The 54,976-nt window shown below is 33.2% G+C and overlaps 4 protein-coding genes and 1 long non-coding RNA gene across 6 annotated transcripts; 2 read left to right on the top strand and 3 right to left on the bottom strand.

Moving 5' to 3' along the window:
* The first annotated feature begins 3,094 nt into the window (after positions 1–3,094).
* LOC145606920 (F-box/kelch-repeat protein At3g06240-like) lies at positions 3,095–3,976 on the top strand. Its single transcript, XM_081662746.1, has one exon. It carries the CDS (start codon positions 3,095–3,097, stop codon positions 3,974–3,976), a length of 882 nt encoding a protein of 293 aa, XP_081518872.1.
* Positions 3,977–9,790: 5,814 nt separating this feature from the next.
* On the top strand, positions 9,791–17,115 carry LOC145607852 (uncharacterized). The gene is made up of 5 exons (XR_014105646.1): positions 9,791–10,227; positions 11,210–11,458; positions 11,854–11,961; positions 14,499–14,568; positions 16,237–17,115. It is a non-coding gene; the product is annotated as an uncharacterized LOC145607852 (long non-coding RNA).
* LOC145607849 (myb-related protein 2-like) lies at positions 10,558–13,304 on the bottom strand. Of its 2 annotated transcripts, XM_081663446.1 has the most exons (7): positions 12,975–13,304; positions 12,689–12,900; positions 12,503–12,579; positions 12,228–12,285; positions 12,059–12,137; positions 11,783–11,969; positions 10,558–11,503 (listed from the first exon to the last, which is right to left on the bottom strand). In XM_081663446.1, the coding sequence occupies exons 2-7, from the start codon at positions 12,891–12,893 to the stop codon at positions 10,844–10,846; spliced, it is 1,266 nt and encodes a 421-aa protein (XP_081519572.1). In that variant the 5' UTR covers positions 12,894–12,900; positions 12,975–13,304; the 3' UTR covers positions 10,558–10,843. The 2 variants fall into 2 exon arrangements, with proteins under 2 accessions (XP_081519572.1, XP_081519573.1); XM_081663447.1 differs by having other exon boundaries at positions 11,900–11,969; positions 12,689–13,298.
* Positions 17,116–36,903: 19,788 nt separating the features above from the next.
* Positions 36,904–41,265, bottom strand: LOC145609637 (ras-related protein RABA4d-like). Its single transcript, XM_081665089.1, has 2 exons — positions 40,548–41,265; positions 36,904–37,793 (listed from the first exon to the last, which is right to left on the bottom strand). The coding sequence occupies exons 1-2, from the start codon at positions 40,772–40,774 to the stop codon at positions 37,343–37,345; spliced, it is 678 nt and encodes a 225-aa protein (XP_081521215.1). The 5' UTR covers positions 40,775–41,265; the 3' UTR covers positions 36,904–37,342.
* A 1,093-nt stretch (positions 41,266–42,358) lies between these two features.
* LOC145607906 (transcription factor bHLH130-like) lies at positions 42,359–47,001 on the bottom strand. Its single transcript, XM_081663503.1, has 6 exons — positions 45,921–47,001; positions 43,653–43,918; positions 43,274–43,444; positions 43,131–43,196; positions 42,982–43,050; positions 42,359–42,731 (listed from the first exon to the last, which is right to left on the bottom strand). The coding sequence occupies exons 1-6, from the start codon at positions 46,330–46,332 to the stop codon at positions 42,690–42,692; spliced, it is 1,026 nt and encodes a 341-aa protein (XP_081519629.1). The 5' UTR covers positions 46,333–47,001; the 3' UTR covers positions 42,359–42,689.
* Between the last annotated feature and the right edge of the window lie 7,975 nt (positions 47,002–54,976).

The following is a 54,976-nucleotide window of genomic DNA, read 5'->3' as shown; positions in this document are numbered from 1 at the left end:
TTTTTTGCTTGCTCCAATGGATTATATAATAATAACTATTTATGCATTTACATGATTTGCTAAAATAATGTAAATTAATTAGAAATTAGGAATCGCTTTGCACACATTTACCTAAAAATGAATTTGCGAATTAGAAGAGCAAGTAGAAGCCATATTATATAGGGAAGAATTGACCTCTTCGCTTGAGCAACTTTTTTGTACCGTAGCCTCTCTTCCTAATCTATCTTTGATTAAGAAACCTTTCAATGTATGATCCTTTCATAATGATTATTAGTGGAAAAACCCACGTACCATATTAAAACCTTTTAGCACATTAGTTAAGGGTAGTACTGTAGGCACCTAAAAATGTCTCCCCAAAACCAAGCCCGATGATGAACAACCTTTCACCGCCGTTATTGGTCGGGTCGAGTATTTAATCTTTGGAGTGCTTAAATCTATGTTCTATCCAATACATTTCATAAACCAATCCATTTCCTAGCTCATTTCCCTAAACCATAACTTATTTTTCACTTTTCGTATCCACATCGCAAAACCGAGCTGAACTGATTTTATGGCTATATAATTTTGACCCAATTATTATTTGGTTGGATAGGCCTTGAAATAAGATTTCAACCATATATCATAAGCCTAATTACGAGCTATAACGAAAAAGATATGAGCAAAACACTAAACTCGGCCCAAAACCGACACCCTTCCACTAAAACGGCCATATCTTAAAAATATACAAATAATTTTGACCTGATTACAATTGGGTTGGAAAGTAGACTTGATAAGCTTTCCAATGGTATATTATATGCCTTATTCCGAGTTACGGATCAAAAGTTATGATGATTTTAAAAACGCGTAAAAACTGGAATTACCGCACAGCAGCTAAAATGCCGCGATGCGGCAAGATCTGACGTGGCACGGGGCAAATTACCGTGACACGGTACTTTGGATGTGTTTTTCATGTTTTTTAGTGCCCCGTGAATTGGCATTGGTATCGTGACACGGCGCCTTATGCCGCGACACGGTGCTCACAAAACTTACCGAGTCACGGGAGACTGTGCCGCGACACAAGGAGTACTGCCGTGTCACGGTAGGAATTCCGTGTCACGGTGCCTTTGGACAGATTTGTGTCCTATCCGCGTAAACCCTTCACACGTTTTTAAACCTGTAGGTCAAATATTTCCCGCATCACTCTAATTTTCCCCGCGTCACACTAATTTTCCCCGTGACACGGTAGAATCTGTCGTGCCGCGTTAGCTTTTTTTAGGGTTTTTATCTTTTTAGGGTTCCGTGTGTTCCCCCAACTCATTTTCCCTATAAATACCCCCCTCCTTTCTACAGTTCGGGGCATCAAATCCTTCTCTATTCCTCTCTTTTCCACCAACAATCATTCTCTTCTCTTTCTTTTATATTCTAAGCCTCAAACCTATATTCCTAATTACATCATTCTTCCCCTAAGCACTCTAAGGAGTCCATACTTAACCCGAGGTTCCGTCCTTAAACCAAGGCGTGAAAGGTACAAATAACTGAGAGTTTGGGCCAAATTAAATCTACATTTATTTAATTTAATTTCCATTTAATTAATATTTTTTTTATTGAAGTTACTAACAATTTATTCATGATGTAGCAATTTAAAGGAATGCGCGGAATGTGAGTAATTTATTTAATTACTTATTTTATTTTATATTGCTAATATCATGATTAGGGTTATTTTTATTTGATTTGGGCTGACGTTATTATTGTTGAATTGCTTCAAATATTAATGTTTATTCTATTATTATTTATGATCACCATATTGCATGTTAAAGGGAATATGTAATTGAGAATCACGACTAATAAGATAATTTGGACGCCCGGTTTAGGTTCCTTTTTAATCTTGTTATTTAATCAAGTGATCACCTATATTTTAGAATAATGTGTGCATTAATATTCAACCAATTTAGCATAATAATAGTTTGGAGCGAATTGAATATTTTGTTTGTATGTCTTTGAGATCATAGGATCACTTTTCACAATAAGAATTGAGTAGAGGCCAATACGGGCGAATGTGACTCCATGACTCACTTCGTACCATCATCCTCGATCCTCCTTTCGTGGTTCCGAACCATATGGAGTTAGTAATCTCATGGATTATGAATGGGGTGTAACCTTCACGGGTCAATTGTTGTTGCCTTCATTATCCCTTAATCGTGGTTGCCTTAAATGATCCGTGAACGGGTTACAAGTTCCTTAAAAACTTGTTGGCGGCTCCCTACTTTCCTTGTCCCTAATCATGCCCCTAATCGTATATGTCAATTCCCACTTCCTATGAGTGCCAAGCATATTCACAACATGGTTAACGTAGGCGCACTTCAAACGACGCCTACAGATACGAAAGTGTTTTACGAGTTCATTGGCGACACTTTACACAATATTATAGAATAAAAAAATTGTTTCCTCTTTATTTAGTCACCTAAACAGTTAGGAAATTCATTCCCACAACCACATGAAGTACTCACTTATATGCTTCCACTTGTTATTGATACTTCACATTTTATTAATGACTTGCCAGCCTAAGTGATTAGTTTTTTTTCATTTGAGTAAGTTTAGTAGATACATTTGTCAGTAATAAAATCACAATTTTGTACAGAAAATCAATGTTTTCACATTGACATGATTTCTTTCCAATTATACAGACTTAGTCAAACAGTCTTAATATGCAAATTTATTATAAATTCTAAAATATGTTGACATGACATATAACTTCAATACAATCCTCTCAGCCTTCATTTTTTTCTTTCTCTTTCCTTTCTCTTTCTAATAGAAAGCATTCATTTTTTTTCTATCAAATATGGTGAAACAAAGGGAAATTGAAGGTCTAATAGTCACATTACCAATAGATATTTATATTGAAATACTCGCAAAATTACCAGCAAAATCTCTACTTCGATGTCGTTGTGTGTCCAAGGTATGGTGTTCTTTGATTGATGACCCAAAATTTCCTTTAATCCATTTAAAAAACTATCAAATCAATCAAAAAAAGTCTCACCTACTAGTTCTAGAACCACCTCGAGCATTTAGTACTCAACATTTTTGTGCAATTCGTAGTGCCGACAAATTCAAAAAGATGTATAAACTTGAAATAGATTGCACATGGTATGAACGTTACCAAGTGATTGGTTATACCAATGGTTTGCTTTGCATCGGGAAATTCGTGTTGCAAAATCAATTTCACAAAATATTCTTGTGGAACCCTTCAATTAGGAAAGCCTTAGAACTCCCTTTTCCCCAATTTTTGCCAACTGTAGGTCAAAGGTTTATTATTGATTATGCTTTTGGATTTGACATTATTAAGAATGACTACAAGGTGGTAGCAAGTCTTAATGGAAATGACTTTCAAAATCCGAGATTTGCTGGGATTTTTACCCTTAGCACTTTATCTTGGAAGTCTGTTGATATTTCTAACAGGCCATGTTATTGGCATAATGCTTGTCCGAAGGCTTTTCATGATGGGATCATATATTGGTCAGGGATTGATGTTCTAATTAATGCTTTGAAAGTTAGGCGTTCCCATTTTGTGTCATTTAATGTACATACTGAGGCATTTAAATATATTAAATTGCCTAAGTGTGAGCTTGTTAATGAATTATCAGATCAGTGTTTAAGGTATCCTGTCATTCTCGAACAATCGGTTGGACTCATGGAGATATTTGAAACTCACTGTCAAATATGGGAGATGAAAGAAGAAGAAGAAGGAACAACACAATCATGGACTAAAAGGTATAAAATCAACTTACAATTATTTGGTAAGAATATATATCTCAAGATGGATGGCGAGTTGCTAGTTTGGGGAAGCACTGGACGTGTAAACTCTTACAATTTAAAAAATCAAGAAATAAAAGTTCTTGGAAAAGGTTACAAGCTTTCCCCACTTTTCACTACTACTTACATGGAGAGTTTGGTCTTGCTCAAAGGAAATTTCTCGCAGAAACTTACAATGTTTCCCTAGTTTTAGCTTCTTTTGGAGGGCTACAAAATCAAGAAAAATATTATTATTCTTTCTTCCTTAATCAATTTTATTTTATGTTTATCTTAAATTAGAACTTCAATTTAATTTGTATTTTGTTTTTAGTTAGGCCTATTTTCAAGCTTTGAATTTAAGTTTTACTTTACCCTTAATGTTTTTTTTTTTATTATTATTATTTTTTTACTTTTTGTCATCTTTTAATTTTATAGAATTTTAGCCTTAATGTTATGTTAATGATTATTGTTAAAATGAATACTTATGTTCTTCATAATGTTAGCAAGATGAATTTCATAACTCTTTCATTAGTTTCCTTTGCTACTAAAGAATTTGCAACTTTAATTATTAGGCCATCATTCGTTTTGTTTTACAATTGCAAATAATTTGCTGAAAGTTGATGAACCTTTAACATTAAAATTATCATTAAATTTTTTTTAGAAAAACTAAAATTAACATAAATAAGAGTTTTTACAAGACACGATACAAAAAATAATACTTACCATTAGAGGCCTAGACTCTAAAATAACAAAATAAAAAGGATAAATAGGCTTTTCACACATAAACCTTTACAACACTTGACACTAAGGTGCTGCAACATACGAAGTATATAATAATACACAACTTCAAAATAGGACTATAAGATAGCTTTTAAGAAATTTGATATGTAAAGGTTCAAGAAACAACTTATTAAGTTGTAGGATAGGAGCTCCTTTTAATTTAACGAGTGGATGCACACAATAAACCCCAACCTTACCTTTTTCGGTGAGATCTTTAATTTGGTCACTTGAACATTTGACCTTAAACTTACAAGTGATTCTTGGTGGCAAGAAAACTTTAACATCATCGAGACTCAAGATAGCCCAACACAAAGTTTAATTTGGGTTCCTGCTTCGGATTATTGAATTTTTTTAGTGTATTCATCATCATAAATCATTACACTCAAAGGAAAATAGTGATTTAAGTTATCACTTCAACAACATACACACTTTACACTAACCGTAATCAAATTCTTATTTATACTCCGAAAATAACAAGCCTCGACTTTTCTTTTGCAAAACTCCTTAAAATGCTGAGTAGTAAAAAAGATATAATCAAATAAACTTAACCCTTTTGCAAAAAATCATTTCAAAACTCTTCCAAATACTCTCATTTTACTCCAAGTGCTAGCATTTAACTTCGTTAATTAGTATGAATTATATGTCTTTCTTTCCTAGACTTTTATATAAGTCTTCTAGGCATTTTATTGTGATACTATCGTTTCAGTGTTCAATAGAGACTATATATATAATTGCAAATTAGAATTCTTTAGAGGACAAGTCATTAAATGAGATCCAAAAGCCTTCAATCTGGTGTTGCTTTGCTTTCATGCTTGTGTGTAGTTAAACTTTTACAGATATCATGTCTTACTTGCACAATACATAGCTCCCCTCACAACTCATTTGATGCTATAAGAACTTGTGGTTTGGACTCACTTGTGGATGCTTTAACTTGTTGGCCTTTACAAACCATGATCACTCGCACTTCCTCGCTAATAAGCGTGAGCGCCCTTGAGATATTGTTGCACGCTTGTGTTGATTTGTGTTCATAAGCCCCCGCTTCCTCATAAGGCTTGCTTCCTTGCCGCCAGCACCAAGAGCGTGTTGCACGATTCGATGCCAAATTACTCGAAATATTTTACAAGGGGAGGGATGGGGTTTACTGTTTTAGGGTGGGGAGAAGCAAGAGCGTGTTGCACGATTCGATGCCAAAACACTCGAAATGTTTTTCAAAGTCAAGGATAGGGTTTTACGGTGGGGAGAAGGTAGGTGGTGGTTAAAGGTAAGGGGAGGGACTGGGTAGTTGGGGTCTAGGCCAAGAGGGTGTCGTGGCGCCGAGTAGGGGGGATTTTGGCCACCGACGAGGCTAGATCTGGTAATCCCGACCCGACCCAAATGACCCGACCCGTGACCCAAAAGCTGACCCAAACCCAAACTAACCCGACCCGACCCGAGCTCGACCCAAAATGGAGTTGACCCGAACGTGACCCGATGACCCAGACTGAACCGACCCAAAATTAACCCGAAACCCAAACTTGACCCGATCCGAACTGACCCGAAACCCGAAGTAACCCGACTCAATTTTAACCCGAATTAATTAATCCAAAGTGACCTGACCTGAAGTGACCTGATTCTTATAGTGAATAAGGTGAAATGGTGAATTACTTAGGGTCTGTTCTCATACAATTATTTTCAGTTCAGTTCAGTTCAGATTAGTTCTGCTCTAATAAGGTTCGGTTCAGTTTAGTTCAGCTCTAATAAGGTTCGGTTCAGTTCAGTTCAGCTCCTATTTCCTTCTCTTATAAAATATTTATTTCAGTTCAGTTCAGTTCAGTTCAGTTCAGCTTAATTCAGCTGAGTTCAATCAATGAGAACGGGCCCTTAGTTTAGGGCTTCTTTATTTCATTCCTTAGTAATAGGCACTCATCACGATTTTTTTTAACGATTTTAATTTATTTTTTCAACTTTTTCTTTTAAAGTGAATTTACTTTGGTGACCCGACACAAAGTTGATCCAACCCGAACTGCCCGACCTGAAATGACCCGACCTAAATTGACCCGAAAGTTGGTCCTAAAAATTGACCTGACATGACCAGAATTGACCCGACCCGAACGGACTCGACCCGAAACTCGAATTGACCCGACTCGACTCAAATATTTTCTGACCGGAAGTGACCCGATCTGAACTCGACTCGAACGACCCGTTTGCTAGGTCTAGGCGAGAACGGGTGGTGGTGGGGTGGCTATCGGTAAAGGGAGAGGGGTTTTCTTACTTTTTTTAATATCAGGGTTTTTTTTGTTTTTGTTTGTTTTTTTTTTGTTTGTTTTTTTATTTTTAGTTTTAAGTTTTTTTTAAGGTTTAAAAAACAAAACTGTTAAAAATTTTGACCAATGACATTGTGACACGTGTCACAAGTAAGCTATTAAACAGGTTACTAATGGGTCACATTTCATTTTTGGCAAATGTGTGTCAAAGGCCGTTCCATTTTGAAATAATCTAAAGGTCGTTCCATTTCGAACACCAGTGAAAGGAGGTGTTATTCCTCACAAATTTTCTTTGTATTTTAATGTGTAATTTACAATAAATACATGTTTTGAAGGCTAATATGATTAATCTAATACATTATAAATATTTTTTTAGGGTAAAATTTTCTTTAAAATGGTTACGTTAAATATTTTTAGGGTCAACTAAGTGAGCCGCCCCTTTTTTCTTTTTCTCTCTCCTCTCTCTTCTAGGGTTTTAGTTTTCTCGGCTATTTAGGCCGGAAATAGTCTAATTTCTTCGGAAATTAGACTATTTTCGACCCTTTTTCTTTAATTCAATTTAGTTTTTGTTCTGTTTTACATTTTGGTTTGTTTGTTTTGTTTTGTTCTCTTCATCTTGAGAGTTTGTCCCAATTTTCTAGGGTTTTCCCAAATTTATGGGATTGTGATTCTCATCTATAGATGGGAATTTTATTTTTAGGGTTCTTACATATATAATAATTGGGAAGGTAATTTGGATTCCTATGGGTCTAGGATTTTTCATCAACTGGTCGATCAAAACATGAGCGCAGATTGCGGAGCTCTCAACTTGGAAAGATGCAAAGACAGAAAATTATTGCTCGCGTCAAGCTTGAAGCGGTGGAGTATGAGTTATGCCAAATATGCAAATTAGTTATGATTTTGATTGTAAAAGTTATGATATTTTTTCTCTATTTGTGGTTTACAGATCTTTATTATAGTAGATATCGTATGACTATTATTTAAGGAAGATTTCACATTTGCTACCAGGGAAAGGACCCTAATTCACATTTATAGATTTACTACCTCTTTAATTTTTTATTTTATATTGCTACAACCTAAATCAGAGTATTTTAAAAATCACTACCACTTAACGGAAATCCTAACTATAAAAAATTAAAAAATTAAAAAAAATTTATAAATTTAAAAAAATATATAAAAAATATATTAAAATTTTTTTTAAAAAAATTAAAAAAATAAAAACCACTTTCCCCCTCCCCTGCCACCCCTCACCTCAACTGCCACCCCTTCCCTCCCCCCTGTCGGCGACTGGCGAACCCATCCCCCTCCTTTTCCCCCACCCCAACGCAGCCAACGCGAACCGGCGAACCCCCACCTGTACTTGCTACCCCGACCCCCACCCGAACCAAAACCACCCCTTTCCCCTTCCTCCCACCGCCGCCCCCAGCCCCGTTCCCCCCCACCGAAATCGACCCCCTCCCCTACCGTTTCGACCTTCCCTAACCCTAAACCACCCGTCCACCACCCCAAAACCCAAAACGAATTTAGGGTTTCGTTTCCGGCTTGATTTAGGTTGGGGTGGGGAAAATCGGTCGTTTTCGCTCGATTCAGGTTGGGGAAAGGGGAAAGGGGAAAATCGGTCGTTTTCGGCTCGATTCCGGTTGGGGTGATGTCGGGGCTGGTGTTTAAGGGTTGGGGGTGGCTGTTTTGGGTGGGGGAAGGGTGGTGTCGGGGCTGGTGTTTAAGGGTGGGGGTGGGGGCAGCGAGGAGGGGATAAGGGAAGGTGGTGGGGCTGTCACCGGCGCAGCAGGGGGTAGGGAGGTTGCTGGGTTTTAAAAAAAATCATGGTAGTCGAAGGTGGCAAACGACGGAGAGGTAGTGAGGGTATCCGAGGAGGGAGGGGTGGCAGTGAGGGTGGTTGATCTCACTAACGGAAATTGTAACGGAAAGTGTTAAGTGGTAGCAAAATTAAAATTATGTGATTTTGTGTGGTAGTAATATAAAATAAAAAATTAAAGGGGTAGCAAATGTGAATTAGGGTCCTTTCGCTGGTATGAAATGTGAAATTTTCCCTTATTTAATGATATTATTACTTCCCGTTAAATAAAAAAAAAATTAGGGTCATTTTAACCCGTCTTACATTAACTTAATGAAAGTCCGCCTTAATCAAGAATTATTTAATGTAATTGGATGTTCAGTGGTACCATATATGCATAAATTTAGTACCATTATTGAATGCTTATATAGTATCACTACATGCATATATAGCACCCCTAAATATTCATTTGTATCATTTACAGTATCATCCGATGTTACTATTCTAAATTTAGGATATACATTTGCCCATGCATACGTATAATTACTTATATGCCCCTCGTTATGCACCAATAAATACACTGCTAATGTCTTATACTCCCTTTAAAATGCCTCGTGTATCTAGTGGCATATCCAGAAATTCTAAATTGTGGATTGGAAATCGTATTAAAATAATGTATATTAATTAAAGATGAAATACATAAGTTCACATTTGATATTTCGGATTACAAATATATTACACTTAGAAAAAAGTAAAAAAAAAAAAAAAAAAAACTCTGCAAAAGTACTTTTATACAATAAATCAATCAAAACCTTAATCCCATAAGTGAGGTCAGCTACATGAACTAAATTCAATTATTTCGTGTAGCCATCAACAAATACAATAAATCAATAATACTTAATAAAAAATCAATCAAATATCAACTCATCAAGTATCTAACTCATATCTAAATACTACGTAATATAACATTTTAAGTTCTAACTCCAAAAAAAAAAAACAAAAAATCAAAATCACATTAAAAAAAAAAAAGAAAAGAAAAAAAAAATCCCAATATACACAAATGAATTGAAAACCATCAATTGTATATCTTTAAAAACCCAACAAACAAGAACCTAACTCTACAATTATTAAACTAAAATAGGGATCAAACTCGCGATCTCCAGTAACCCAGCGGTTAGGATGTAAGCTAAAAATGCCCCACTGAGCCACACATCCATATCATGTATTATTGCACAATGCACAAAACAATTCTAATTAAACTTTTTTTTTTTTTTTTTTTTTTCACACAAAAAAACTTGTGAGTTCAATTAACCCTTGTATCCGCCACTGCGTGTGTGTATCGTGTCGTATCAACCCAACACTCTTCTTATTTGTAGAGTCATATCGTGTTACGATCCAACCCAATCAATAAAAAAAAACGCACAAGCCAGACGGTGCTCCTTGCTTGCTTAAACCAGGGGTTGGGCCCGTTAGGCTTGGTTATTAGGATAGCACAGCACAAGCCACAAGGCACGAAGCACATCTTTCTGTCTGTCATCTCTCTTTCATATGGGCCACTTTTTTGCGCGGGAGCCTGATCAATTAAGATACAGTTAAGATGAACGAATTGAGTTCGTTGGTCGCTGCTTTGATGAATACAAGGTTCAAATTCTCAAATTTTACAATGATTATCTTCAAATTTCTGTGAATTTGTTGTTTTCGATTGAATATTTTGGTCTATTTTTTATCGTTTAGGCTTTGAAACCCTAAATTTTTGCAAAAATCTCGAATTTTACACCTTTTCGTTTGTCGAATGATGGTATTCTGAACTAATGCAGTGGACAAAGAGGGAAATGTGGGGGAATTGGAACATGGGTTTTGAATTCATGTCTCTAAATTGTTGATTTTTGTTTAAGTGAATTTTGCCCTTAATGTGCTCGATGAAATGCCTCAATGAAAATTTCGTTGATAAAAAAATATGGGATGGTTTGAGACAATTTCATGCTAAAAGTAACACTTGTATATGTTATTTTGTCTTTCCTGTCAATTGAATAGCCATTAATGCTAAATTAGCATATTAAACATATGATCAAGAAAAAGCCTCACAAATCTAATGGTATAGGAGGCATACAAGAGGACTAAATTCATGTCATTCAATTCTTTGAAAGGCTATGCTGTGATTGCTGTCAAACTGTTATACTGCTGAAAGCTCCATACTAGTTGAAGCGATGGATGATGTTTCCGAATTTTGAACCTTTTGGTGTTGTTTAAGTCACTCTTATGTCCAGCTTAATCCATTGAGGTCCAAGTGTCTGATGCTTGAAGGAACATCATGCTCATCTTGGGCATTTAAGTCTAGATCACTACTAAATGGAGCAAGTTTGTAGTTCTTATTATCGAGCTGAAATGTGTTCTTCTCAAGCTGATCTTGTGTATCTCCTCCAATCCCGACACTCATGGACAAATCACTACATGCTCCTTCAACTTGAAACACCATCTTTTCTGTATCTTGTTGAGTAGTTGTGGGGAAAAGTATTGTTGCATGGTCTTTTAGATTTCCATTGAAATCATTTCCCTCCAAGAACCTGGTGTCGTTGTATGGTCTTAACCCCAACTCACTATTCTGCATATCTTGCTCTCTCAGCTGAGGTCCATCACATGAGGTTAAGCAGCTATCAATTGAACAATCCCCTATCGGTTTGTGGGGCTGTATTTGCTGCTTAGGGCATACCCCCTGCTGTTCTTCTGCCATCTCTGCGAAGGCTAAGTTCAAGCATTGGTTGGATACCTTTGAAACTAATTCAGAGAGCTGAAGTTTCGCTGCTTCGAGACCAACTACACCAATATTCTGCTTTCCAAGAGTCTCCTGAGCTTTTTCCAAGACTGACTGAAGGTATTTTCCTTGAGCCTCTATCCTTAACTGTAAACGCCGCTGCACCTAATTCCACGTAAATTCATAAGGGGATAAATAACGATTTATAACTTCAGAAGTAACTAACCCAACAAGAAAATCTTGGAAAAGATTAATTGTCTCATACATGTATCAAGCTTTGTCAGACGAGTTCAAATTTCGAAGTGTTTTTTTTTACCCTTTTATCCTTTAGTGACCTAACACTTTTCTTGATATCATTTTTATTACTAAACAATGCATATGAAGTGTCGTTGGCATGTACAGGCACAAAGTATAACAAAATTTATTCTTCATTTTATACCCCACATCTTTGTCACGACTGTTCTTAGGATGATGTCTCTGTAAATTCTGAGCAGCTGTTGTTGTTTCCGCATTAGGTGAAAGGCCATTCTGTTTGAATTGGAAGTAGACAGGATCATGTACCTCAAGCTGCTCGTGTAGCCTTCTCTGGACTTCGATTTGCATCTGCAATGCTTCGTTTATATGTAAGTTCCTGAATTTTAACAATAAGCTGTTAGTGCAAATTATAGCATTAAAATCATTTTGTTGGATTTAATCACAGTTTTGGAAATCCATATTTACTTGTTTGTTTGGTGCGCAATGTTGATGCTGCTGGTATGGGAAGGACTTGTTTCTGGTATTTTGTCGCCAGACATGACAACTGTAAATGTATATTATCAGTTAAAATTACCATTGTAAGATAATCTTAATAGAAATATGATAAAGGACATTGATGAGAAGGTTATCCCACCAGTTTTGTTGGCCCCGCTTGAGGTTTGTCCATGAATATTCTTGCTCAGTCTGTATTTCTGCTAACCAATAATGAAAAGAACATTAGATACTGCAATTGATGTTCCTCTTCCCAAGAAAAGAGGTGGAAAAGAGGATGTATTGGAACTTAGATGACCATCTTGGTTCGTATGAACCAAACTGAAACGTAAGGGGTTGCCAATTATGCCAGTATGCAAAATAGACAAATCAGCGAGGGTGAAGCCTGAACTCTGTCATTCAGAGAGTGATAATCACCTGAAGATGGCTCTTTAGGTGGTATAAAGTCAGCCCTGGAATTCCCATGAGTTTCATGACTGTTTTAGGGGTAGCCTCTGCAAAATATATAAGAAATAGAAGTGGTTAGCTGACCCATTTTATATTAATACATGTCTACTGCATATCCCTGTACAATATTTAACGTCAGGTTAGAATAAGACATACTATCCGCTCCCCCGAGTTGATTTACTGCTTCTACAAATCGTTCGTGAAGATCAGGTGTCCATTTCAGTCTAGGCTTTGCATCAGTTGAAAGGACAAGATTTGAATCCCTAGAGCCATTTCCACCTTGCAGGAAGAGCTGCCTTTCCTGAGGAGCTGGCATTCTTGTAGAAGCGTACATGTTTGCTTGAGTTTGGTGATGAAACATATCCTGCCTTGAAGATGACCAATCTTAATTTGATGTAAATCTAGAAAACATCAATTGCTTTTATCTTGTTGGGACTTTTACCTGAGGAAATAGATGTTTTCTTTTGTAGTAAAATTTATGAGGCTGAGCCTTGGTTTTTCCAAGTTTTTTGGTTGTTCTGTTTGCTTCCTAATATCTTATACTCTCTTGAGAAACCAACTTATCTTCTACTTCTGTTGCACAATTTTTTCTATCGTTTCTTATGGAGAAAAAAAAGGCAAGCTATGGGAGGCTTTTATAAGAAGGAGAAGAAGAGGTGATAGAAAGTTGAGAGAATATGGAATCTTGGACAGAGCCAACAATGAACGCAACCTAATCTATTTTTCATAGCAACTCAAAAGAGATCTTGTCCTTCCTGTCCTGTGGTCCACTTTCCACACTCAGAACCAAACTTCTAGTTTGAATTCCTCTGAACTGAACTTTTCAGAACATCACATAAATTGCACTAAGTACCAGAATAAATGCACAGCAGTTTTCTATTATATCTGCTAATTATATTCTTAGTTTATGAAGCGGCTCCTTTTTTCTCCCCAAATTTTTATTCTTTGATCTGGCAAAATTAGAACCTTATTCCCTGATGGTATATAGGAATCCTCTGACTTGGACAGGAGAATCCACTAACTGTATTCTCCTGAAATTTTCAAAGTCGTCCCTCTTACTGTACATCATATGGTAAATATTGCAATTTTAAGCCTTGTTCATTTCCTTCCAATAAATCATCATTCATTTTCAATGACTTTGAATTCTATGTCATTGAGGATGAACAACAACACCATGCTATTAAAGGGCTTAGATAGAGACATAAGCAAGTAAATGTAACTGTTTCTAATGTGGAAATTGCTGGGGGAAGATTCTGTTGACTGGAGCATCATAAAACTTTAGTTTATGATATTGACAAGAAAAAATGAAGAAGATGCTTAATTTGGGACATTGTTTGAGGGAAAAGCATGGAATATGGAATACATACTATTATATCTTCTTCGGTAAATATGGAACTTATTCAACCCACTTATTGTAAATACATTTATGGACCCAAATCTGTCTCACTGCCATTTGGCTTGAGCAACTAGTCCCACACTGATAGTTTTGTAGATAAAGGCATGGCAGAATTGGTGAGTATTGTACTTGCTTCTTTTCTCAAAGATGTGTCTTTCATCTGTGTAGGACCATTTACCTTACTGATGACTTGTTCTGTGATTCCCTCAAAATACACATATAATACTCTTTTTTCCTTGTTTTATATTTTAAAACATGCATCTATATATGAATTTAATATATATATGTATATGTTTCCATGTGAATTAATCGAGTTTGGGCATCAATCATGATCCTCTTCATGCCGTGTCATGTACTTTTTGGAAACAACATATGCTTGTTTAAAACCATGTCTTCTGCTATAAAACCTTTGTAGATATGTCTGCTGCTGTAAAACCTGTGTAGACACGAAGTATATACATATATTGCGCTCTTGTGTTTTTTGCTCTATTATATATTGTGCCCTTCTAGCAATTCGTACAAATGATACAAAAATGATGTTTCTTATGATGAATAGTTTTTCCTTATCAGGTCTTTTGCACATAGACACACTGAGTAACAAACTTTTACAGACCCCTTTGGAATACCATCAATTGGCGAGGTATTAAGATTCTTAATAATTTATTGCAAGTTATTCTTGATGCTCTTATTCTTGATGCTCTTCCTGAATTTATTTCATGAGATATTATCGTATACAAGCCTTTTCTGCAATAATAATGACAAGTTGACAACCCATCAATTGTTAGCAGTACTAAGACTGGTGACTAATCAATGATGATAATGATAATAAAAGAAATGCTAATGCTTTAACTATATCTACAACATAAGACTTCAAGAACAAATTCTTTTTTTCAGCTATTGATTCCAAATCAACCCAATATATCAAAATCTACAATTATAATTAAAAAATGTCATACTGCCTAATCAGTATTTTACAGGCAATTTTTCGCATGAAAGTAGCTAAAACTGGGGAGCTTTTTTAAAAATCTTTGCACGGAAATTGAGGAATTTAAACTAGCGAACATTAATATATAGCATCATAGCAACTCCAAACTCAGTTTGCCTTTTTTTGTGGAGGATAATTTGATTCTGATTTGTCAGGATATAAATTGGGAATCAATAGGCCTTTTGCAAAAAGAAGTTTTAAAGTGACTTTGTTCACTAGTTACTTGGCATGTGGAAATGGAATAAGTTTCACCATGATACTTTCTACCATTGTGATTCTGTTTATTAACAATTTGATTAGGCAATTATCCTTCATTAGGTGATTTAAACAAACTTGTAAACCTTGTTCGCAAAATTCATTTTGTGTAATATGGGTTCCTTTAGAGCCATGGTGTATCGGATTTTGATTGCTCTGCAATCTTGTTGGTTCTTCGTATCATTGTTCAGATAAAGAGGAATTTTCAGAAGTTGGAGTGTTTAAGAAGTGAAGAGAATGCTTTGTTCAGTTTGATACGGAGTGACTTTTATTTGTGTCTTCTGTAAGAGTGCTCCCAAATATATTTTTATCTTTAAGGCAAACATAAAGATGTTTAGATAAAAAGTACTGAGTACCACCATTTTCATCAATTCTGTCTATAAATTCTAAGTTATTTTCCTAATACTTGGATGCATTTTATTGCTCTCTTTCTGTTATATCCCTCTGTCTCTGTTGCTCGCACTAGTGTGTTTCCTTTTAATTTTCTCTGTATGTAGCTCACTGGATGAAAGCCCACCCAAGTAATCCTTTTATTCTAGACTATTGAATAACTTCTGCTTATGACACATTGTTAAATAATACTCTGAATGCCTTGATGTTAATTAAGCAGTCAATGTTATACAAACAGAGTTTTACCCTTACGCAATGAACTAGAAAGTGAAAATTGCAAGGCATGGTAAAAAAGCACACTTTTCCCCCTATTTTATCCTTTTTATTTGGTTAATACTTTTGGTGTACTCAATAATAGTTAAAAGCTGATGATAGGTCGATAATCAATTAGTATTGCAAAATACCTTATTGATTCTCTACTAAATGAAACTGTCTGTTTTATAGGCTTCCAAGTTTGTCTTAGGCACTTAGGCATCTCTATGACTGTACGAAGACTAGGAACTTGGCTAATTATGCTATATGGGCCAATAACACCTGGGAAAGATGCTTCATTTCAGCTTGACAAACAAGTGTTATATTTATTAAAAATTTGTAAATGCAAGAGTATTAACTATTCCTTGATGTCCCAGAAAACCTTTTTCATCTTATCTTTGCTCAATTTGTTTGCTTCGTGTGCAGGCTAGGAATAAGAATGCTCATTGTTGTACATTAGAGTACTCGCCTTTTCCACTTCCCGCTGTTCGGATTTACTGTGGCTATCTTCTCCCAAAGGCGTATGATTCTCCACATTGGTGAAAGAGGGAAACTTATAAGGTATTGTTCGATTTCTGTACTTGCATTTCCTTTTAAGGCCCCTTATGAGGAGTTAAGGCATCTAGTGATGGAAAAACAAATGGGGTGGGGTCGTTTTTGGATGCTCAAACCCGGCCTCCCCCCTCATCCCCAAAGTTAAATCAAAGGGGAAGGGGCCTACTTAGGCCGGTCCATCTTATACTATTTGGTTAATTTAACACTATTGAAGTTGTGTTACTTTCCGTACCTAATTATAACTAGGTGAAATGAACATTACTTTACATTCCCTTAGAATACAACTATTGTTTCTATTATATAGTTCTAAATAATGCTATGATATCACTTGAAAATCTGTGTCAATATCCATATGCTCGACCACCTTACCTTATGTACCTAGAAATTAAACTCATGTGAGTCACGTCATAAACTAAGTGGTGGAGGGAGAGCCACCACACTCATGCGTGAGAACGGGCCTTTTCCTCAAGGTGGTGTCATAGATGCTCTTTTGAAGAGAAGCAGCATGGTGTATGTGATGTTTTGATAGTACAAATCAAGCTGAAGTTGAACACAAACATGTGTTAAGATGCTTGATAATTGCTCCTTGTTGACCACACAAGGGTGGCCCTTGGATTTCCAATAGAAATGTAAAGTGAGAAATGACCACGGAATGATATTCCTTGTTGTAAAAAGAAAGTGGGGAAGAGCAGTATAAAGTTTTTTTTTTTTTTTTTTTTTTTTTTTTAATTTCCCTCAAAATTCTTAGAGAATAAGTATATTAGAATCATGACTCTAAGTATAGCCGGTGGGTTTTATTCTTTAAGTCTAGAATTTTAATTTGTATTTATTCTCACAATTTGAAACCACTAAAAATGGGTTCGCATTTGTACTTTCATTCTTTACCTATATAGCATTTTAATACTCAGTTTTTATTTTCAAAAAATTCTACTTTTAATAATGTTCATGATTGATTATGAATATGATCATTAGGGTGACATCTTCTATTATTGATAGTGAAAGATTTACTGCTGATGAATAATGAAGTTCATCAGTCGTCACCATCCTATTTTAATTTACTTTATTTAGATAAAGCTTATTTCTGCTTAAAGAAAAGACTATGGCGGCTCAAATTCTGTTTTCTAATTTAAAGGCCAATGAATTTTTATTTACTAGAATACTTACATTATTTTTGAAGCCATTCAATTTATTCATGACCTTTTGCTTGAATATGAACACATCCAAATTGAAAATATTCCAATATCATTGGATAAATACTCCCTCGTTTTCAAATAAGACAGATGAAGTTATAAGAATTAATCCTTATCGAAATAAAGCTTATCAAGAATTAGTCTTTTTTCTCAAAATATAGAAAGATTTTCTTAGATAATGCTAAAAGAATGACAATATCCTCAATCAGGTTGATTTTACAAATGATATCTATTTTTTTTTTAATACCTATTCAACAACAAACTGTCAACTAATTTAATGAATTTATTCTTAGTGAATCCCTTAACTTTGAATTAGTTGTTTCAATTAGGAAAAATTTAGTCAGTAGTATGGACTATGGTCAGCAATGAATTGCTAATTATGGTTCAATTATTATAAATCTGCTAAGTGCTAACTTATGCAATTTATTGCTGACCGAGTCAGGTTAGCTGCTAGCTTAGGGTGGACAATTAGTATGAAAACTTTTGTAAAACTAAGTATATGAGGAATTTTGGCTTCTTTTAGTACTGATCTCCATTCATATTTTTTCCTAATATATTCTTGGCTTTGTTCTCCTTACTTTTATTTTAGATAACTCAAAAGAAGACAAGAAAAATGCTAATAAGTTCAAACAAGATGAGGGCTAGTAATGTCTAATAATAAGATAAGGGCTAATAAATTAAGATTTAATAAGACAAGGGTTAATAATTCCTAATGAAATAAGTGAAATCCTAGTGAAAGTGTACCTATATAAGTGATCCCCTCTTTAGTAATCTTTAATCTTAAAGAAACGAAAGGGTTAATACACTTATTGAAAGCCACTAAAGGAAAATTATTTTTCAAAATTAAAGCTAGAGTGATAGAAAGTTGCATTAGTGATGTGAGAATTGGCATTATTTATTGCATTGTTGTGCATTGAAAATTATAACCTAAGGCAATTTCTTTCTGCCTTTTGTATTTGGGTTGTTTGCTTATGTAAAGACGTAAAGAAAGTGGGCTTGCTGTGTGACGTAACATTAGATATAGAAGTAAATTGAGAGGGAGGATCTTTGTGGTTTGTGGATGACCAAAATGACAGACTCTCAGTTCATGCAACTGACTTCGCTGTGGGAGTACGGCTAAGGCTTTATTGTTGTCTTGTTTGTCTATGTGAAGAGATGATGAATGAACAATGAAAATTTGAAACATACTTCGTATAAAGAAGATGGATTTGGAGATTTATGAATTTTGTTTGTTGAAGGGAAATAAGAAGTAGAAAGTCTTGAAACTGATTAAAGATTTTTTGCTTAGGAAAGGTCACAAGTCAAGCAAGGACAACACTTGGGGAGGCGGAGAAAACACACATTAAAAACAAAATCCAAAAACAAGGGGAATATATATACATGTCATGCAAATTTTTTTTGTTATGAAATACTTATTAGAATATTCCAAATTTTCATGTAGTGCTTGCTCCATCCATTCTTAATGTTTTATCAATTTATTGTAACATCAAATATCAAGGGAACTCTAGTTAAATGTAGATTCTTCCTTCGCTGAAGATCTGTCTAGATAGTATGGGAAGGTGGACTGCTGAAGTGCTGATTCCGAAATCAACTCAGCTCGTGAGCTGCAAAACTTTCGAGCTGTTATATATGCCCTGAGATGGTGCAGGAATTATGGATGGAATAATGTGATCATTGCAACAAAGCTGTAGGAAAGTTAATTGTTCCACCATTGCTCATCCTTGGAAACACCTGTGTACAATATGCAGGGATGTTGCCTGCTAAGGGAGAGCCTGGGGAAGATTTAGTTTGAACCAAGATCAAACAACGCGGTAGTTGATCACCCTGCCGGAGAGAAAATAATTAGTGGAAGTTTGTGAAGCTGAAGTAATTTTTTTTTTGAATTAATTGATCTCTAAGTTTATATTAAGATTATTGTTATGTGGATTTAATTTAGTGCTAATTTTAGGAACACCTACCTCTATCAAGTTTTGTTTCATTCTTAGTCTTAAATAAAACTACGGAAAAGAGAGAGTAGGGATCACTCATGTTTTGTATTTTTTTTTTTGTTTCTTTATTGGAGTTAATTGCTAAACATCATTAAGAATTGCTAGGTACCGCTTCAACTTTGACGTTTTTGCCCCTTCCTCCTTTATCTCCCTCCTCTCACAACCTAATTCCCAGTATCACCTTAACTATCTACCCAAAAACAATAACAATTACGCCATCGGAAGATAGTAGAATGTGCCATTTGAATGATATAATCATATAATGACACCCTTTTTGGAGAATAGAAATTTGTGAAAGAAAAAGATTAAATTAATTAATTTAAGGAGTCAAAATCCAAGAGGGAGCTAAAGTGGAATAAAAGATGGTAAGATGAGGGGAAAAAAGTTACATCTAAAAAGACATGAAATCAAGGATGAATGGAAATAAAATATATACAAAAATGAAATAAATAAATGAAGAATAGTGCGGTTTTGGGTGTAAGTGTGTAATCGTTTTAACCTAATACAATAAGAATAAGATATAATTAATGGAGAATAAAGGAGTCAAAAGTGAAACAAAGATGGGGTAAGCGAAGACAATAGGAGGAAACTCATTACCAAATACAAGAAATGATGTAATAATAAGGACATGAAATCATAGATGAACTAGTTATTGGCCCGGGCGATGTCTCTGTTCATTATAAATTTATTACTTTAATCAAACTATACTTTGGCCTTGTTTGACACCGAAAGCTTATTTAATTTTTTTTTTTAAAGATGAGATCTTAAGTACGTAATTAGTTGTTTGTGTGAGCTAGTTAGTTTGACTATATTTTTTTTTTGTTATATATATATATATATATATATATATATATATATATATATATATATATATATATATAGGAGAGGGATCCGGTAAGAACCCCACCTTATATAAGAACCCTTTCTTATGTAAGAAGACTAATTATATACTAAACTTTTTCCTATGTTCTAAATTTTTTTCAACTTATGTTCTAAAGTTTTTGCTGTATTCTAAAAATTTTCTTACTTATATTCCAAATTTTTTCCAATAATGTTCTAAATTTTTTTTTTAGATTATGTTCTAAATTTTTTTTTTCAACTTATGTTCTAAATTTTTTTTCTATGTTCTAAATTAATTTTTCAGTTTATGTTGTAAAGTTTTTCATATTTTCTAAGTTTTTCCTACTTATGTTCCAAATTGTTTTTTAAATTATGTTCTAAATTTGTTCATATGTTCTAAATTAGTTTTTTAGCTTATGTTCTAAATATTTCCTATGTTCTAAATTATTTTTTTTCAGATTATGTTATTAATTATATTTCAACTTATGTTATAAATTATTTTTCTTAATGTTCTAACATTTTAGTTGTTTATGTTCTAAATTTCTGCTATCTTTTAAATTATTTTTCTTATGTTCTAAATTTTTTCAGCTTATGTTCTAAATTTTTTTTTTTTTTTATGTTCTAACTTTTTTTTCTATGTTCTAAATACGAAATTCTCAAAATTACAGAAATGCCATTACTAAAGGATCATTTTATATGGTTAAATCAAAACTAATAAAGGGCTGAGATTGGTTCTTATAGAAAAAATTTAGAACATAAGTAAAATTTTAGAACATAAGCAGAAAAAACTTAGAACATAAGCAAAAAATTTAGAACATAAGAAAAATAATTTCGAAGATAGCAAAATTTAGAACATAAGCAACAAAAAATGTTACAACATAAGAAAAATAATTTAGAACATAAGTTGAAAAAATGATTTATAGCATAGGTAAAAATTAATAACATAAGCTGAAAAAATAATTTAGGACATAGGAAAAAATTTAGAATATAAGCTGGAAAATTAATTTAGAACATGAACAAATTTAGAACATGATCTAAAAAACAATTTAGAACATTGAAAATAATTTGGAACATAAGTAGAAAAAATTTGGAATATAGGAAAAACTTTAGAACATAAGCTGAAAAAATAATTTAGAACATAAGGAAATTTTTGAACATAAGCTGAAAAAAATAATTTAGAACATAGGAACAAATTTAGAACATAATCTAAAATTACAATTTTAGAACATTGGAAAAAATTTGGAACATAAGTAGAAAAATTTTAGAATATATGGAAAAATTTAGAACATAAGCAGAAAAAAATTTAGAACATAGGAAATAGGAAAAAGTTTAGAACATAAGGTGTTCTTACATAAGAAAGGGTTCTTATATAAGGAGGGGTTCTTATAAGTATATATATATACATATATATATGTAAATCTTTTTGATTTTGATGTCAATATACACAATTAATTATTGCTCGTACTTTGTAACTACAATTTTATAAATTAATGCACAAAAAATGGTTTAATGGTTAATTTCTTACAAATTATGTCATTGTGCAATTGCCAAGGATTTGAAGGGGAGTTTAAATAGGGTGGTTACACACACAAATTCTTAAATAAACCTGGTTCACACTAGTTTATTGTGGACCACTAATATTAGAGAAACTATGGTTGTTTTATTAATAAAAAAAAAAAAATCACTATAATAAAAATAAGGTCATTATGTTGAAATAAAAATCATTTTGGTAATATATAGGCTATAAGAAGTTAATATTTTAATGAAATATTTTATATACTGTTTAATATAAACAATAAAGGTCACTATGTTAAAATTAGAGTCATAACGTTGTATTCAAATTCACAATTATATTAAACGTTATACAAGTCTTAATAAACGTTACTATGTTAAAAATAATGTTACTATGTTAAAAATAAGGGTCACTATGTTCAATATAATGTCAGTTATATGTGTATAAATCTCACGTTCACAATAATATTATTGTGAACTAGGTCCATGCAAGTCTTTCTGGGTTACACATATGAAAAACTTTTCAATCAAATTATATTATTGTGCAATTATTAAGATAGAAATTTAAATAGAGTAGTTGTTATACATATGAAGAGATTTTTCAATTAAATTAAACATTAATACATGGAGGTTAAACGAATCAATGAAGAATTTTCCAAGAAGACTAAACATTACTACACTTCGATTATGTGGCAAGCTTGGAATATGATGTGGTGCAATAACATAAAAAAATGACACTTGGCGATATAACACTCTTTACCTTGGAGTTTTAATAATAATAATATAGATATAAATGTGAAAAGTTACACATTTATACTACATTTTTATAAACAATAAGGGCCTGTTCACATTTATTTAATTTCAGTTCAATTCAGTTCAGTTTAGCTCCAATCAGTTCAGTTCAGCTCCAATTGAGTTCAGTTCAGTTTAGCTCCTAATTTTCTCTCTCATAAAATATTCATTTCAACTTAATTCAGTTCAGTTCAGCTCAATTCAGTAAATGTGAACAGGCCCTAAATATTAAGAACATTATAAAATAATTACACTAGTTATATAAAATGAAACATAATTATAATGAGAATAATATTAGCGTGGATTGGGTGCAAGTGTGTATTGACTCTCACGTAGTATAATGAGATATACGATAAGATATAAACATAACTACTTACTTCCTCTTTTTTTTAGTTGACACATTTCTATTATCACGCTTGTCAACGCATGTTTTTAACATTTAATAACTTCAATTATCAACCTTGTAAAATTATAAAAAGTGAATATTAATAAAAATATACATATAGACTATTCAAACAAGATCCCAAATGATTATATTTTATTGTATCTATCAATAATAAAAACGAGTCAAAGTATAGTCTGTGAATAGTGTAAAAGTCAAATGATTTCAACTAAAAAAACGGAAGAAGAATCTATTACATAAATAAAAAAAAGGAAAGGTATGATGTTTCCCATGAAACACTGATATTACAGTTATTATTGGCCAAAAATAAATAGCAATTCATGAAATCATACATACCGTTCATATCAGTCAATCAACGTGCCAATTGACTACTACCAATGAATTTAAAAAATAATAATAATAATAATAATAAACAAACAAACAAACAAATCCAGAAACAATACATCAATCAATATACCAACTTCCCGTCAAAAAAAAAAAAAAAATGTACCAACTGGGTACATTTTTTTTTTTTTTTTTAAAAAATAACACTTGAATAAAAATATTAATATACTCGTATTACAAGAAGGAAAATTTGTCAAAAAAATCCTTTTAAAAACACCATTTTGCAAAAAAAAAAAAAAAAAAAAAAAAACCACCACGTTTATTTTTTTTGCGGGAGGAAACCTATTTTCCTAATTACCCTCTAATTATAATATTTTCTCATTTCTTCTAATTAACCTCGCTCTAAGCCACCAAATTACTAAATAATTAGAATTAATTAATATATATAAAAAATCTACCACCCCTCCGTTTCCTCCTCCCTTTCCCCCTCCCCTTCCTCCTCCTTCCTCCTCCCATGGCATCATGTCAACCCCATCCCCCACCAGATCATCCACCTCCGGCGACTCTCCCTTTCCCTCTAATCACCGCCCGACAACTACCTCCTTGATTTTGAAAAAACTTAGAAAATTGATTTGAGGGTTTAATTTTGTGCATCTTGCTTGCAATTGATGCCTTTTTTGGCTTTCACTATGTATGTACGTGATGGTAGGGTGATTTAGAAGCAAATTGCAATTGATTTAGACTTAATTTGAGCATGTTTGAGTAAATAAGAGCCAAAAGTTCGAAGGGTAGTGGTGATCGCCAACGGGGATATAGGGGGATAGGGAGGGTCAACCAGCGGTGGAGATAAGTCGCTGGAGGTGGGGGGGATCTGGCGGCGGGTCCGGTGGGTGAGGGGGTATCAAGGGAAGGGAAACGGAGGAAGAAGGGGAAGGGGTGGTGGTTATTTTGTCTAATTAAATCTAATTATTAAGTAATTGGGTGGGTTAAGTTAATTAGAAGAAATGGGAGGAAATTAGAGTTTAATTAAGTTAATTAGAGGATAATTAAGGAAATGGGTTTTCTCTGCAAAAAAAATGAATATGGTGGTTTTTTTTTTTTTTTTTTTTTTTTTACCAAAAAGCTTTTAAAAGGATTTTTTTTTCCCGCAAAATGGTGCTTTTAAAAGGTTTTGTTTTGACAAATTTCTTTACAAGAATAGAAATTGATACTTTAAACAAACATTAATTACCTCTATTACACTCCATAAACCAAGGCAGGAGGTATGGTGTCCCCAAAAGAATTAAAAAATTTACAATTAATTACTTGAATTGCGTTCTACAATATGTCAATCATTATCAATCAATTAATAAACAAACACAAATTTTCAATCAATTAATCTATTACTCCCCCCATCCCCGAAAGAACGACCTATTTGGCCTAATTTTACCCCCAAAAAGAATGACCCATTTGCATTAAAACACACACCAATTTGCAACAATATTTGTGCAAAATTAGTTTTTTCATATAAAAATTTGGTTTTCCATGTAATTTTATTACTTTCTCTCTCTATTTTTTTAGAAATCCCATGTAAATTTATATTTTCAAAATATTTTAACTAATTTTTATTTAACTTTATTAATACCTGCGTAATCAACCCAAATGAGTGTTCTTTCGGGGACGGAGGGAGTAATTTTTTTCTCTAATGAATTCAATGGACGCTGATATATAAAGTCAAGAAAGAAAGAAAGATAGAAGTTAAATTAAATTATGTTTAGTCGATTTATTACTCCGTAATAGTTTTTATTATTTTATATTATTATTATTAATGTATATGTCGATGCAGAAACTCGGTTATACTCTCTTCTCTTTTGAAATTCAACCGCAAAAAAAAAAAAAAAAAAAAAAAAAAAAAAAAAAAAAAAAAATCCAAAATCACTCACTACCACTGTTTTTTTTTTTTTTTTTTTTTTTTTTGTTTTAACACAAGTTCTCCCTACCAAGTATAACTCAATCACCACTTCACCAACATCCAATTGTTACTCGCTACCATTGTTAGTTAAGATACCAAGCACAACTACCTACCTTCACCCTTTCATATTTGCGAATCAATATATTTAATTTTTTTTAAACCAATATATTTAATTTTGTTTTTAATACTTCAACATTTTTTTATCATTATAAACGTATAATAAAACCTTTATTAAATTTCAAATAGGTGAAGATAAGTTGAGGAGAACAAATTCAAAGTATAATATTAGAAACTACTTACAATATATATTTCTTATCGTCCATAATATCATGTTGAAACCTTTTTTTTGGATGGCCATATGCTGATATTTGACTCCTTTGATGGAAATTTTACCATAAATCTTCGAATTTAAGGTTTGAATGTTATCAATTAAGGGCTTGATAATGATATCAAAATACTTCTCCTTATGTAAATACATAGATAAAAAAGTTTATAAAAAAATATGCCCATACTGAACACTTCATTGCATGTATCACATGATTTTGGCCCATATATAATATTATTACTATTTTTTTTTATTTTTTTTATTTTTTTTATTTTTAAATTCTCAAGTTTGTAGGTGAGATGTGAGACAGTGAGAACCACAAGAGTTAGGAGCCACGAGGTGCATGCGTACCAAAATCATTTACACCTTTGTAGAAGAACATTAATAAAATAAAAGTTGGTTTAATTTGGACTATTCTCAAAATAATTGTTAATTACATCTATATATTTTTAAATAAATTGTCCTGTATGGCCGTGATATATATACGGTGTAAAGCAAGGGCAACGAACACATATATGATAGTGCTACAATATAGTATAGCCAAACAAATAAACACAATATTGTTGGGATTTTACATATACATAACTATGGAAAATCCCATCAACCCTGGAATTTATTTGTTCATTTTCTTCATTTGGTTCATCTCTATTCTTTCTATTTTCCTAAAAAGCCAAAATAATAGTGTTTGCAAGCCTCAATTGCTTCATCAAGGCCATCATATCACTAGAACGAGTTTTAGTGCTTTTGCAATTCACTCAATTAACCCATCTTTTGAGCAATGCTTGGATTTCCAAGGGCAAATGTGGGGTACGAGTTTCAATTAGGTCACAACAACGCCCTAAGAAGGGCACATTTTACATGACCGATGATATTGAAATGATGTAAAAAGGGAGGGGGGCTTCGTTTTGGTGTCATGGATTTGGCCTTTGGATTTGTTATTAGGTGCGATTTATGAGAAATTCTTCATTTTTTTCAAATTGATAATAATTGCAAATTATACATTTGAAAGTACTTGAAATAGATAAATTCGAGAAATGTTTTGTTCATTACTCGTACTTTGCTAGAAAGGTGCAATTGAGCAAAAAGAAAAATAATTTTTGCCTTGAGCGTGTTACTATCTCTAGCTAACCCTTATAAGAAATTGCACAAATCCAGAGCTATATCCATGGTTCTAAAAGGTCAGCCAATTTTTTACCCTTTAATTATTTTTTTTTTTTACCCAAAAGTGAGACTTCTTTATTTAGTATATACCTTTACTTATTATATTCTTTTGGGATCAAATAATCAAATAAAAGTGGCTTGTTCATAGGATTATTGTGGGAAATGATGTAAGAATCCATTAGCATTAGATTTTTTGAAGTTTGCACAATTTATGTATGTAGCAAATGAACAATTCACTAACTAGCAACTTGTGCTGAGATGTGAAATTATACTTCATATACTGTATTAATTATTGTATGTTTTCCAAGAATATTGTACAATATATATAGATTTGTAATCAGTTGCTTACATGCAACGTTACACGCTGTTTCGAGCAAATTATAACAATGATTTTGTATTTTTGTACAAAGAGAGTTGCCACTTGCTAGTTACAGTTGATATAATGAAATATTCGAATTTCGAATCTAATTTGAGGTAGAACATGTATTGGTTGATTTAGTTCCAAAACGCAGTTGACAACACATCTGAATTGGCAGCAATATGGAAGTGAAAATAGCTCAAGTATACCATTATTACTAATTTTTTTCATGAATTTATGGGAGACAATAATCAAAGTAATCATTTATGGTAAATGGTATTTTCTTAGGGAAATAATAGAATAAATTATTCCGACGTATTCATGATCTTGTCATATATGTAGTTCTAAATAAATAATATCAAATTAAGAAAGATATAAAGCGCTTCAACAACTTTTCAGTGTGGCTGGCTATACGCCTACACCGTGTGACATGAGTTACTTGTACGGGTTATTTGTATGAGTTACTTATTCAGGGTTTACATGCAGGGGTTGTTACTTACTCAGTCAGTTAGCGCATTTTTTGTGTATGTGAGAGTAACCCATGACCGACCGAGTAACCCTTAAATAAGTAATCTCTGTAATTTACCCCTGACCAAACGAGAATCCCCTGAATAAGTAATCCATGACCAAACGAGTAACCCCTGAATAAGTAACCCCTACGAGTAACCCCTGACCAAACGAGTAACCCCCTACAAGTAATTTCGGCCACATATAAAAAATGGTGTACGTAAGCGCTTATTATTCTATATACGATGTGTATTCATTATACCATCTTTTTTGGGTGAATATCATATCAGCCAAAGGTAAACTTGATGGTACTTAGGGTTTGTTCCGAATTACTGAAAACAACTTAACTGTAATGATTGGAACTCAACTGAATTGATTGAGGCCGAACTGAATTGATTGGAGCTAAATTGAACTGAACTTAACAAAAATATTTTACTATGGATTAATGATTTTTAACTATGGATTAGTAATGATATTAACCCATTAATAATTATGAAAAATAAAATGATGTAATTAATTATAACACTCATATTTTATTTTATTTTTTGTTTAAATTTTTTATTTTCATGTTAATTAGTGCCTGTAAAATTAATCTACTGTAATAGTTTGGCTGTTAAAAAATGAAACAAAAACAAACCAAGTAACTATAATTGGACAAGAAGAAGACGAAAAACTAACCGATTATGAAAACTCGTAACTGTTCTGTAGTACTCTCATTTTGCCAAATAATTCAACTGTAAACATATAAAAAATTATTACCATTTGAACAATTATTATTACGAGTGGTGAGACTGGTGGCTTGCGGGTTGTTTTTGGTGAAGGGGTGGGGCTGCGAGTGGTTTTGGGGGAAGAGAGTGAGGCTGCATGTGGTTTCGAGGGAAGGGAGTGAAGCAGGCAAGCGGCGCGCAGGTGGCTTTGTGGGTATTCGGTGGTTTTTGGTGGAGTTGGGGAGGGAGATGGTGGTTTCCGGTAGGGGCTAAGGAGGGAGGCGGTGGAGATGCAGTGGGATAGAGGCGACTGGGTTTTTTTTTTTTTTTTAATTTTCTTAACTAATGAAATTACGATACGTGACATTTTAAAAAAAAAAAAGTTACCTTTTAATCAGGTCTCCGGTCATTTGACCTGATAAAATAACGTCCCCCAAAACTAGAATTATTTAGAATTAATCGATAGTTAGGATTAATAAAATTAACTGGCCCAAAGCTGAGATTAATAATATCATTTTTTTTATTTTTATTTTTTTAAAAAGGTATATTGATGGTAAAAGACACGCATTGATCAACAAACAAAATAATGGGCAGTTTAGGCACTACATAATAGGACAAAAGGAGTAGTTCATACGAAACATATGTAATAAGAATCACAATTTACACATTAATCATTTCCTACAAAATTATGCATTAAAATTATAATTGCACATTTTCATTGAAAGCAAAACTTTTTCCAAAATCTCTTAAATAACATTAGATTTATAATTTCTCTAATGTAGCTACATTTTGGTAATTCTCAAACAAATTAACCTAAAACAAATTAACTTGGAATAGATTAAGGGTTTGTTATAATTTACTGAAAACAACTTAATTGAACTGAATTGATTGGACGGAGTTGAAATGAAATGAATGGAACTGAACTGAAATATTTGACTATGAATTAATGATTTTAACTATGAATTAGTAATGATATTAATCCACTAATAATTATGAAAAATAAAATGAGGTTCAAAATTAATCCACTAATAGTGTTTTTTTTTGTTTAAATTTTTTATTTTCATGTTAATTAATGTCTGCGAAATTAATCTACTGTAATAGTTTGACTGTTAAAGTAATGCATATGATGAAATTAATCTATTGTAAAATCATTAGACATAAAGATGAACTTAAAAAGATCGTCCCAAAGGCATGCCTAAATTAAATTGTCATTAATAATATCATTAGCTAAATCAAATAATTTAAAACAACTAAAATAGCAAAAAAAAACTGAACTGAATTGATTAGAATTACAGAACTGAACTAAACTGAATTTAACTGAAATTAAGCTGAACAAAACAGGCCGTAGCTATAATAAAATAATATACCATCACCACCATACCCTTACCACGATCTTTCCCAACCTCACCACTGAATACACCCGGCCGCCCCCCGAAACCATAAATCACCTACCCCTCCCCGCAAAATCATTGTTGGTGGGAGAGGTTGTAAGGGGAGGGAGAGGGTTGATTGGGAGTGTCTGGGATGAGGAAGGGTATTAGGTGTTGTCAGTCAATGGGGATGGATATGAGAGTGGTCAAGGTGGTGGTGGTGGTGGTGGTGAGGGTATAACCATGATTTATATTAAAGTCAAATATGTTAAATTTTCTAAAATATAGCTAGATTAAAGAAAACTTATAATTTTAATTCAAATCTATTTAGGAGATTTTTGAAAATTTTTGTTACCAATGAGAATGCACAATTTTAAATGACTATTATTGAAAATTTCCCTTAAATTTTTAATTATTATATCCCCATTTAGCTACCTTGAAATGGAGTTAATAGTAAGCAAAAACTTTAGATCTTTTTTTTTTATTATTATTTTAATAAGTGTCTAGTGTTAAAACCCATGTGCATTCAATATCTTCGATTATACATTCACTCCATGAAATTCAATTGCTTATACTAGTATAGGACTATGATGGTATGGGGCGAGAATGGGGATGTATAATTTCATTAAAAATTCATTATAAAATTCCCTGATTCAACAATTTGATTTTAAATTTCTATGCATGTTGAATTGTTTTATTAGTGAGTTTTAGGTTTGATTTGTTTAAGTACTCCGTATAATAGTTAGTTGCTGATTCAAAGTTTCAAATAGAAAGTGCATAGCATGTTAGGCCCTATTCCTTGAAATTGAAGTGGGTTGAGCTAAACTGAGTTTTAGTGTTTTACTAAGCTGATTTATTTAATTAAAGTATGATACTAGAAATAATAATAATTATAATGATGGATTAATTTGTCATCATCTAATTATATTGGTGGGGGTGGGGGGGTGTTGTGAAATCAATTTAAGGTTAAAAAACGTTCTTGTATGTGCTGAAAAAAGTTCTTATAAGAATAACAACCGTCAACTTAATGACAATTTAATAGTATCCAGATATTGATAGTTGGATTATCCTTTAATTTGAATTCATCGATATTTAAGTTACACTCAAAAAACTAGATTTAATTTTCGTATCAATAAGTATGTATAATTTGCAAATAAAATGCTTCATGATCGAGTTTTTGAAGGAGCAAATTTGAATCAATTGTAGTACTATATGTCGTTTGTGGTATATATGCTATCATTTCTCATAGTTTCACTTGTACAATATTACGTGGAATCAATAACCATTAAAAAAAATGGAATTGCAGATTGCTTATTGATCCATTCATTTATAGTATAGCCAGCTATAATCTTGTTACATAGTGTATACGAAGTATTATATAGTCAGCCAGCTATAATCTTGGCGAATCATTTGACTAATATACAAAGACTACGTACGCTGGCTAATTAACTAAGACGGGATAATACCGAGTATGCTTAATACTAATAAGAATAATTATCTATGATGCTTAGTCCACGATCAAGAGTACTAATTAATAAAATAAACATGTGAATCAATTAAGGTTAACTTATTGATCATCGAACTTAAAAAAAAAAAAAAAAAAAAAAACTCTAAAATTATTTGTACAAAGGTTGTCGTGTATGACGTGCCTATGAGATATGATCATTAATCATGCATTAGTTTGAGAAAATCAGAAATAAGAAAAGAATATCAATATCGTATCCTTTGGGAGATCCGTATTGATTATTGTTCCTGACTTGCTGCTATGCTCGTTATTGATCATTACAATATCTGATAAATAAGAGAAAATCTCGTGCATTAATTCTTTATTCCATACGTAAACCCGCGCCGGCGCGCCAGATTAATACGTATACGAGTAATTGCTGGCATTGCACAAAAGACGGCCACGACCAGCACGTTTAACCAATTTAGGGATTTTCAAATTAATTTGCGATCAAAATTTTAGGAACCGGATATGAAATTAGCTGGAAATGAAATTAGGACTTGACATGAAATCGTGATATATCAATTTTGATTTAAGGTATTGGCTTTAGCCTTTATCAATAACTATCGATCAATCAATAACAATATATTAAAAAACACACCAGCAATGACACGTGTCGTCTTTTGGTGTATCCTTAGTATATTTTTTTTTTTTTGTAAAAAAAACCTTTTTAAAAATTGATAAAAAATATACGCAAAATATTTACTTCCAAAATTTAGGAAAAAAATCGTAGAATATTATATTTATAAACTTAAATATCTAACCATATCTTTGCATAAATAAATTTCTATATTAGTAATTACTTTTGAAATAAATATAATGTTATCAAGGTTCAAAATAGAAGAAAGCAATATAATATGTATTCAAAAAAGATTAAATAAAAAAATATATTTTAAGTAGTTTGATTTGAGATAAAATAAAAAAAAATAGATTTTAAATTGATACTCCGTGACAAAGGTTGAAAAACCGTGCATGACACGGGATCTAACCTAGTATATACTTCATATATATAGTATACTAAAAGACACACCAGCAATGACACGTGTCATTTTCTGTGTGTCCCTTAGATTTTTTTTTTTTGTTTTTTAAAAAAAAAATCATCTATACAATATACTAAAGTAATCCCCATAATTATCCCAAAAGTACACTTGACATTACCTCATAAAAGATTTCCCCCTTAAAATTTAGTTAATTTTTTTTTTTTGGTTGTAGAAAAAATTTTGTTAAGGGCATGTTCATATTTACTGAAATAAGCTGAACTGAACTGAACTGATTAGAGCTTAACTGAACTGAACTGAGCTAAAATGGATATTTTATGAGAGAGGGAAATAAGGAGCTGAACTGAAATGATTGGAGCGGAGCTGAACTGAACTGATTGGAGCTGAACTGAACTGAAATTAAGTAAATGTGAACGGGCCCTAATTAGGTGAACTGAACTGATTGGAGCTGAACTGAACTGATTGGAGTTGAACTGAACTGATTGGAGCTGAACTGAACTTATAAGTTTTACCTTATATTTAGAGAAGGAATGATGCACAACCATAATACTATATAATTAATAAGATTAAGCTTTGATATTACGAATACTAAAAATCTTATTACTCTGTATTCCTTCCTTTTCACATGTAATATAAAATATCACAATATAATGTTTAAGATAATTTTTTATGTTTTTCTTACAGACAATGATATCGTTTTACACGTTTTTAAATTAACGAATAATGAAAGTATTATTGTACTTTAAAACCGTGCATAGCACGGGTTTTAAACTAGTTAAGAAATAAATCTTATACTTAAATAAAAAAAAATACCAAAATAATACATAAATAAAATATTTGACAAATCTTATACATAAATAAAAAGATAGCAAACTACAACATAATACATAAATAAAATACTCCGTATTTGATATGCCTTTCCATAATATATGCATTAACAACTATATAAACTTAAGTAAAAAAAAATAGTAAATCATATTCTTAACATAACTTGTGCCAAAATATTATGTACTACTTATTACAACAATAATTTTATTTTTTATTTAATTATACGTTAAAAAGCTCCAAGAAAGTAATATGAATTTTAAATATTAAAAAAATATTTAAAATCAAAGATTTGATGTATCTAGTTTTACAAATAAATACGAAGTAAATATTAACAGTCAAACTTAATGGAAAATAAACAAGTCTTCACATATAATTTATAACATACATACGGACTACATAGTGTAATAATGTACTAATGTACAATGTTTAAAGAAATTCATTTGGTTAATAACAAGAAAATTGTACCAATTTGTTGATGAAATTAAATAAATGAAAATATACATGTTGTCAAATGCGTTTTAAAAGTAGTTATCTGGCTAATAGGCTATTTTATAATAATTAACCAAATGCATTATAGGCTCTTTTTTAATTAATTCGTTACTCCGTATAATATTTTAGAAAAACTAATTGTTAATATAAAAAATTCCGTGCATGGCACGGGACCTAACCTAGTATTTGACTAGTTTTGTGCCCGTGTAATGTCCGGATTGTTTATTAAATTCTAAGAATTTTTTAATTTATATGTTATATTTTAAAATATATCATTAATACAAAATTAATTAGGAATTCATGTGCGTTTATGACGATTTAAACTATGTAATAACTAATAATAATATTGGTGAAAATGTTTGATTATATACCTATTTACAAAACAAAATAAGTATGAAATATATGAAATTTTTTTAAAAAATTAACAAAACTAAATTAAATAAAAAATTGTTCTAACTCCGTTGGGTTGACCCGAACCCAAAACTTTGGGATAGGGTTGAACATATCTTAATTTGTCAACTAAAATGACCCGATTCGAAATGGCTCGTGACCTGCCCCAATTGACAGGTCTAATTGTGAACTACGAGCTATTATAATCGATTAAAATATATTATAAATGGATGTTATACATTTTGAACTACTCCCTTCACTCTAAAGAATATCTATACTCTTTATTATATTATTATTATTATTATTATTATTATTATTATATATTATAAAGCGTTCCTAAAAATGTTTATGTGTCACATAAATCTGCACCACATTGCGCCACGTCATCATTTAACTACCATTATGCCATGTCACTTCTAGCATTGCAACATCTATTCCATGTCATTATTAATAAGAAAAAAACATCCCACAAGGTTTGAACATTGTATCTCATGGTTACAAGATCACACACCTTACCATCTGAGACATGGCCAATTTATGTGTTCTATATACACATAAATAAATATATGTATAAGTAAGCACAAAAAAAAATAAAAAAAAATAAAAAAAAAATTAGCCTGAAAAAAAATAAATAAAGAGGAATAGCCTCAACAATTCCTAAACATTAAAAATGTAATATCTTCAACAATGGGATTTTGGATTACATTTTTTTTGAAGTAGTAACCCGGTGCAACGCCCGGAGTACACACTAGCTCTATATAAAAACTAGCTTTATATGATTATCATTGAGAGTTAAAATTTAATATATTTTTTTTTTGAATAAAAATATAATTCATTTTGTACATATAAAATATTGGTATTTTATCGAAAATAAAACTCTAAACTAATAATTTTATCTTGAAATTCTATTCAAAGCTTTATATATTAATTATATGATACGAGTAGGGTAAATGAAATCGTTTCTAAATCCAAGTTGTAAAGAGGTTTAGTAAGTAAGTTGGAATTGGATCAAATGCAATTTCAAATTCTTTGGATTCATTTCACGAACAAAGGATTTGGGCCAAATCCATCATTTGAAATGAAATACCTATTTTAAATAGGCCTTAATCAAAAGTATATTATTCACCTTTAATCAACAAAGTCCTACTATCTTTTTTCAAAAAAAAAAAAAAGGTCCTACTCATCTTACTTTTTATCCACCTTGCTCAAGATGTGTGAAAAAAACACATAAGAGTGATAAGACTTTTTCTTTAGAAATGGATGAAGTACATAAAAACCTTGAAAGTTTATTATTATTAATTTTATTTTTTATCCTACTATAGATCCCGAATTTCACTCCTCAAATGAGATCAATTTGTCATTGGGTATAAATTGATACTACCCAATTTTTTTTTTTTTTATTTGTTTATTTTTATTTTTATTTTTTTAAGAAGATACTACCCAAAATAGAGAAATTATTAAATTAATACTACTCAATTTATAATAGAGAAACTAGTGTGTGGCTCGGGCTTTGTCCCGGGTAATACTTTGAATAATTTCGATTTTATATAAGACGCTTTAGAAGACGTACTTCATAATTTATTTTACGTGGTAAATTAGAAAATAATGACAGTAATAACTCATTTTGGATTTTTTTTTTATTTTTTATTTTTATATTACATTATAATACTTGTACTATATGTATTTATACATTAATGTGGATATATAGATTATAATTTAATTCTAGCTAAGATGGTAATGCATGTAGTTTTCATTCAATGAAGTTTAGGTTTGAATCTCTTTGCATGCATTTTTAATTTAATTTGGATATTTGAATGATGATGTGGCATGATGGTAGATCTTGTTGAATGATGACGTGGCGTCTTACGGGTGTAAGAAGGGGTACACGTGGCACATACACAATTTTATAAACGCCTTTTAATATATAGTATAGATTCTCAATGATTGTCCATAAATTTTGCTACTCATGAATAATAATGGTAATTTTTTTTTTAATCACAAAATGAACCTAATAAAGTATTTTAATCCACAAATGACATTGCTGAGGTTGAATTGTTGAAATGAATTAGTTTTCATTAATATGCCACGGTTAACCTAACCCTCCACCACATCATTTCCCTAACCTACACCACTCTTTCACAACCAACAACACCCCACAAAATTTCATAGCAGCAGCACCAACCTCCCCAAAGCAATAGCTGAGACGACCACGACCACATTCTTGCTGCCAACACCTCCCTACTCTATCCTACACCACACCATTGTCTTATCCTACACTACTCCAACTTCATCTCCCACGAACATCCTCACGCTGCTTTCCTTGACACCAACATAATATTCGGATATTAAAGCTCCCATGAGGGTTAGCAAGGAAATTTTTGGGGGAAAAGGGGTTGTGCAGGCCACCAGCCTGGGCAGAGGGGCGGTGTTAGGTGGCAAGCCTGATTGCAGGTGGCTAGTAGTCTAGGGTAGCAACATGGAGGAGAGAGTGAGGGGGAACGAGAGCTGGCTGCACAGTGAAGAGCAACGAGAGGGGTTCGTGGGGTGGTTGGTGCAGGTGGTGGGTTGCAGTCACCAGCAGTGCGTGGTGGAGGAATAGGTGGTCAGGTTGGAGAAGAGGAAGTATGTAACACATGTTAAAGGCTAAATAAAGAAGCATAACCATATGAATGTAGTACAAATTTTAAACCAAATGAGATTTAACTACAACGATTTGATTCAGAGAAATAATGCAATTGCAGCTACATTATAGTGATGGTTTGATTTATGCAGGTATTTTCTTTCTCATTTCATACTGGAAACATGATTCAGTAGCAGTAGCAGTAGCCAACAGTTCTGCGGCTGAACAAACTAGAAACAATATTAAACAAGGAAAAATTGAGAATTAGCTATCGAAAACTGAGCAATATTGGATGCATATTATATAAGTCAATAATACATAATGTGAACTCAAAATGATCCAGAAGTGTAACAGGCTAACAGCCCCTACATTCAAAAGGAAACTAATGAAACTAACCCCAAGTCCCCAAAGACATAATTCAAGGAAGAAAAGTATAAACTTTTAACTATATTTCTCAATTCCTAGAATCCACTAAAAAGACCTGAAGTTTTGGTTTGTTTTTTTTTTTTTAAACAACTTCTATGATGAGAATCCTGAAATACATACCAGTTATCTTCTTCTGAAGAAGATATATCTTTGTAAGAAGATTTTAAAGATCTATACAGCATAACATCCTAAATTCATTCAATTGTTCGTCACTATGTGCTATAGAATCTCCCTGTCACAACCTTTTTTACGCCCAAAAATTTTTGAAAAGAAAAAAAGAATCCAAGCGACAGTTTAAGTACAACAACCTCCTCCTCCTGCTTTCCCTTGGTTATTTATCTCAGGGCCTGGAACAATAATCTGGGTTCCCTTAAGAAGAGCTGCATTACTGCTCGCATCATGATCACCGTTGACAGTAAGAGTCTTCTTACTGACTGTTCTGTATATCTCAGTCAGAACAGTTAAGAAAGCCGTCTCAACATTGGTAGAATCTAGAGCAGAAGTCTCCATAAAGAAAAGATTCTCTCTCTCAGCAAACTCCTTCGCATCTTCTACTGGCACTGCCCGAAGAGAAGCCAGGTCACACTTGTTGCCAATAAGCATGATCACGATATTTTTATCGGCATGCCCCCTCAGCTCATCTAGCCATCTTGCAATGTGGTCAAATGATTGGCGCTTGGTCATGTCATATACTAACATTGCTCCAACTGCTCCTCTGTAATATGCACTTGTAACAGCTCGATACCTGAATGGAGGAGGTGATTAGCAGAAGAGAACACCAAAAATCATCAGCAAGAAATAGAAACATTTTGCGTCAGCTAAGATCAACCATTAAAAGCTTTACTAAAACACCATCAGAAGCTCTAGAAAGAGCAATTAGAGGAACAAGTATACGTTGAACATTGATATTAACAAACTAAAGGAGATCGTGAATAATTACATACCATCATCATCACAACCATCAAAATAACCCCCTAATACATCCAAAGGATAAATTCTAGAATAAGAATACGGCAATAAAGGTAGTACAAAAGGATAAACTTTAAACCAATTGACTTCAGATGATCACTCTTACAAAAATAAATAATTAATTAATAAATAAAACAGCAAAAATAATCCGTATGAAAGCTCTCAACTAAAACTAGTCTTGAGATCAAAGCATTTCCTTTGACTTTTTTTATTCCTGAGTTGCTGCCTTGCTGGTTGGTGTTCACGAACTCCCATAAAGTGTCATTGGATGGGGGATAGGGAGGCAAAACATCCTAGAAGACGTTTTATGTTTTCATCAACTACAATAAACTATGTTTTGACTGAATCTTTTACAGTGTGTTTGGATGATGGAATTTGGAGGGATGAAAGAGTAAAAGGTAAATATCCTAGAAGATGAATTTCATCAACTAACGTTTACTCAATTTAAAGCTTCATCTTTACACTACACTAAACCACAAAATGTTTTCATCCTTGTTTCAGTCGTTTAAAGCATCCTGCTCTTTCATTGCGATGCTGTCTACATGTTTAATGACTAATGATGTCAATCTAATGTCCAGATCTAAGACTGAGTTAAGTGACAGTAGTGTTAACTGGAAAGCAATACGTTCTGCCATTCTGGTACTCGAAACAATTATGCAAATCTAATTCACTTTTGTTGAACTATCCCTAAGATCAATGGTATCAACCTTTGTATTTTGTATGCACATTCCAGAACATGGTGAGTAAATAAGAAAGGAATGAGCAAAATAAGAAACACTGAATGACATACAAAATAAGAAAAAAAATGGTTGTCATAGACAAGGAAGAAGTGAGCAATTTAGGAAACACTGAGGAATGATAAATGTCCAGCAAATGGCGGAGAAAGAATTTGTGATAAGTAGATTTCTACAGCTGTTTAAAGAAAAAATCCCAGTATTCATTACCCTGCTATAGAAAGTTTCAGGAGATTTTAATGTTGGCAATTAATTTTCCACTAAATGGAACAAGACTGTAAGAGCTAATTGGTTTTTGCATACAGCACTCTTGGAACAATAACTGTCAGCATCTTGCTATGTTGGAAATTGAAATTTAATTGTTTTAAACATATAGACAAGCTGTTGATACTGAGAATGAAATGAATCACAGCTAAAAGCGTCATCACTACCCAGTTAGCCCCCGAACCACAAGTCCACAACCCAGGTGAACCCACAAAAGATTAAAAATAAAGTTCTCAGAATCCTCCTCAAAAGAGCTAGAGAACATTAGCAAGTAAGATGAAGAGTCTCAAATGAAGAGAGACACAAAAAGATGCAATAATATAAAGCCATCAACATGTGGATCCTCCAAAGATTGTCCAAACAAAATCCTTAGGTTGTGGCCCCATACTAGTGTTGACAAACGACCTGTAAGTAATTTTCTCTTTTTCTGGTAAATTATTACTACATACATTTTATTAAGACTACCGCAACGAAAGAAGCTATTATTCAAAGAATACTGATAACAACTTAAAAAGGGCACATAAAACATGTGCACATATCAAGGTATGTAGTAATGAAGGCCATATATAGCCAAACGAGAATTGAAAACAAACAGATAAACCAGGACCATATTTCTAGCTACCAACTATTTAATAGATGGATACAGGATAAGGTGACACTTCACTTTCCTACAAAAACACAGATAGCCATATCTAGCTTTCTCTAATCAAAATCTTTTTTCCCCACATAAAGCACATTTTGTTTATTAACGTCACACATAAACATTAGATAGCAAAAAAGTTGATAGAATGAGGACTATATTACTATTATTATGGTGAGTATAAATTTACAATTCAACATCATAAATAATCATGATGGATATCCACTTTCCACCCAAAAGTCACATCTTTATCCAACTATCCTTCACCTAACTTCTCTTTCAGCATTAAGATTTCACCTCTAATTCTATCACGAACATGAAACACATGCGGAGTAAGGCAAAAGGCTGATAACAATGTTCGACTGGCATTCTAATAAAATCAGCAGTATAAAGGGAAGAATCAAGATATTCCAATGATTAACCCATAGGTATTAAATCAAGTAAATATTCAATTCTCTTTGTAACTTGAGCACTTCTTCCAACTCAAAAAACCCACATTTGAAATTGAAACTTAAACATTCTAATAATATATGAGAATCACACACCCAAATTAACTCGAAACCAAAGATGAAGGTAACAAATGGCTGATTCCAACGCCCAAAATCATCACCTAAAGCTAGCCACAATTGCTGCAATCCTACACCAAACTTTAATCGCGACCCAAACATCATATAAGTTCCATACTATATACATACAAAAATACCCAAGCCACAAACATACAACAACAGCAGCAGCAACAACAACAATAACAACAACAAAGATCATATCAAAACAAAATGCAACAAAATGATGATCAACCTGCAAAATGGGCATTTACAATTGATAACAAAATGAATTTATCAACATGAAAAACATTAGCAAATAAGAAGCTAGAAATTGAAATATTGCAAACCTTTCTTGGCCAGCAGTATCCCATATCTGAGCCTTAACGATCTTCTGATCAATGACAAGGGTTTTTGTCTGAAATTCAACCCCAATTGTTGCTTTCGAATCAACACTAAATTCATTCCTCGCAAATCGAGCTAAAAGCTGGGATTTCCCAACAGCTGAATCCCCAATTAATACCACCTTAAACACATAATCGATTTTCTGATTAAAATCTCCATATAAATTCGACATTCTTTTTTTCCGATCAAATACTAATCTTCAAAAAATTAACCCAATCCCCTTAGATTTTAGTTTTCAAATTCGCTAACAAATGATCGCAGATTTTCTTATTGTACACAATCAATTTGAACACCAAGATCGAAAATCAAACAACCAAAATTTCTGGGTAAAATTATGATCAAGAATCAAAAAAATTTGGCAGATAGTTTGATCGATAGAATAGGGTTAGGGTTTGATAATCAAATAAAATTGAGAAATTTTTTGAGAGAAGATGATCAATTGGAAAACTGGAAAAGAGGAGAGAGAAAAGGAGAGAGAGCAACGGCTGAAGCGGGACCCATTAACGGCTTTTTCCTACCTTCCATTGGAACATTTTTAGAGTGGAGGTCATTACATTTGCGTAATTCTCAATTAATTTAATTATTTTTTTTAATTAAATAAAATGTGAAGCCCAATTTGTATTTTGACTTCTCTTTTAAGGGCTTATAGGCCAACATGGCCAATATTCAAGGTGTTGTAATATTGTGATCCAAGCTTGACTCACTTTATAAATTTCGGATTCAAAGTTGAATGTCTTTGAACGCGAGGATTTATTTGTTGGTTTTTTTTTTAAACAAAAAAAAAGTATCATATTAATCTAATTAGTTTGCTTTCATTGTGCATATTTTTTGACATCAGTTTGGTGTGGACTCATGCGATCAGCTAAAAGATCAACTGATTTGATTTATTTGGCACGTGAGCTTTATTAGCTGGAAACTATTTTTCGTGGATAATTTTTGTAGATCAAAGCTTCAAAAAAAGAAAGTAATTCAAAAGTCAACTTTACAATAATCAAGGGAATAAATGTAAAATGAATAAGCACTAGAACCCAATGAGTAGATCCAAACTTATTTTTCTAAATTAAGTTCAAGCACTTTTTGACCCATATTTCGAAATGATCCAACTCAAATAAATTCAAACCTGCAAATTATCCAATCCAAAATGTTTGTCCTCAAACCAATTGACATATTTAATTGTGCTATGCTTAATTAATTTGTAAGCCCCTAATTCCACTCTCTCCATCCATAGTAGTTTGTTTTAATGTATTTTCTTTTACTGAGTCAAACTTTCTCAACTTTGATTGCAAATTGGGAAAAACATATTGAATCTTGTTAAATTTACATAAACATACGTTTAAAAATAGCAACTTTTAATAATCTTAGTGATACTCGTACACAAATAAGGTATCAGTGATCAAAAATAGAGTATAAATACAATCATCTCTTAAGCTGATGGTTAAAGCCCCATAATTGTATATTTATATTGTATCAATTAAATGTTTGTAGAAATCGTGTAAAGCAAATGGTCCAATAAGGGACCAAGGGGATCAATTTTTTGTTCTAGGGGATCAATTTTTTGTTCTAGTCTTTCATACCATGATGTCATTTTAGTTCACCAACCAGACAGCAATCAAACTATGCACTTATCAAGGTTCTTGTTTTCTTAAACTTTCATTGCCACAATCATCAAGTTAGTTGCAATAGCTAAGCAAGTTGATTGTGCCTCAAAGATATCAAAATTGGATAATTAATTAATCAAAAAAAATTATCCTATTATTGAGATACGTAAATCCCTAGTAAGGAAATTGCTAGTTTCTATACAGATTAATTGCATACTTATGATCCTTTATTATTTCTTCCACATACATGGAAATTTAGCAATAATAATTCAACAAAATCTACACTGCTAACAAGGTACAAAGATCCTCCACATCCTTTGGACGAGAGCAGAAAGAACCTGAAGTACAGTCGAAAATACCCTACATATTACTGAGTATATGTATATATGCTACCATGCTGCTATTGCTTCCTCTTGATCACCCATCTAAGCGCATCGATTTGCAAGGGAATAAGATTATTACTATGCTATGCTGTCGAGAATTGTTGATTTAGATAACACACTTGCACTTGGCTCGACTGTCACTTAAAACCTGCAAACAGACGAACACTGTCAATATATGTTGGATAAAACACCCCAAGACCATTTTGGTTGTTTTTTACAAAGGAATTATCCATTTACAGAGCTAGTATATTTAACATCCTTGATGAGAAAATTGCTACGACACAATTGCCATTTCGCCCTCTATTAGCTAGCCGGATATTTTCCTAAGAATTGAAAGAAAACACTAATCCAATGTGCAAATGATTACAATAGAAATTAGGAGAACAAATTTCTCTTACCTTATACTGATTTTGAAGATTTTTGATATAATCAACAGCTAAATCCAGCATGTCCGATGTATTGGTTTGCTATATCAGAAAACAGAAATATTATTAGGCTTTTATAAAAGAAACATCTTAATTTGGAGGCACATTTAACATGGACCAACCTTGTCCATGTTTGGAACGAGTTCCTGTAATTTCCTCATTCGTTCACTGATCCTGTTTCTTCTCATCTGAAATCAGACATATAATTGTCAGTATCTGGTATCATGATTAATTTCATTACAAGTAGTAATCGTATTAAGCTTACCCTTTCAGCGATACTTCTAGGGTGTGTTGCACAACCTCTTTTTGCTCTGACCTTACAAGGAACCACATCCTGGAAATGCAGCAACTTCTCAACAGCAGCCATCTCAGCCGAAGTCTTAGGCAAGCTCAAATGATGTGTCAATCCAGCAGACCGGCTTGTGATACTACCATTCTAGTAATCATTTGAGCATCATCATTAGAGAACTATCAATCTAAGGAGTATGAATTAAGTACAGTAAGGAAATATTAGATTTTTGTGGATGACCACACGGAATAATCAATTTTGGTTAATGTAGCCGAATCCCACTTATGGGATCAAGGCTTTGATTGATTGATTGATTGATACAGTTAGGGAACATTCCTCTAGTTAAGATATTTACCTCAGAAAGATGAAGAGATGCATCTGAAGTAGAATCATTCCAAGGAACGAAAGGGTATCCTGTGGGACTAGTACTGTCAAACCCTGCATCATTTTCGTGGTTCCTGAACTTCCCTTCATCTGGACTTGTTTCCTTTATAATTTCATTTCCGAGCTCAGGAATTCGTGGCAAAAGGCTCATATTCAGCCTACTTGCACGAGGACTAGATTCACCACTAGTACCATTCCCTACTCTGAAATTTCCGATACCCCTCATAATTGTGTACCCTAGAAGTTTTTATGAAGAGTTTAGCAACAACTTAATCAATATACTACTTGACTTCTACATTAACATATATAGTGCAGAACTTCGTTAAGAAGGCACAGATTAGAGGTAGATGCATCGAAAGAATTGTTCATATTTGCAGTAAGTTACAATTACACAATGCATATATGGAATTATAATCTCAACATAATCCAAGCACAGCCATTGAGTACGATTTCAGATAAGATCAAACTGCTAATCCAAATACTTTCTCTAATTAAACCTCCAATACATGTCAAAACTATACGAAGCATAATAACCTACAAGCCGGTGACATCTCTAACTATTAATGCACACTTATCAAGCGGACAATCTTGAGCAATCTACCTAGATAATTATGTTTTGAAATCAGTTTTCATCTGTACTTCTAGTAATCACAAGTACGGCTACCACCAAGAACAGATACCACCAAGATTTGCTAACGTGACCAACTTAAGATATTGCATGAAATGGGATTAATAGCTTAAGATAAATGGTCCATAAACAAAGGTTTGAAACAAGGATAGAAATAGAAATCTGCCTAATAATTGGTCCATAAACAAAGGGTCCCTTGATGTTACTACTAAAAGCCATTTCTACTTTTTTTTGCATCTTGTCTATTAATACTTTAATAGTAACGGTTTGAGTTTCGCCTTCTCGGGCCTTCTTTAACTTAAGATTAAACCTAGCAGCTTTCCTTATTTTTGCCTCAAGATTTAAACTTTATACATTGCTCTGCAATTAGCCTAAACTCTTCTTCTATTTCTCCCTCCTACTTACATTAGTACTTTATAATTTCAGTTTTACTACACACTTTGGCTGATTTAACATTATATTCACCTTAAAATTATAATACGAATTAACAAATTTTATTAGATTCTACATATAGATGATTATAATACGAAATAAATAGTCAAACTTGGGCGTTGGTAAACATGTCATGTCGATATGATGTAGAGTACACCAAAGATTTCAAGTAATGTACAAAACTACGAGTCGTTATATAGCAAGTCAATCTAAACAGATTTTAGTGAACCCTCTACGGAACACCAAAACCAGCGTCCTACTCCACATATTAAAATTGTCCTATAAAATTAAATAAGATATATGTTGTATTAAGTTTAATCTAAATTAGAAGAATAAGCAATAATAATCTCAAGATAGGACAATATGTGTGTTGTTAATTACTTTAGTTGGTTAAAGCATACGTGGATCTAAGGACGGACCTACTAGGGTCATGGTCCACCCCAAGCCCACAAAATTTTAAGGATGTCGTGTAACTAATAACATAGAAAATGGGCAAGCAAAGTTGGTTGTTCACATTTATATAAGGTTTTTTTTTTTTTTTTTGTTAATTGATTTTTTGCTTTTGCCTGCCTCCATTGAAAAAGTTTATATTTTACGGTCCACACTAAGTTAAGTTCCTGGATCTGGCAATGGGCTAAATTCTTAAAAGGTGATATCCAAGACTTAAAACTAAATCTCATAGCATCTTGTGATTAATAAAAATAAAAAAAAATTTAAAAAAAAGCCCCTATCTTAAGGCGGCAGGATAAGGATGTATAATTAACTCTGGTGTACTATGTATTGTACATTTTAGTGACCTTACCGGCTAACCCACTATTTTTATTATTGTTTTTTTTTTTTTTTAGAGTGAGCCTCCAGTAATAATCGTGTAGACAGGATTTAATCTCAATTGTAAATCATTCTTAACTTGCTAACACAATTAAGCTAGCTAGCATTTATAGTATTATTGCTAATTGGCTAATCCCTATTTACTTTCGAAATTAATTGTCAAGTTGATATGTAACGAGTGAATAATTTTTTTTATTAAGGTGGAACTCTTCTTGCATCGAACATTCCTATCAACATGACAACTAAATCCGAACAAATATAGTACATACGGAGTAACATAACACCAATACTCAATCCAGAAACTTGAACTAACATTGCAAAAATTAACCAAAAAAAATAAGAAAAAGTTACCATTTTGGGTGTTATTAAGATGATTGAAGAATCCAGCAGGGGAGCTATTCTGGCGATTAAGATTCAAACCACAATTACCCTGTCTCGTCGACGAGAGATTGATTGTTGATCTATCCATTGAACTTGAAGTATTTATCTTCGGATACTGAGGAGGCAACTGACTACTCTGTTCGTTGCCGCCGCCGCCAACGCCTACCATTAGATTCTGAGGCTTTCTTTCATATGATTCAAAAAAATCATCACTAATTCTGCCATTAAACTTCTCAGAATCACTGGAATTCTGGGTTAATTCATTGAATAAAGAACTTGGAGCAGAGCGAAATCGCAATAACCCGGAATTATTCTGCTGTTGTTGATGATGATTATGAGGGTGATTATGACTAAGAAATTGAGGTTCGATATAAGAATCCATAACACAAAAGCTAAAAGAGGAAAGTATGTATTGTTGCAAAGATTTCCTTACTATTTTTAGATGACCGGAAAAAAATAACTGAGTAATAAGAAATAATCAAAGGTTTCTATAATCGGAAAAATTCTACAATAAGTGTTGACTTTAGCTTATAATCACCACTGATACCAAATGAGTAGTGATGGATCTAAGGATTTGGAACAAACCTCAAAAAGAGGAAAAAGGAGCACAAAGTTGACACGGGTCAATGATATGTTATACTCCCTCCGTTTCAGAATAGCTGCAATAGCTTATTAGTCATAATTTGGGGTAAGTTTAGGATTGAAAGGGTGTAAGGGAGAGAGGAAGTGAATAAAAGTAGGAGGGGACAAAGGGGGCCTAGATTTTGTCTACACCAAATCTAATCGCTAGATTTAGGAGATAATGAGAGGTACATACAAATACAAGATAGTAATATTATGTTAGATTGTTAGCGCTATGTATATCATTTTCCTAAAATCGACCAAAGTTCCGTATTTGCGATATGAAATGAGAGCAGCAGTAAAAGCAAAGGGAAGGGAGAAAGAGAGAGGCGGTAAGAGAAAGCGGAGGTGGTGGGTGGGTTGATGAAAGTGATAACAATGAAGAAGACAGCCACAAAAAATTAAAAATAGTAAAAGGAAAAAATGAAAATAAAAGGAGAATTTGTGGGTTTTTTATTTAATTGATGTAGAAAATGATGAGAGAGTTTTGAAAATGTATTTCCTAAAGAGGAAGTAGTTTCCACAAATGCAAAGCATATCTTTCATTTATTCTTTTCTCCTTTGGTTGTCTCCATGTCTTGCTCATCCCGCCGCCACCCTTCACCACTCTTTTCTTTTTCTTTTTCTTTTTGTTTTAACATAAATTAGGAACCATTCTTTTTTATTTTAAATTTTACCGTATGTTTTTTAAATTTTATGAAGAGACTGTTATATATATTTGGGTGCACCGTACATCCCTTATAGAGGTGATCATTTACGAGCTTGGACGGGTAGCGGGCCGGGCCTATGCTTATTTTTTTGTCCAACGGGCTTTATGTATCAAACCCGAACCCTTTTATGCGGGCTTGATACTTTGTCCATGCCCGCTTGTTAAATGGGTCGGGCTTGCCCGCGGGCTAACGGGCCTTAATTTTTATTTTATTTTTTATAACACTAACTAATCTTTTTATTATTTACTTGTGCTAAAATTATTTTGGTATAGTTGTCTTATAATTTTTTGTTCACAAATGGTAATAGAAATTAAAAAAAGGTTGAAATTATGACATGTGTTATAAATATATGTAAGATAAAACTTATTTAATAAGTGTTAATGATAAAATATAAAATTAAAATGAATAATTGTAACTAATAAAAGCTTATAGTTCAATATAGTCTCTTTGTATTTATTTTCAAAAATACACAAAGTATGTCATAACTAACTAACTAAATAAAATTATTAAAATAAGAATGTTATTATTATTATTATTATTATTATTAGTAGTATTATTATTATATATTAATAAACGGGGCGGGCGGGCTAGCCCGCGATACATATTTCTTGTCCATACCCGCCCATTTATGTTAACGGGTCGGGCCTAGCCAGCCCAAATATCCAATTTTTTTCAAAAACATTGTCCAAGTCCGCCCTTTTTGCGGGCCGGGTTGGGCGGGCTTAGCGGGCCGTCCCGCCCATGAACAGCTCTAATCCCTAAGTATTTATTCTAATTTTGATGATTGATTTTCATTTAATCATCAAATGAAAAACAAAAACTAACATTGAGTTAGTTGGGTGTACGATGCACCCAAAGTATATAAAATAAACTCTATATTTTATGGGACATGAAAGATAAGACTATAAAGCCAATATTAGATTTAGTGTAAGGTCGCGTTCAGTTCACCTAATTTTTGCTGAACTAATTATTTTAATTGAACTGCAATTATTTTTGCTGAAGAAATTATTTTTCCTGAACTGAAATTATTTTTCCTAAACTGAAATTATTTTTGCTCATTTCTGCTAATTCTTCTTTAAGTTTACCGATATTATTTTTACTAAACTGAATTGTTTTTGCTAAATTGAACTTATTTTTACTAAACTGAAATTATTGTTACTAAATATTATTTTTGTAAGGTGAAGTAAACAGGGCCTAACACTTAAATCAAATACGTTTGCTAATATGAAATTTTGAGTTCTTGATCATTATTTTCTTTAATCGCTATAACTATTTTAACCATTTATTGCATTATATCATTTGTTTTGTCAAAAATCAAGCCCAATTCACTACTCCCTACATTTTTAAATACTTGCTTTCATTTCTTCATGTGCGCAGTTTTAGGAGAAATTGGTGAAAGTAATGAAATACTTCGTATGAAGGTAGTGAGGTTCATAAAAGAATAAAAAAAAAATTCAAAAAAAAACAAAAGTAGTTGAGAGATCGATTTGGAGGAGAGAGAAAATATGAAATTAATAAAATTTGATTTATGTTGGTTCCACTAGTTGAGATAAATGAATTAAATATTGTAAAAGCTTTCCAAATATGGAAATAAAGCAAGTATGTAAAAACGGCCGAAAATGGAAAGTGAAGCAAGCAGGGGTATCAATCAGTTTTACAATTCAGTTTTGGGTTCAGTTTATCGATTTTCGGTTCGTAACGGGTCAGTTTATTACAGGTTGGAATCATTATCGGATCATTTGGGTCGGTTTAAAATAACTTTGGGTCGGTTCAGTTTTATTACAGTTTCTTTTCGAGTCGGGTTGTAATTGGTTCGGGTCATAATCGATTCAGGTTGACTCGGTCGGTTTAAAAACAGGTTTTGTCAGGTTAAGGCGGGTTTTGGGTTAACCATATCGGGTTCTAATCGGTTCAAGTCGTAATTGGTTCGAGTTGAACTCGGTCGGTTTGAAAACGGGTTTTGCTAGTTTATAACTAGTTTCGGGTTAAAATAGATTGGTAACAAAGAGGGTTGGGTTGTAATCAGTTCAAATCATAGTCGATTCAGATAGAACTCGATCGATTTAAAAACGAGTTTAGTTCAAAACAAATCGGGTAAAATCGGTTCATGTCATAAATATAAAGACTTAAACAAGTTACATTGATCATGTAATGAATTAGAACGAGTCAAGTTGTAAACTTGTAATTAGTCGGGTCATAAACACGTTAGAGTAATAATTATCACTTTATTAGTTGTATACTTAAATTTATATTTTGTTTTAACTAGAAAGTTACTAATAAATAGTAATTACTTAGTTATAATTTCTTCATTACAAGTAGTTTATAAGTTAAAATATGACTATTAATTATTAACTATTAAGCTATAATTTTTATTGATCGCTCAATTAAAACACGAATCACAATCCAAACCCCTCAAGAAAATACTCTCACAATAACCGTTGATTAAACCTATCTGTAATCCAATGCCTCTCATTCATCTCCCCAAAATCACTAAAACATAATCAAAATCGGCCCAAGCCAAATTCAATCCTATAAGTCTACATATCTCAATCCTTACACTCACCCGTACCGCTTTAGGAAATACACTTTCTCTCTCACAATTTTCTTTCATAACAGGTTACAGACTAATAACGGGTTATAAATGGTTCGGTCATAATCGGTTACGGGTTGTAAATAGTTCGGTCATAGCTGATTACGGTTTATAAACGATTTGATCCTAACTGGTTACGGGTTGTAAACAAATTGGGTTTGTCGGATTTAACGGTTTCAGTCTACAATGGGTCGGGTTGCTATCGGGTTCAAAAGTACTTCGGTTCGGTTTGTTCTCGGTTTCGGTTTGTATTGGTTCAGCTTGATAAGGGGTACGGTTCATTAACAGCTCTCAAACATTCGGATCAGTTTAGTTTCAGGTTTTAAAAAATCAGCCTGTTTACGGTTTTAAAATAACAGGTTCTTATCAGTTTAGTTCCTTTTCAAAACAGTTTGAAACGGTTTGAATTCACCAGTTCAAGTCAATTTTTGACAGCTTTAGGAGCAAATATTTAAAAAACGGAGGAAATATTTCACAAATCACAATTATCACAAGTGCAAAAAGTCGAAGTATAGAAAAATAGAGGAGTATTCAGCTCCATGTTAGATATCAAAGTAATAAAGGTAGCTGAGGTGGGGGTGTGCAAAAAAAAAACCGAAAAACTAAAACCCAACTTTAAATCAAAAGAAAAAACAACATGCAAAAGTGGATAATCAAACCGAAATGCAAAGAAATAGGCCGGGATTGGTTTGAATTTCTTTTAAAATCTAAAAACCTAAATCGAAAACAAGGTAACCAACTCAAATTAGAGGGTACCCAACCGATCGAAACACTAATTAATTACTTACATTTTTATGTATAGTAAAATTAGTTTCCCTCCTCATTTTCCCTCCATTAATTAATTCATGCTTAGAAAATTCGAGATGTGAAAACAGTAGAGCATGCTTATTCGGCCAAACCGAGTCCTACTAAATGAATGAAGTCAACTTCCTTTAGGGTGTTCTCTAGAAAGCCCCTCCGACAGTCAAGTTAGCAAATGACGTTTTAGAAAGAGAAAGAGGAGTAGAAAAATTAATTTCTTTTAAAATCTAAAAACCTAAATCGAAAACAAGGTAACCAACTCAAATTAGAGGGTACCTAACCGATTGAAACACTAATTAATTACTTACATTTTTACGTATAGTAAAATTAGTTTCCCTCCTCATTTTCCCTCCATTAATTAATTCATGCTTAGAAAATTCGAGATGTGAAAACAGTAGAGCATGCTTATTCGGCCAAACCGAGTCCTACTAAATGAATAAAGTCAACTTCCTTTAGGGTGTTCTCTAGAAAGCCCCTCCGACAGTCAAGTTAGCAAATGACGTTTTAGAAAGAGAAAGAGGAGTAGAAAATTTAATTACCGTTTAATCGAGAGAGTGATCATTATCTATAGGAACAAATAAATGAGCCTGATTAGGGTTTGGCGTATATGAGTCATGTTTAGGGTTTCTCAGAACTTAGGCCCCGGTCAACTCTGAAAAGCCTCACTATAGCTTGTAGGGTTGCACCAAGGGCATTTTGGTAGAGGTTGGGTTACTCCGTATTTTTACAAGTGGCCACATGGTAAGGTCAATTGCACGAAAAACGCGTTATTAATATTAATATATTTACAATAACAATAATAATAATAATTTATCTCAATAGTAATTTTTCATATGCACCGTGTAACCAGAGTTACTTATTCTGGGGTTACTTATTCAGGGGTTACTTGGTCATCAGTTTAGGGTTACTTATTCTGGAGTACAGTTACTCGGTCAATCATGGGTTACCCTTAAAATTAAACGCGCTAACCGAATGAGTAACCCCAGAATAGTAACCCTTGATTGACTGAGTTAACCCTGAATAAGTAACTCTGGCCACACAGTGTGGTTGCTTGGGGGGTCCTGATAGTTCCGATCCCGGCTTTAATGGTGAGCTTGTGAAACAGAGGGTGACCAAGACCATTGCGTTTATGAATAAGCTTGATTATCCTCAGTGTGAGTTGTTCTTGCTTAGGGCATATACCGGAGTTTCTAAGCTCTGCTATGCCTTCCGTACTTGTTTTCCTAGTACATTTGAGGCGGCTCTGCGTTCATTCGATGAGGCCCTTCGATCTTCCTTGCAGCGTATTGTTACCGCTTCAGCACCTGGGTTTGGCGATTGGCAGTGACGACTTGCCACTTTACCATTTGCGTTTAGAGGCCTTGGTGTTTATTCTGCAGGAGATGTTTGTCATTATGCTTTTCTTGCATCTCGATTACAGTCTGCTGAGTTGCAAACTAAGCTGCTACATTATGCTGGTATAGTTGGTCTTGGTCTAGCTTTTGAAGATGCATTGAGTCTGTTTAATCGAACGGTGGAGTCTACCATTTTTGGTAATCCTAGTGAGGTCGTTGCCCCGAAACTCATGAAGAAATTGACATATACTTCCTCCGTTTCAATTTACTTGACCCAGTTTTGAGCACAATATTTAAGAAAAGGGGAGAAAAATTGTAGTTTTGTGGCCCATGTTGTACATGGCTTACTTTATTACCCTTAAAATTAAAGTTGTCTCCATGTGCACTTTTTAAGGGTAATATAGAGAATTTATCCACCAAAAGCTTACCACATATAGTACGGTCAAGTAATATGACATTTCCATTTAAATTATGTTAGTCGAGTAAATAGAAACAGAGGAAGTTTTTTTTTTTTTTTTTTTTTTTTTTTTTTTTTTGAAAAGCTCCGAGAGCATATATTAGAAATAATAATCAGTCAATATCAAGTTCAGCAAGGGACACCACACCTGCTTTATTTCACAAAGGTTACCACTTCTGATGTAACACTCAAGAAATTTCTTTCCTTTGTAACACCTGTTTTGCCCTTTCTAAAATACGAAATAGGAAAATATAAGAAATTATCGCCACCGTACCACTACTAGAAAACAGCTAAATAACGACGGAAATTTTCCGTCGGAAACACCCTGTTTTCCGTCGGAAAACGCGTTTCCGACGGAATTCCGTCGGAAATAGTTGTCGGAAAACTATTCGTAGGAAAATGGGCTTTTTCCGACGGAATTTCCGACGGAATTCAGTCCGCCGGAAAATATTCCAGGCCCGAGAAAGTCCGTCGCAAGTTTCCGACGGACTGAGTTCTGTCGGTATGTTGCGACGGAATTTCCGTCGGAAAATTATTTTAAAAAACAAAAAAAAACGCCTCGCACCACCCCACCACCAGCCCACATCACCAGCAACCACCCTGCACCACCAGCCCACATCACCAGCAACCACCCTGCACCACCAGACGGCCAGACCCCACTGCACACCCTTTTCCCACCTTCAAACATCACCACTAACACCCACAGCAACCGTTTTCCCACCTTCAAACACCACCACCGACACCCACACCAGCCACCAATCCACCTTCAAACACCACCACCGACACCCACCCTAGCCCCTTCCCACCTTCAAACACCACCACTCCAAAAATAAACCCCAAAAAACACAAAATTTAGCAAAAAAAAAACCGAAAATAACCCATAATCGAAAATCAACCCAAAAATACGAAAATTGAGACAATAAAATCGAAAAACACCACACAAATAAATCAAAACCAATAGATCTACAAATTTAGCACGAATTTCATAAAGAAAATTAAAAAAAAAAACGATAATTAAACCATAAAAATTAAAGGAAATATATAATTATACAATCATCTAATAAAATTTATAAATTAAAATTACAATTACATAGAAAATTAACTAGATCTATGCGCATGTGGTAGTCCTTCTTTTGGTCGCCGTTGTTGTTGTGGTCGGCTGGTCCCCGGTGTTGTTGTAGTCGTCGTTGTATGTTGTGACGGTGGTTATGGTGTTGTTGTTGATGATGGTAGGGGGTGAAAGAGGAGTTGCGACAGTGATTATGGTGTTGTTGTTATTGATGGTGGTAGGGGGTGAAAGAGGAAAGGAGGGAGGAGGAGAGAGAAAGAGAGGAAAGAGAAGACGAGAGAAGGGGAGGACGGAGGGGATGACAGAGAGAAAGAGAAGAAAGGGAAGGAGGAAGGTTGAGGAGAGAGAAAGAAGAGGAAACAGAAGTAAGGGGGAAAAAGGGGGCGGAAAGGAGTTGTGTGTTTAGGGTTAGAATTAAATATATATTTTGCATTTCCTTTTTTCATAAATTACATGTTGCGACGGAAATTTCCGTCGGAAATTTCCGACGGAATATTTTTCCATCGGAAATGATCTTTTCCGACGGAATATTCCGTCGGAATGTCCAATTATTCCGACGGATTTATTTTCCGTCGGAAATTTCCGACGGAATTTTAGAATTCGTCGGAAATATCCGACGGAATAAAAATCCGTCGGAAATATCGAGTTTTGCGACGGATTTTCAGTTCCGTCGGAACGATTCCGTCGCTATTTGCCTGTTTTCTTGTAGTGTACGGCTAAGGAAATTATCAAAGATACACAGCGGAAGACTTTCTTTAAAAATTAAAATCATTCAAACACAAGTCAACTTAAAAAGTCAACCAAACGAAAGTAAAGTCAAACCAAAGTCATACGAAGTCAACCTACAACTTGGAACCATTGTAGGCCCTTATCAAGACCAAATAATACTTAAAAACCTTTGCGTTAGTCTCACAAGTAATAAATAAAGCAACAAACCACATCATAGTCTTACGGAAACTAAGCATGATTCGCTCTTCATTCATGCCCATCAAATTTTTTTTTTACGAGATCACCCATGTCCATCATGAATATGCTTCATTACCTGAAAAGCTCATCTCTAATTGTCCCCACTACTAGCCATTAGAAATGGATCGTCGTAAGGCCAAGATAAAGACAAAGCCAAACAAACACACAACAGCAATGCTAAGTACATAAGCGTAAATAAAACACACTAACATGTTTTCATCCGATCATCACACAACTTACCTTGTTGCACCTGTTTACAAGCATACAACACAAAACATGACCAATCAATTAATAAATAAATAATTTATTTAGCTTGATTACGCATCGAATGAGTTTTCCCCTAACCTGCCCTAATAAAGGGGTACTAACACGGGAGCTAATTAAGCCAGTATAAAAGAACCACTTGCAAGTGGCGGAATTCCTGCGCATAATAAAAAGGAATATACAATGTCATGTACTTCCAGTAGAAGTTATGGTC

The sequence above is a fragment of the Chenopodium album genome, chromosome 23 (assembly GCF_948465745.1).
Source record: "Chenopodium album chromosome 23, dcCheAlbu1.1, whole genome shotgun sequence".
Lineage (NCBI taxonomy): Eukaryota > Viridiplantae > Streptophyta > Magnoliopsida > Caryophyllales > Amaranthaceae > Chenopodium > Chenopodium album.
Note: the sequence above shows the minus strand (reverse complement) of the source record. Positions and strands in the feature narration are given on the sequence as shown.

What these genes read in the sequence shown, in the direction of transcription:
- LOC145606920 (XM_081662746.1), top strand. Translation starts at nt 3,095, where the DNA reads ATGTATAAACTTGAAATAGATTGCACATGGTATGAACGTTACCAAGTG.
- LOC145607849 (XM_081663446.1), bottom strand. Translation starts at nt 12,893, where the DNA reads ATGTTTCATCACCAAACTCAAGCAAACATGTACGCTTCTACAAGAATG. An exon ending in TCAACTCGGGGGAGCGGATA is followed by an intron (nt 12,580 to 12,688) that starts GTATGTCTTATT and finishes TATATTTTGCAG; the next exon opens with AGGCTACCCCTAAAACAGTC. An exon ending in AAGCGGGGCCAACAAAACTG is followed by an intron (nt 12,138 to 12,227) that starts GTGGGATAACCT and finishes ATACATTTACAG; the next exon opens with TTGTCATGTCTGGCGACAAA.
- LOC145609637 (XM_081665089.1), bottom strand. Translation starts at nt 40,774, where the DNA reads ATGTCGAATTTATATGGAGATTTTAATCAGAAAATCGATTATGTGTTT. An exon ending in GATACTGCTGGCCAAGAAAG is followed by an intron (nt 37,794 to 40,547) that starts GTTTGCAATATT and finishes TCCTCCATTCAG; the next exon opens with GTATCGAGCTGTTACAAGTG.
- LOC145607906 (XM_081663503.1), bottom strand. Translation starts at nt 46,332, where the DNA reads ATGGATTCTTATATCGAACCTCAATTTCTTAGTCATAATCACCCTCAT. An exon ending in TCTTAATAACACCCAAAATG is followed by an intron (nt 43,919 to 45,920) that starts GTAACTTTTTCT and finishes AAAAACTTCTAG; the next exon opens with GGTACACAATTATGAGGGGT. An exon ending in CTAGAAGTATCGCTGAAAGG is followed by an intron (nt 43,197 to 43,273) that starts GTAAGCTTAATA and finishes GTCTGATTTCAG; the next exon opens with ATGAGAAGAAACAGGATCAG.